This window comes from Cucumis sativus, chromosome 3 (assembly GCF_000004075.3).
Source record: "Cucumis sativus cultivar 9930 chromosome 3, Cucumber_9930_V3, whole genome shotgun sequence".
NCBI lineage: Eukaryota > Viridiplantae > Streptophyta > Magnoliopsida > Cucurbitales > Cucurbitaceae > Cucumis > Cucumis sativus.
Genome location: NC_026657.2, coordinates 16,217,846 through 16,289,934, shown reverse-complemented (window position 1 = coordinate 16,289,934; position 72,089 = coordinate 16,217,846). Strand labels below are relative to the sequence as shown.

Sequence of the window (72,089 nt, the reverse complement as noted above, 5' to 3'; positions counted from 1 at the left end):
ATTAATATAGAACTATAAGATATTAGAAAGATATTCATTAAATAAGATTTAAATAAAATATTGATTAAATATGATTAAATTAAGGGATATTTTTAAAAATAGCAAAATAACTTAAAATATTGACAAACTATAGCAAAATTTTGAATTTTATCTTCTATCACGATAGCATATCAATTACTATCAGTGATAAAATTTGTTATAGGTTGTAAATATTTTGTAAAATTCGCTAGTTTTGGAAATTTCCCTTTAATTAATTATTAACTAATTGATTAATGGTTAATTAATTAGTAGATTTGAAATTTCTATCAATTTAATATTTTTTAAATTAATAGAATCTCATGATTCTCTCATACTCTCTTTCTTACTTCAAGAAGGAAATAGAGTTATAAATATCTAGAAGAAAATAATTTTGTTTGATCAATTAATCAAGAACAATAAAGCCAATGTTTTTGCTTTGAGCAAAAAGGAAATAGTTTATCTCTAAACATTTTTTCCATCCTAATTGGTTCCCAAAGGATATGAAGGTCTCTAACAGGTGGTGTCTCAATCTGGAGATTTACTTTATAGATTCAAAGACATAAATAAGTAAGTTTTTCTTTCTCTAATCTATAATTAGAAAGTATGCTTAGTCTTTAGTCTTTAAGTCTGAATAAGAAAACTAGTTTCTTAATTATTTTTGCCAATGTACTTGTATTTTGGGATTCCCAAATTAAATTGAGGAATGATTCTGTAAAATATTTCGCTGTCATGGACTTTTTTTCTTCATAGAGAAGGTGTTTTGAAGAATTTTATATTTTGAAGACTCGCATATAGACGTTTAAGTCTTATTTGTAATGAAGGCAACACGAGAAGGACTTTGGTGATTAAAGTAATTACGAGAAGAAGCAAGCAAGGAAACATCAAATCTTATTTGACAAGGGTTACGTGTTAAGCTAAAAATTTAGTAATATTACGTTAAATATCAAACCTACACGTATAATACTTTAAGTAGGAGTTGTTTGTATTTTAGTAATCGTATCTTAAGATGACTAATCCAACTTAGGTTTAGTATAAATAGAGGAAATAATTAAAAGAAGAAAATGATTCTGAAAAGAAAAACTAAGTGTTGAAGTTGCGGTTGAAGGACTACATGAGAAGAAGAAGTGCAAAAGCAATCTGGGTTTAAGGCAACTAAGTTTTATGAGTAATGATATTTTTAAATGTTTGTAAACTTAAAGCTTTCTTTTAAATTCATGTTTGTAATGAATGTTTATAAAGAGATTTAAACGAAAGTTTATGTTTTAAAAGTAATGCTTTGTGTTCTAATGAATGTGAAAGAATGTTTTCAAAGCATTAGTCTTAATTTTATCAAAGAATTAACTATTATGTGCACATAAGGAGTAAAAGTAGTAAGGTAGAAAAGGACTACATGGTGGAGCGAAGCCAACGAATGTATAAAAGATGTGCATTGTGTTAGGCGGCTTGAGCAATAAGGAATGAATCAAAGTATTCCCAAATTCTTTTGATAAAAAGGATATCATAGTAGTCGAAACGCAAGATGATGGGTCTTAACTTAGGGAATGGTTCATATTCTCGGTGAAAGAGATACAAGATTAATGTGTATTATTTATTACACGATTGAAATGACTAAGATTTATGTAACATGTTTCCAAAAGGTTTTCTTAAAACTTCACTCACTAAGTCTTTTGACTTATGTTTTAAGTTTTTCCATTTTCTAGGTGATCATGCGTTAAGGCTAGAGTAAGAATGGTTAAAGGGCTTACTAAGCGAGAAGGTTGTCCAAGGCATTTAAATTAAGTTTTATACACATGTTTCAAGGATGTATGTAAATTGTAATATAAACTGCATGGTTGGAAGTTAATGAAAAGGAGTTGGCTTTTCTTATCTAGTGTGTATTGTTATTTTCTTATCACCATGAAAATAAGTACAAGTGTTCCATGATCAGACGATTGAGCTAAGCTTAAAAACCTAAGTTGAGCTTTTTGATGTTTAAACGTATCAAGAATGCTCAAGTCATACCCTGTAACGTAACACAATACGTTATGATGCTTGCGGGACAAAATGTGACACTGTATCAAAGAGTATTATGGTGCATCAAGTGTATCAAAGTCCAAAGGTTATCAAGGATTATCAAACGTATATCAATTGTGTCAAGCAGTATCAAATGTGTATCAAATTTATATCAATAACGAGAGCATTTGTGACATTTTACATTTTGCATATATGGATTGGACTTTGTTTTTATTATTTTGCAAACAATAAATTTGTGTGATGTGGACTTATTCTAAAGGTAATCATAATTTGTGACAATTTTAAGAATAATAATTAAGTATACAACAACATTAAAAAAAATTGCAAATATAGCAAAATCTATGTATCGTAAGCTCTTATCATCTATTAATGATATATCAATATTTGCAACATAACATAATATATTAGTAATAGACAAATTTGAATATATTTGTAAATTTTTAAAATATTATTATATACTTAATTATTTTGAATCTAATAACTATGTTTCTAACTCTTCATCTTATAACTTCGTTGTTTTTCTTTTTTCACAAGAGGCGAACAAAAGAGATGGGGAATGAAAACAAAAGGAAGAAATGCATTTTGGAATCTTGGATTAGAGCTATAATATTAGGATGTTTTGGTTAAATTTCATTTTCTCATCCTTCCTCCCGCGGTCAGTACTAATATTCGTTCCCTAGTGTGCACTGCCTCCGTGACGCCGCCCGCCGGACATTTTTTTTCCCTCGAACCGCTGCCTTGCCTCCGCCCCCGCCGTCCATACATTCAAGTAACTTCTTCATTTATCAAAAGTTTTCTCTTCCCCCTTCTAAAGTGGGGGATTCTCACCGACAATATTTGTTGGAGTAATCAGCAGAAGGTTCAAGTAGGTGATTGGAAACTATCAGGGAGGGATCGGAAGTAATGGCAAGCGCACCTGCTCAAATTCCTACCAGCTTCGGGCATGAGCTCAGAGCTTGTCTTCGTTGTCGTCTTGTCAAAACTTACGATCAGGTGAGCTGCAGTCTCCTTTTTTCAAGAATCTTTGGTTGTTCTTATAAATGCTTGCATTCAATATCTAATAGTTTAAGATCTTTGAACTTCTCGAATTGTATGTTATATTGAGTATTGGTCATCCATACAGTTTCGAGAATCGGGCTGTGAGAATTGCCCCTTCTTCAAGATGGACGAAGACCATGAGCGTGTTGTAGAATGCACAACCCCTAATTTTAATGGGTTTGTATAATTTTCTATTCCTTTATTCTCTTTTTGTTTTACTGTTTGTCGTCTTCTTCTGGAATTAACGCTCCTATCCAACGTGGATAATGTTAGCTTAACCTTTTGGTGATTTAATATGATATTAGAGCGTGTGGTTTAGGAGAACTTGCTTTCGAACTCCTGCAATGTTATTTACTCTTCAATTAATATTCGTTTTAACTTGGGAGATGACACAATATTAAATTTACTAAGGTATTGGGTCAATCAATGATTTAATACATAGAAGGTTGGGCATGACATATAATTTCAGTTGTTTCAATGGACATCTACCAAATTTCTATATGAAACCTTAAAAGATTCAATCAATATTAAAAGAAGTAATATTCAGCTTATGATCATGCTGTATTTCACTTACATTTGTTCTGCCCTTTTCCATATCTTGCAGGATAATTTCAGTCATGGATCCTGCCAGAAGTTGGGCTGCTAGATGGCTGCGAATTGGTAAAGCTAATTATTACCATATGAGGCCCTTTCTTCTTTCTTACCCCCCTCCCATTAGTTTTTGCAACTAAAGATGTTTTTGTCTTAGAATTGACTAACCTGAGTACTTGTTATTCTAGTAGCAGATAACGTCTTCCTGTCTGACTTTTTAACTTCTGTTGGCCAAGTTTCAACTTTCAAGAACGTCCGTACATAGAACAAAAGAAAGGATGTCACTTTCATTCTTTAATATATAAATTTGTCCATATCCCGAGCCTAATATTAGACCATGAACAGTTGTTCGTTTGAAGCTTGGACCTGTGCACTTTCTGATATCCTTTGAATTATAATTGTAAGAAACTGCTTCGTGGCTGCTGAACGCCTAAAACTGACCAATATCCCAAATTTTTCAGTGAATAATGTATTGCATGGGTTAGTGTTTAGTTCACTTATTTGTATGCTTGATGAAATGGTTGGCAACTTGGAGCAATGACCTTTATTTTTATTATAGGATCATTGTTGATAGAATTGTTGAGTAACCTGGAATTTATGAAACCAGCATTTCTGCTTCTTTTTTTCCTCTTCTTTGAATTTTGTTGTCTTATCTACCTTTCTTTTCACCTAATTTTAATAATTCATTAAATTTCTTGCTTGTAACCTTTTAGCTTTGTGTATAATTTGTTAGCTCTATAGTAGCATTTGGCATTTGATTTTCAGAATTTATATTTCCTTCCAATCTTGTAGGAAGATTCGTTCCAGGTTGTTACACTCTTGCAGTCTCAGAGGCTCTCCCCGAGGATTTGCAGGTTTGCAACCAATCATTTCCTAGCATAAATTTCATCATGACACGATTCATTCTTCTGTGTTCATCTTGTACCAAAGCCATCAGGAATATCAATGCCCATTGGTCAATTGTTTCTGGTCAAGGATTTTTCATTGATTTACTAATCTTATTTAATTCTCTCTCTCTCTCTCTCTCTCTCTCTCTCTCTTTGTTTTCTGTTTTTGTTTTTTATTCTTTGTGTTGTTTTAAACTATCAATAAATTCAGCGGCTTCTCTTGCCTAACTTCAAAAACTAAACATCAGGTTTGGGAAATTGGTACATGTGGAATTGGAGGACATCTGGTCCCTTGGGTTGGGAACAACCCTTAGTCTTTCCATTTAAAACAGTACAGTTGGCTTGGCTTGGCTTATTTTTAAAAATTGGAGAGGATTCACTTACCCTTGTATATACTTCTATCTCTCTTGGCGGTAGACAGTTTCTCACAAAGAAAAACATAAACAAAGATTTTTCACTTCAACTGGTCCATGGGAAAGTTGGACTACTGTAGAAGGACCCAACCTCCTAGATTTCAATTTTCATGGTCATATAATTTGAGGCACGAATTGTTGAGCAACATCCCATTGACCCAAACACAGTTTTTCTTCAAATGTACTTGTTTTTCCATGCCTTGGTTCTCATCTCCTTATAAATTCAAGCCTTCTCATATGCCTCGTTTCATAAGTTATTGATCTTTTTCAACTGTTACAATCCCTTCTCGTCGACTAGTTACAAACTCATTGCATTCTCATATGCCTTACCTTCCAACTCTACTAGAAGGTGGCATGTTTTGCCAAAAACTACGTGTAAAGAGAGATCCCATGTGGACTTTTCAATGCAGTCCTACATGCCTACAATGCACCATTTAATTTCTTTGTGCAATCTTTGAGTGAATAGTCCATTGTCTTCTGAAGTATACCTTTACCTCTCTGTTGCAAAATTCTATTTGTCAATTTGGTTGAGAGTGAAAGGCTAGGGTTATCCTATGTCTTACCCTACATTTAGCCAAGAGTGTGCAAAGATTACCTTGCTTTCATTTGTAGGAGTATTGCCTTTACCCATGACCCATGTTGACACGTGATCAATAGCAAAATGTATTTGTTGTTGCTTGAGGATGGAAAGGCCCTATGAATTCATTCCAAACCCATTGAATAATTTCGCTTCAGAATGTCCTGCAAGAACATTTCATCTTCTCTAGAGATATTTCTTGTTGTTGACATTTTTCATGTCCTGTTAAAAGAATAAATTTCAAATACCGAGAATTTATTCTTAGATAACTCCGCATTTTTTTACCATCTCGTAAAAGATCATCATTGTGCACCTTTGTGAATGTGATGGATGCGTAGTGTATGGCATTCTTCTAAATGCAAAAGTACCATATTGGATGTGGACGGTCTCCTCTGGAGCTAATTCTAATTGATGATATTGATAGGACTGCGATTAGATTATTATAAAGGCATATTGGTAATTAGTTTGGGAAGTTTGTTATGGAGTTTTGTTGTAATTAATGGCTAGGGAATGAGAAAGTTAGGCAATATTGTGGTGAGTGAAATAGGGCTTGAGAGTAATTTCAAGAGGGAATGGTTGGCATACCTTGATTACAAATGTGACTTACATGGAGATTTATCTTATAAAGACTTCTCTAATTTGATTGATTTAAAGAGGATAAAATGGTTAATGGAAGATGAAGCTTTTATTGTGTCAAATGATGGTAAGTTGAATGAAGTAAAGGATTGTCCAAAAGTTCCCTTAGAGCATCAGTTACTCCATACTTTGAATGACTCAGATGACTATGGTCATGATATAGGTACTCCTTGTCTTCCCATGGATGATTTTTCTCCACAAGAGGAGCCTCCAGATGACATTAAGCATTCATCATCTCTTCAACCTGCCCTGAATTCAAACAGGGTGAAGCCAAGGTTCATGAAAGCTTTCCCTCTGCATTATTCTCAAAAGAAAGAAATTCTCAGTGTTCTTGACTGCAAAGAAAGAAATTCCCACGCTTTAGAAAAATCTTGTATTTATCTTTTGGTTTCTTCATTTGTTGGCTTCACAACAACACCAGTCTTTGGATCCTGACAAGTTCTTTAAGCAATCTTTTATCTCTCCCCGGATAAGATGTTTATTAAAGGGGTATCCAATCCCCTTTCTCCTAAAGAAATTTTATCTTCTTCTGATGATGGTGAGGAATCAATTGTAAGCATGAGGAGTGAGGAAGTGAATTTCCTATGGAGAAATACTGCAACAGGATTTACTATTGAAGGATATACTTGCAGAAAGCTGTTATCATATTTTTTGCAAATGAAGACATTGGATCGCTTAGTTCAAAGTCTTTTTGCTGGAGCATCACCAATGTTTTCTCTGTATGTTCCTTGCAAGTTAATGTTTTTAGTAAGGTTTGTGGTCTTCAACTGCAAATATTCCTTCTAGATCTCCAGGAGTTATAGTTTAACAGTGTTTACCTTGAGTTTCTTATGGCCCTTTTTGCCTTGAGGTCTCATTTCCATTTCTGAAGGACTTCTTTTAGAATTTTTGGTCTTTTGCTGTGCAATCTTGTCAGTTTTTTGGTTTGACGTTTCTCTTTGTTTGGGCTGGTATGTTTTGGTTCAATTTGTCTCTTAAGAGTCATATGGGGCTCTCTAAGTCTTTTTTGTGCTTCTTAGTTGAAGGTTTTTCTGTCTTATTTGATTTGTATTCTTCATCAGTTTGTTTGCTTCTTATTTTTGTCCTTTGGTTGGGTGTCGTGTATTTTGGAGCATTAGTGTCTTTCCATTTTATTAATAAAGTTTTGTTTCCTTTTCAAAATTAAATAAGAAAGAAAGAAAAGAAAAGTGATATCTTGAGTAACCATCCAGAAGACATTAGTGTTTATGTTGTGCCAATCAGTCTAACATTTGGTCAATAGAGGGCAAGGGTTTCCTTCTCTAACTAATAATTTATGCAGCTTCCCCAATCAATGATTGTTCTTGCCAAGATCAACTCATTATCTCGTTCTCTACCACCGTTGCCCGTCCTTTCTTTATTACCACATGTACTAGACTCATCCATTTCAAAACTTCACCCCTATTCCCTGAACCTCTTTCGCTTTCTGGTTGATGAGTCTCCTTTGCACTTCAATTGATGGTGTAATCCCTTCTTCTCATAAATTTTTGTGATACACAATGAAGAGCTCGTACCGTTTGTACTTTCAAAAGACCATCAGACTGCCTGTTTATGTTTCCTATTTGCATGCAACAACCGTTTTTTCTCTGATTAGACAACTCTAATGAGGTGATTGTGTTAGGGCCCCAATTCTATTGAAATATTCCAGAAGGGGAAAAAAGGGTAACATGAGTGAGAGTTGGTTATGGTGGGGACCACTAGGGCTGTATGGGAGTGAGGAGTGGTCAGTCTATATATAGAATAGGATGTTATTTTCTAGTGTAAGCTTTTGGTAAGTAAACCAGTAGTCTTGAGCAAAGGGAGGTTAAGTTTCTCTGCACTCCAAGGAATTGTAGCCTCCGGGCAACTCTTTGATGTTAATACAAATATTAGTAAGGGATACCTTACAGATTGCTGAAAGAGTGGACTCTTCACTCAAGATATATATCTCAAATGAGATGGTTGCATGTTTTTGGGTTTCATCGGTTTTATTAATATCCAAAACTATTGATGATGTAACTGGGTATAACGAAGTGGTAGTGCAGAGTAGCTTTACAAGTCCTATGTCCTGGAGGGCTGGGAGGAATTTTTTCAAGTTAATTAATAGTCTTCGAAATCTAACTATTAGTGCCTGAAGATGAAATTTGTGGTGTCGTATCGAGCACCTGAAATGTTTCATTTTGCCTTCATTTTACCTTCATTTTACCATTGCTGTCTGAGTACTACAACATGACTTTGTAAAGTTGTAATTCTTATATATTCTAATGCTATTGTTTTTTGCAGAATTTATGTGAAGAGGAGCGCGTGCAGTATGCACCACCAAAACGTGTTTAACCTTATGTTAATCTCTAGTTTATTCTGATTACAAAGAATTCCACCTTGTTCACGTACTAGTATTCTTAATTGAACTAGCATTTAGTGTGTGTTGTTCTTTGATTGAAATGAACAGAAGGTATAGTTGCTAACACCTTACATTCTACATTTTTATTTGCTTCCCCTTGCATATCTTTTTTGCCTATCATTAAATACATACTAACGGTTTGAAGAATTTGAACTTGAGTTGCTTAGAACACAGGGTTAACCAAAAACTGTTAGTTTATTGCTCTTGGTTGGTTAAGGAGAAAAAATGTTGGCATACGAAAAAGGGTTCGATTGAATTATGGATGGCTATCGTGAAGAAAAGTTGATACATTTGCTCGGATTAAGTTGAGTTACTAATAAAAGGAAAAAGAACATCTTATTACTGGAGCACAACGTTATCCCATACTTTGCTATTCCTATACATGATATGGGAAAGATATTGTGGTAGGCTTATTGTACATTGTGGGGAGTGTAGAATGATAGAATCAGTAGAACTTTTCGAGGGAGAGGGAGCAGTCTTTGAATGAGGTTTAGGATGGGTGGGGTTTAGTACCTCATGGTGTTTGTTTTTGTTGGATTTGCTTAGAACAGATTGTTCTTATAGGTGGTTGAAGGATTCTTTTTGGACTTTTTGCTCGTATATATTCTTTCATTTTTTTCTCGCTAAAGTTTCGGTTACCAGGTGCTTTTCCTTTCATTTTTTCTCTCTCGTTGGTTGGGTTCAGGGAAAACTCTTGAGAATATGTACTACAATGTGTCTTCTTTGTGTAATTTCATTGCTATTTATAAGGAGGCTATAGTAGGATAGTCAAGCTTCGATGAGCAACAATCATTTGTTGGTAAATGGTTAATGAATTTTTGGTAGTGAAAAATGTTTGGTGCTCCAATCCTACAAACTAGACATTGGTTCTTATCGCTCTTCTAGTGCGCTACATAATTTTTTTAGTACCAACTTATTCATATGCATTGCCACTCTCTGCCTTCAAGGAGATGTTTGTTTAATGAAAATTGAAAAGGCTTGATATGTGAGGTTAAATGACGATGCATATGGACGTTTCTAGAAATATATATAAACAAAAACACATACTATGCCCTATGCGATTTTTGAAAGTGTCTAAATTTTTTTAAAAACTTTTCTAGGTTTTTTAATTTTATTTTACCCATTTTATTACCATTTTGCCTATAATAGTGTTAATTTTATTATTATTATTATTATTTGAAGTGGATCAGACCGTAGTTGAATCAGTAAAAGGTAGGTAATAGATTTTTCTAAGGCACAAGGATGACACAAACGATCATTCTTATTATTCAAAGTACATGAATTGAATACATTTTGAGTAGTAGAAAGAGCAAGGTGGTCTAATCTATTATGCTACAAATTAATAGAAGTACCAAGACTTGGAAGAAATTTTAAAGCATGTAGGAAGTATGAATGGTTATAAAAGCAATACTACGATAAACCTTAAGAAAAACATACATTAAAGATCTATGCCGAACAAATTCACATTGTCTTTTTAAGCCAAATTTACTCACCTTAGTATCTAAGTTTTGAGAGTAATTGTTTCTATAATAGAATAGACCAAATTTCTTCTAGAAGTAGCACCACATCCAAAAGATCAACGAATGAAACTTTATGGATATAGAACTTCAACATTTTTTTAAATGGGGAGAGTTTTCTTAAGAAGGAAAAATATCACGAAAAAAGTATGTAGAGAACAATCGAAGAAATGACTTATTTAAAGACTAATTTGTAGCCATTTGAATAGTGTGTCTTTTCTTCAGTTTAGTTATTCATGAAATGATGCAATCATTTATGAGAGAACACAATGTACCAAAACTTTTAACTTTTTTCAGTGAGCATCAATCAAGTTTATTTGGTTAATTAGTGGACTTGATGCCTTGAAATGTCAACTCTTCTAGAGTGAACTAAGACACTAACACAATTTCTCATTATAACAAACTTTGTTCTCATAAGTGTTCGTTTTGACTTTGAATACCATATGGTTATGGTCTCATGAGTGTTTTAAAGAATTCACCTCTTCTCATAGAAGAGACTCATTCACACTCATATAGGTGATATCTATAAAGAACTAACTACATATGCTCTTTTTATTGATTATTATCCAACCACTTATAGAAATCATTAAAAGCATATTGCTTGACCTAAAACCACATTAGCAATGTCCATCATCCTTAGAATGGATAAATTTCAACGCAACGCTCATTATGTTATCCATAGATTGATTTTTCCAATAAACCTAGATCTTAGGATCTCTAGTCAACTAGGATGTGTTGTCTCTATAATTAACGTTATATTATAAGTTTTAATCCTATTTTTTATGAACTTTAACCAAATATCTAGTTAGACCTTTAGTAAGTTGATGTGTAGTATTATCTTTTGACCTCACAAAGTCAATTGTTATAATTCCACTAGAGAGAGTTGTCTAATTGTATTATGTTCTTGTCGTATATGTCGAGACTTACCATTATATATAATATTTTGTGTCCTTCCAATAGTTAATTGGCACTGACTTATACTAGTTGAAAATATCTTCCAAAAAAGTTCGAAGTCATTCTACTTCTTCTCCAAACTTATCGAAAGCTATAAATTCAGACTCCATTATGGATTGTGTTATACGTGTTTGTTTGGAAAATTTCCAATACATAGCCCCACCCCAAAAATGAAAATGTAACCACTTGTGGATGTGGAGTCTTTAGTATTCGATATCCAATTAGCTTCATTATAACCTTCAAGTACAACAAGATATCGAGTACAATGTAAGCCCTAAATTTTAGTGTGCTTTAAGTATCCCATAATTCTCAAAATAGCTTTCCAATTATCTTGACCTGAATTGCTTGTAAAACGACTTAGCTATGCTAACATCATATGTTATATCTAGACGTGTACAACTCATGTATATTGAACTATCAATTATGCTAAAGCATTATAATTGTACTATACTATGCGACCATGATCATAAGCCACACAATAAGATGGTAGGCGATAAAGAGTTGTCGACTAGAGGTGTTTCTCGCGATTTGACACATTGATGCGTTTCAATCAAGCGTTGAGGCGGCTAGAGATTTCTTAACAAAGAAGTACTTGATGTCATCCTTACATTTGAAAGGTAGTGCTCTGTAAATTCTAATCCAAATATCCATTGATGATCATAATTTGGACAATGAAAGCTATGTGACAAAACACGATTTGTTGAAACTCGCTTTCGGACAAAGGTAATCATTTCGACATGAAAATTCTCACCAGAAGAGTATACAAATAAGGGAGTTTCAGGCAAGTTTTAGAGCTTAATAGAAAACTTTGAGCTAAGTAAGGTGGGAGATTTTACGAGGCGTTGAGAAGGCTTTTCAAAGCTACCATGTGTTTAAGGTTGACAAGGAGTTTGGCCAAGTGCTTAAGCCAAAAGAAAATCTTATCTTGACTGTGAGTGGTTTTAAAATGTTTAAAATATCCAAATGATTTTCGACTCATATTTGAACTATTGAGTATTGATGTTTATTTAATATTGTCATTGGATTTATAAAGGGGTTTCTTAAAAAGTATGACAATCCGACAAAATATTTACACTATATAGAACAATTTTGAAAATAAGCTCACATGTCCACAATGAAAAATACCAAAAATGCCCTAGTTAACGTTCGATTAATCGACCACACACGCACGTGTAATTCTTCTTCTAAATGATTGTGATACGCGTTCATGTAGTAAATGATACACGATCATGTAGGAAATGATACACGATTGTGTAGGTAGTATCAAAACTGGTCACACACACGCTTGTAATTCTTCTAAACAATCATGATACGCGATCGTGTAAAAAATAATACACAATCGTATAAAAATAATACATTATTGTGTAATTCTTTTTAACCATGACAAAAATGCTTCGTGTAATTTTTTTCTAAACGATCATGATATGCGATCATGTAGACAATGATACATGATCGTGTAGTTCTTTTTAACAATGAAAAAAATGCTTCAAATCTAAACGATCATGTTGATTAGGTAAGCGATTGGATAATATCAAAGTGATATTTAAACAACCTTGATATTCTGAAATAGAAGTTATAAGACAGAAATAGAAGAAGATGAAAAAAGAAAAAGAAATAAAGTGAATAAAAATAGAAGAAAGAACTCTGTAAGAGAAACTGAAGAAATCAAGAAGAGAAGATAATAAATTGCAAAGAAGTAGAAGAAAGAGAAGTGACGAATCGTCGATAATATCATAAGTAAATTTGAAATTTATGAAAAATTTCTACCGATTAATTTCTTTGATTTTGTTAAATATTTTGGTTGTTTTGTTATATTTATGAAAATTAATTTTCAACCGATTAGTAAAAAGTAAATTAGAAAAGAAGAAATTTAGAAAATAAAAAAATTAAATAGTTACGAAGATTTGTAATTTTAAAATAATTGTTTGTATTTTCTTAAGTTCCCGTTTGACTGTATAGTTTGCTTTTTTTTTTTTTTGTTTCTCTAAACCCTAAACCTCTCTCTCTCTCACTTTCAGTGTCTACTCCCTCCTCTTCCCCAGAGTCACATTTCCCTTCCATAAGATCGCACCATTTATATTTCTGAATTTCTTCTTTTGTTTCTTCACAACCTTCTTTCAATTTCTCTAGTTCCAAATTGAGGGTCCAAGTTGTTTCGTAATTCACGACTTCAAGCTCTCAAATCCTTCCCAATAATGGCGGAATCTATTTGCAGAGCACTTAGAGACGGTGCATTACAGGGAGAGCTCGCCCCTGCTCTCACCATAAAGGACAACATCAATTCCCCATTTGGGTTTCATGCATTTTCCCATGTTCTGACGCAGCTCTCGAGCAATATTTTGGCTGGTAAATCGCAGTCTCGGTTAGTTCATTTCCCTTTTAGAGATACTGTTTCGGAAATTGAAATTGAAATCGTTACCTTTTCCTGTCGTTTTGATTGTTTTGCTTTGCTGGTGTGATTTTGATCTTAGAGGCCTCGTTCTACTTTCGTTCTCTCGAAGTCCGGCGTATTATGTCCAGCTCTTGAAGAAGAGGGGGCTGGATGTTGGGTCGTCTGCTAAATGGTAAAATTATCCTTGCAAAATTTTACATTTTCGCCTGTTTCAGGTTCGAATTATGAGAAATAGGGTTTGATGAAATTGGAAATTTTGGAGATGTTTTCTCTGGCTTCTCTCTATTGATTGATATGGTAAAATTGTTACACAGAAAATCCCTTTAATTTGGAATAAAATAATAAAGAATAAGTGCATAAGAATTTCATAATAATAAAGAATAATTGTTACTCATCTCTTTAGGATTTTTAACACAGCCCATGACCCAAGAGATCCATCTGAGATCAATTTCTTCTTGATCAAAACTTTTTCCAAGAAGCCCCAATCGACTCGATCAAATGCCTTTTCAAGGTCCTATTTGATAATCCAACCTTGCCTTTTCTTATGCCTTTAGTCCTCCACAGCTTCGTTTGCTAGAATAGGATCCAGGATTTGGCTGCCTTCCAAACAGGCACTTTGTGAGGGCGTTATTATACTGGGTATGATTATTTTCATTCTCTCAGAGCACTTTGGTAGTCAATTTGTACAACAAAGCAGTGAGACTTATGGGTCGAAAGTCTCTTACCTTTATTGCATCTTCCTTTTTCTTGATTAGACAAATAAAGTTCTCCTCTACGCACACATTTAGTTTCCATTCTCCTGGAGCTTTGTTTCTTCCCAGTGAATTTATAGCTGCCACAATTTCCAGCAGACTGAATTTTGCAGTGAGCTTTTTATTCTGATCCCCTGAAACTACAGACCAGTCAGAAGGGAAGGTACCTGCACGATCAGATTTCTCATAAAGGTTGCTGTAGAAGTCAAGGATTAAATGCTTAATTTCCGAGAAAGAGGTGGTGAGGATTCCTTGATCACTAACTAGCTTGGGAATCAGACTTCGTTTCTTTTTTGTTGCAAGAAAAGGTTGGAAAAGGCTTGTATTTTCGTCCCCCAATTTCAGCAAATTCAATTTACTTTTCTGGATTGAATCTCTTTCCTCCCTTCTATGTAGAGCTAGTAGGTCTCTCTTTCTTGGACAGTAACAATAGTTGATCCACGGTGTCCGTCTCTTATTGATCATATTTACTTTCTTCTTGTGCAATGGCCTTTAAAAGGGTTTCTTCTTGATAATTCTGTTCCTTTTTGTGATCTAAGTGCCAAGTTTTTTGCTGATCCTTGATGCTCCGAAGTTTATTTGATGGTGCAAAGTCCATCTATTCTTGTGGATTGCTCAAGGATAAAGAGTTTTCAATGATTTGGCAGCATTGCTTGTCAAACAACCAGCTGTTACAAAATCTAAAGGGGGAAGGCCCCAATTCGAAAGCCCCTGCTTCTAGTAAAATAGGGAAGTGGTCTGAGGATATCCTTCCTTGTTGGTTTACTCTTGTGTTCGCAAATGCCTCGTCCCAGTTAAAAGAAACTGAGAATCTGTCCAGCAAGGATGTCAAAGCTGTTCTTCCTTCTCTTGACCATGTAAACTTCCCATTCAATAAAGGAACTTCAATGAGTTTTGAGTCATCAATGAATGAGTTTCCTCCGCCACGTGTTGATCATCCTTTTGGAGAGCGCTCTCCCCCTGATCTGGTCATACTAAATTTCCCTCTCAAACACCAAGCTTTTGTGCAATACCCACCAAGGGAAAGTAACTCTGGACATATGAAATTCCTCTCTCTGTAGTCTGTTGGTCCATATATGTTGGTTACCCAGCACAACTTATTACACCATGTTCAGGATTTAATTAATAACAAGAAGCCCCCTTTTGAAACATCAATGACATAATACATAAAGTTTGCTTTTGTCCCACGTAGTCAATAAACTCCCGACTTCCATGAGCTTCAAGAAATGTCCATCCAATACCCTTCGAACTCCATAGTGCTTTGATCAGGTTGATGTCAATCTCCTCTTGTTTGGTTTCCTGAATCAAGACCAGGTCTGGATTGGTGTTTTTAGGCAATCTTTTAATGGCCAATTGTTTAGGCTGAACTAGGATTCCTCTGGTGTTCCGGGATAGTATTTTGATGGGGCACATCCTCTATCTGTGTTATATCTCTGACAATTTGACGCAGGCTAATCAGAACCAAGGAAATCTATTCCTCTGCCTCTTCACGTTGCGCCTCTGTTTCCCCTGTACATAAATCATCTCCTGGTAATAAATCTTCACTGCTGATACTGAACACTGAATCTTCATTATCAGACCCTTCATTTACTGCTCTTGAAATTGTTGAGGTAGGAATACATTGCACAAAGTCACAATTTGTGCCTGGGATTTTAAATGGGGAAAATTGAACTTTTGAAGGAGGGGAGGAGCTAACTGATCTATAACAAGTAAAATTGGGAGTAAGGAGCTTCACACAACTTTCTTCCATTAAGTCTGAGTTTGCCAAAGCTGTCCTTTAGGGTTGGACAAAATTGGAAATTTGGGAGAAGTTTTCTCTGTCTTTTCTCTATTGATTGATATGGTAAAACTGTTACCATTTATACACAGAAAATCCCTTTAATTTGGGATAAAATAATAAAGAATAAATGCATAATAATTTCGTGATAATACAGATGGAGGACAACCATTGGCTGAGGTAAAAATTCTTTTGAACAACCTTTTAACAGACGGAAGCTTCTGGAATATAGTGATGTGGTTTGCCAGATTTGTGACTCATTGGCAGAATGGCATAATGTGATGACTTCTTTGCAAGTCAGCTTTACAATTCTCCCTTACAATGAGTCGCAAGTTTTTAATTTATATTTATTGGGAAATTTTCTTTAAATTTACTTTTGTTTCCTCCAATTTTCATTTCTATTGATTTTGATGTTTGAGTTCTTTGTTGAATTACAAAAAACAAATCTAAAATTACTTCATTTTTTCAGTTCTAAAATTTGGCGTGGTTTTTGTAATAATTTTTAAAAATATAGTTGTGATGTTTTCTCTAACTTTCACGTTTGGAAATTAGCACGAGACTCAACAAGTAGATTATATCAATATTAATCAATTAAGGTGAAACTGACACCACAAAGTAGCAACAACTTTTGTTCCTCATCAAGAGAGATGTTATGAATCTTGATATTCTGAGAACTAACTTGCATTTATCATTGGAAAAAATAATATACCTTCACATTTCATATCAATTATTTCTCTTTACTGATATTTTTTATTTGCAAGTTCATTTGACCTTATTTGTATTATAGGATTCAAATTTTGGACTGTTATACAGATCCTCTTGGTTGGAAACAACGGTTTATGGAGGGTGAAAACGTTTCAAATGTTGACCAAGAAGTTTCAAATTTATCTCATCTTTGTACAAATGTGGGGGATATGGATAAACTTTTCTCTTCAATTATTGCACTCGGAAAAGGTGCCACTATAATCGTAATTATGAGTATAGTTTATGATTTTCTGGCCTAGGAAAAGGTTACAAGTTAAAATTCGATTTTCTAGCAGGATTTGTTGGAGAAGGAACTGTACGCTTTTGTGTCGCCGTAGACTCTGTATGGACTCTCTCTTTCATGACATATGATATTTTAGATGTGCCAATTACATCCCACAATTTCTTATACCATCCTTTGAATTTTTTTTTCTTGTGCTTATTACCCATTAAAAATAATTAAGGATATCAAGCTGTCAAGGAGTATTACAATTATGAATATTTCTTTTCTCCTACATATTATTTGTTGAATATAGTTAAGTAAGATGTTTAAATTTTGGGGGAAATATCAATTTATACTCCTCAACTTTGGGTTTTTTATCAATAAAAACTTTAGACTATTTAAGGGTGTTTGGTAGTGGAATAGTCAGGATTAGTGGAAATTTAAGAGGTGTTGGAATTCGTGAGAAATAAACGGTGGAACAGAAATGAAATTGTGAAGCATAAAAACGGTGAAAAAGAGGTTTGGATTAAAATCAGTCGGAATGAAATGAGTTTGGTCTTGCAAATCGATCCGAAAATGCTCAATCAAAACATCAGGCCCAAAACACATTCTAGTTAAATTTTAAGACTATCAAGGAGTACTCTCCTTTCTAGATTGTGTGTTGAATGATATTTCTTTCTTGGTTGGAAGTAAGAAATATAAATCTTCAAATTAGTGGGCTTGGCTCAAGGTGGGATTTAACCTAATTTCCTTTCCTTTTTTATCATAAACATGTTGTTTATTTATTACCCCCTTGTATCTTTTGTTAACAAGAGAAATTAATAAGAAAGTCAGATCGTGGTTTTATTTCTGGTACTTGGGTTTTCACGTAACTTGGTGTCTATTTTATTTACTACTTTTAACCCAAATAGAGAAAGACGAGATAGCCGCTGCCGTCGGGATCATCACCGCTGTGGATGTTGCTATTGCTGCCGCCATGGAAAAGTTGCTCCACCAGCTTCAGAAGCTGCTGGTGATCACAATGGGCCCATCCTCGGAGTCAACTGCATCGCCTAATGGAGGGAAAGAGCCACACGTGCCACATTTGTCCACCCACGCACTGCTGCCCCCAGTCTCCACAATTCAGCTGTCATACTCCCAACCGTGGCCTTCTGTCCAGTTGCAGCACCCTCTTTGTCAGTTGCACTTCCATGCAGCACCGCTGCCCTCATTTCACGTGTTACCCTCTTTCATGCATCGCTGCATTTTGATCCTTTATTGCAGTCGCACTTCAATGGTACTGGGATTGATCAACTCCATGATAAATCAAGGTTTGAAGTTGGTGAATCTTCGACACAATCAAAACCAACCGACTTGTCGATGTATTCCAAGAATCTAGTAACCTCGTTCTCTACTTTGTTCTCAAATTATATAACTAGTTCTCTGACACCATGTATAGGTGTCTTTTCAGTAGAGAAGCTGAAGGGCTAGAACTATTTTTCCTGGTCTCAAATATTCAAAATGTTTTTTGAGGGAGGCACCAATTTGATTTTTTGACAAGGGAGACTCCTTGTGATGCCCAGGAACGTTTTTGGAGAGAAGAGGACTTTCTTATTCGGTCCATATTGATTAATAGTATGAAATCACGAATTGACAAGCCTTTGCTTTATGCAGCAACTGCGAAGGATCTATGGGACACTACTCAAGAACTCTATTCGAAGCGTTGAAACGCCTCTCGTTTGTATACATTGAGGAAAGAAGTCCATGATTGCTAGCAAGGAACTCTGAGTGTTACCTTCTGCTTCAATGAACTTTTCCAACTTTGGCAAGAGATGGACTTGTACAGAGAGACACTATGAGATACTTCAAATGATAGAATACAATTTGCTAGACTCGAATAAGCTTATTGGATTTATTATTTCCTTGCAGGTCTCAACCCAAAGTTTGACATTGTTTGTGGTCGTATACTGGGCTAGAAACCCCTTTCCTCCTTAATGGAAGTGTTATGAAGTCCGTCTTGAAGAAGACCGTACAAGTGTCATGAATGTTCTGACTACTCTTGCTACTGACTTCGTTGCCTTCAGTGCTAGATCCTCTATGCATGATAGTGAGGAGGACAAGAGGAAACCAGTCCCTATCTGTAAGCATTGCAAGAAACAATGGTATACTAAGGATCGGTGTTGGAAACTTTATGGTTGTCTTCTAGTAGGTAAGAAATGTTCTCAAATGATATATAGAATTTAGGACATGCTTATACGGGTGAATTTGCTGGAACATCTCAACCATCCAACCCTACGGTAAACTAGACTGGTCCCAGTCCACCCTCTACTCTATGAGCCAAAGTGACATTGCTCAGTCATGTATGCCTTAAACCCTTAGTCTTATTAGTGTCGATGAGAAGAATCCCTGGATCTTAGAGTCTGGTGCTACAGATCACTTGACAGGTTTCTCTGAGAATTTTGTTTCTTATATTTCATGTGCTAGTAATGAAAAGATCAGAATAGTCGATCGTTCCTTAGCTCCAATTGTTGGGAAGGGGCAAATTTTCCCCTTTGAGGGGCTATCCCTAAAAAATCTGTTGCATGTGCCTAAGATTTCCTATAATTTGCTATCTATAAGCAAGATCACTCGTGAGCTGAACTGGAAAGCTACTTTCTTACCTGATTCTGTTTCTTTTTAGGACTTAAGCTCGAGGAGGACGATTGACACTAGACTCTACCTCCTTGATGATGATACTTTCGCTAGCAGTATTCCTAGGAATAGTTTACTGTCTTCATATTTTACTATTTTTGAACAAGATTGTATGTTATGGCATTTTCGGTTGGGCCATCCAAATTTTCAATATATGAAGTATTTATTTCCCTATCTCTTCTCTAATGTTGATATCTCCTCTTTATCTTGTGATGTGCGTATTAAGGCCAAATAGCATCGGGTTTCCTTTCTGCCATAGCCATATAAGCCAACTCAACCTTTCACCCTTATTCATAGCGATGTTTGGGGTCCCTCAAAGGTCACTCCTCTTCTGAAAAATGATGGTTTGTAACCTTTATTGATGATCATACCCGTCTTTCATGGGTCTTCCTTATCATTGATAAATCCAAGGTCTCCTTTGTCTTCTAGAACTTCTATCACACAGTAGCAATGCAGTTCAATACAAAAATTGCAATTCTTCGGAGTAATAATGGTCGTGAGTTTCAAAACCATATCCCTAGTGAGTTTATGTTCTCCAAAGGGATTGTCCACTAGAGCTTGTGTGCCTACACCCCCAAGAAAATGGGGTTGTTGAGCGAAAAAACTGTCATCTTCTGGAAGTAGCCCATTCTCCTATGTTGTCTACTTCTCTTCCTAATTATTTGTGGGGTGATGTCGTTCTTACTGCAGCCTATCTCATCAATAGAATGTCTTCTCGTGTCCCGCCTAGTGTTTTAAAAGACTCACTAAGGGGCACGCCTAGGTTCAAGTCGCACAGATGGGGCTTATTTGTGAAGAAGCAAGGCGTTTTCACTAAAGCCCGGCTTAGGCGCGCGCCTTGCTTGAGGGAAAGCTGATTTACTTGTCACATACTTGACCAAATATCTCCTATGCTGTGAATGCCATTAACCAGTTTATGCAGGCTCTGTATGAGGAACACATGGAGACAGTTAACAGAATCTTGAGGTACTTAAAAACAACCCTTGGTAAAGGGTTGATGTTCTAGAAGATCGATAGGAGAGCTATTGAAGCCAATATTGGTTTTGACTAGGACAATCTCGTAACCTGGAGAAATTGGAAACAAAAGCAGTGTTGTAGCTGAGTACACGACTATGAGTTTGGAGATATGTGAGAAAGTTTGACTTCAGAAAGTTTTATTTGACTTTTAGGACTGTGAGGTGCCAATGAAATTATTCTGTGATAATAAGGCAACTATTAGCATCGCCAACAATTTAGTTCGACATGTTAGTACTAAACAATTGGAGATTGATCGACACTACATTAAAGAAAGATTGGACAGTGGTGGCATATGCATTCCTTACATCCCCTCAAGCCAACAAGTTGTTGACGTTGTCGCCAAGAGAGAGGCTTCTCAGACAGAGCTTTGACTCATGGGTTAGCAAGTTGGGTCTCATTGATATCTACATCTTAACTCGAGGGGAAGTGTTAGAATTATTGAGCTTGCCCCAAAGGACTTAACCTAATTTTCTTTCCTTTTTTTTTTATCATAAATATGATGTCTATTTATTTCCCCTTGTATCTTTTCTTAATAAGAGAAATTAATGAAAAGATTAGATCATGGTTTTTCTCCTAGTACTCGGGTTTCTTTGTAACTCGGTGTCTATTTTCTTTACCACTTTTAATAATAAACAATGTGAATTATCTGTTGAGTTGTTTTCATTTTTAGTTAAGTGCTCGTCAGATTCTCTAGTTAGTTTCACAAGTTGTATATCTGTTCCGTAGATTTTTGCTCACTTTTTTATTTTTTATTATTCGTTAGTAATCTGAATATTTCTTTTATTTTCTCGTTATTTAATTTTATGAAATTTTACCAGGTAACCAACATGTTGAGACATTCATCTATATCAGCACTTGCAGGTCTGTTAAGCAGCCTTCGGAGCAATGGTATGGATATAATAATTACCTCCCAAAATTTCTGATGCTGAAATAAATCACATCTCATGAGTTGTGCTTCATATTCTTTCACTTGGTAGCTCTTATTTTGATTGGTCCTGTAACTGTTGTCATGTAATTGTAGATTCGGTTTCAAGTACATTGTGGTTGGTACATGAAGACCTTCATGAGGAAAAGGTTATAGCTGCTTTTGAATATATGTCCTCCATAGTGGCAACACTTGAGGCATTAACTCCGTCGCCATATGTGAGCAGAAGCAATATGGACAATTCCTATCTTGAACACAGATCTACAAAAGGGAGGTTTCATGTGCGGATGAAACGAAGAAATGGACGTGTTCGAGTCATTGTAAATTCTCTTCTCTTTGCAAAACTTTTGGTATTTACATGTAAAACTTTTGGTTGTCCTTGTGTTCACAATGTTCTATTATAGTCCGAAGATTTTAATGTCGAGCAATCAGGCATCAAATTTACATCCATTTCATCTGAAGATGCAGTCATCAATCAAAGCCTTATACCGAAGGTTGGTTTATCTTGATTTTTACTTTCTTTCAATTATTTTCATAATTCTTTTTTCTTTAATCCAAAGTTCAGATTTATCAGAATTGAGTTTCATAGCATTAGGAGTCTTCTTAAATTATGCTGCTTCTAAGTTTAGATGGACAAACATAAAGAACATTTGTTCTTGATATTGGCTGATCTTTCCATAGCTTCTGTAGTCATTGAAACTTCTCTTTCTCATAATTTACATGAATAAAGAACTGATGAATGGACGACTTTCTTCTCTCAGGTGCAGTTCAATCTTCAGTTGTCAGAGAAAGAGCGAAATGACAGGGCCAGAGTTGTTCTTCCTTTTGAGCATCAAGGTTCAACATTTTGACTCTATCTTTACTTTTCACAAAATAATCCATGGTTAAATTACAAATTCGGTCTATATGATTTTCCTAAAAGTTAGAATGTAGTCCCTATAATAGTTTTGATAAAATCCTCGTGTAGCCCTTGAGAATTTTTACCAAATTATAAAATGACTATGAGAGGCTTTATCTATAACTGCAAGGACTAAATTTTAACTTTCTCTGATCCACCAGGATGAAATCTATAATTTAACCTAATTCTGACCAGAGTTGATCTATTATCTAGATGGATAAATTCTTTTGACACTTTCTTTTTCTTGTTCACTGTCACAACGTTTGGTTTTTATTGTAGGAACTGGTAAACCGATACAAATATACGATGGTCGACGATCTTTTTCTGAAAGCAAAGATGACAATACACCTCTCATGACCAATGAGAAAGGCAATGACGATGGATCAGGAAAGGGTGAGATCGTATATTTCCGCGATTCAGATGATGAGATGCCAGATTCTGATGAGGACCCGGACGATGATTTAGACATATAATCTCGACAGTTCGTCATGATGTAGGATGTTTTGTATCTTATCCACCTGTTTATTATCATTTCGAATTGTTCAATTTCATGTGGAAAGATGTGTCAACAAGCAGCATCTCAAGCACTGATAAAAATCAATGAAGTTCCCCTGTATTTTGGTAATTTTTCACTTTAAGAATCTTAGATAGATTGTTAATTGTTTATCTGAAATCTTTTACAGTGTCATAATCAATCAAGAAACATGGAAGAACCAGAGATTTTTAGGACGGATTACAGAACTCTAGCCAATGTTAATTTGGAGTTAAGGATTTTGACCAACTATCGTGCTTGCGTTCAACCATCAATTGATTACTCATCAATTGCTTGACAAAGTCTAATGCTCGTGCTTCTAATAGTTGGAACAAGGAAGAATGAGGATTTGTATTGCACAAGAGTCTGAAAAGGGAACGTGATCAAGAGTGACCGTTGAAATAAAATAGCAAACAGTCTAATATGAACGATGATGTTAGAACCTAATATTCCTTTTCTCTAATTATTTTTTTAAAAGAAACTTCATACATGAATTCTATCAAGTTAGATCAACAAAATTTAAGAGTGGGTGGTGAAAGAGTTGGAGGTAGCTTTAATTGCACAAGAATTAACATTTCTCAAGGATAGAATTCAAATAAAAAAGTTCAAATAAACCTATCTATCAACTTCAACTTTTTTAATTCAAGGATGCTTTAGCTCTTCTAAAAGTTAAAACTAGCCAAAAGATTCCTTTGCACATTAGAATACTTTAAAACAATTGCTTTTAACGTGGATGTGCACAATAATATAACTTTTTAACGTGGATATGCATAATCATAATGATAATTATTATTACTTAACAATTACCATTCTCACTCACATAAAAATTATTAATAACCCACTCCTCAAGAACAAATGAAAGTCAATCTTTTGTTTACATCGAACACACTTTTATATCATATCATGCTAGAGATGATCATGTCTATTGTAACCTTAATGAAATGATTGTGTTTGTTGCGATTTTCATTTTCCTCAAACTTCGGTATGCTTTTGCTATGAAACATTGTGCTCGAGTAGAGAAAAATGAAGATTGACATAGATGTGCCCATCAAATTAGGTCTTTAATAGACACGACCATCCCTAATGCAATACTACATAAATAGTGGTGGTGTGTTTTAACGTAAATAGAAAGGTAGATTTCATTGATTTGTACGGGGTGGACCATTAATCATTTAAACCGAAATTTATCAAACATCATTTAACTTCTTTTCATAAACAATTATCTTAGAAGCACAATTGTCAACAATTATTTTAAAAGCTACAATTCTGAACGAGATCTGAATGTGGTATTAATTCAAATTTTGTCTGATATGACTTGTGTCTTTTGTAAAACTATTGAAAAATATATACAAATATAACAAAATATGTGTCTATTAATTGATAGACAAAGATAATAGTATCAACATCTATCAATAATAGACGATAGTAGTCTATCAGTCTTATCAATATGATCTGTTAGTAATATTTTCTATACTTATAAATATTTTAGTCTATTTTACTATGTTTAAAAACAACTCTAAAAAATATATGGAAAATCTACCCGAAAAAGTTGCTTCTTCAACTCAACTTTCCAAGTTAGCCACACCTACGATATCATAGAAACCAAATAGAGAAAATGTTAGGTCTTCCAAAAAGTGCTCGAGTGTTGCTACACCTATTTTCGCCTAGTCTATTTAGTTATCTAATTAAAATTTACCACAAGCCAAACAAATTATTTTTTTAACATGTGATAAATGATTGAGCTACGTGGAGATAGATGTAGCCAATGGTACACCTAATATCATTACAATTTTTAAAATTATTTTTGTCTTGATGCAAGTTTTGAAAATAATATTCTTATGATTTAGTTTGCACAAATATATCTAAGAGGTTGTTATATTTTGTAAATATTTTGGTTCATTTTGTTATATATATATACTGTCCCTAAAATTAGTAACTTGTCTTTATATAACAATAATTTAAACATTATTACTAAATATATACTTCACAAATAATTATAAGCATTTATTGTTGATAGAATCTTAATTTTTTCTACATTTTGTAAATATTTTCAACTGTTTTGTCATTTACAATAACTTCTCTTAATCTATCACGACTTATCATAGACAGACTGATATTTTGTAAATATTTTAGTTTATTTTGCTATATTTGAAAATAACCCAAAAACAACAATTTATTGTTAACCTAATATCGAGTGAATAACTACAACATTTATAAATATAGTATAATACCAAACATATTTGAAAGAATCTACTACCAAATACATGATTGAATACATAAAATATAACTAGGGTTTTGTTGAATCATATGTGACACAAATTTTTTGTTTTGAGATTGTGTGATGAAACCTTTAAAGTTCAGATAAAAACAGGCAATAGAATACAACACTGCCCTCTAAAAAAAAAAAGATGAAGATGAAGTATTAAAAAGAAAATGAAGTAAAGAAATGAGAATAAAGTGTTACGGGGAGAATCACATTAGATAGGATTGACCTTTGGAGTGTAGAAAGAACAATTTGTCAAAACATTTTAATTAAATTCCCTCCTTTCATACTAAAGCATATATATATATATTATGTAAAGTTACATTATTATTTATTGAATCTAAAAAATATATAGCATATTATATTTATCTTAAGGTAGGGGTTAGAAGCTACACCACTTTAATTAATTTTAATTCTCAACGAATACAATTAAACTAAATTCAAGTCTGTCATTTCTGTTTGTTTTTTGTTCTCTTCTGCTTAATTTGTATATGAATGTTAAAACTACATGATTATTTCACCTTCAATTCATACATTTATCAAAGTTTAAATGGTTCAAAATGTATAAACAAACCTACACATTTCTTTGTAAATTCTAATAAAATAATAAATGCCCTCCAAAATTATAGGTTACTGAACAGTAAACTAAAATGTTTGAAACGTTACAAGGAATATGATAGGGTTCTCTTCCAGTAGCAAGATATCTACACCGTGTAGAACAATTTTAAAAGAAAAAAGTCCACAAGTCTACAATGGAAAATTCAAAAATACCCCGTGATTAATTGTCATTCAGCGCGTGTAATATATTTGAAATTTGACTATTCTTTCCTATACGATCGTTTAGATTTTGCTATTTTTGTACACGATCGTTTACATTTGGCAATCCAATGTTCCAACGATTTTTTTCACGATATTTTATATTTGGCATACGATCTTGAGTCAAATAACAATTTGAAAAAGAATATTAAAAAGTTATTGAAAATTGAAAAATACGATCAAAAGGAAAAACAAAAAATTATAAAAGAAAAGAAAAAGACGATGAAAATGAAAAAAAAAATTGCAGAAGAAACAATGGAAAGAAAAAATAGCATAGAAAAGGAAAAGAAAAAATATAGTAGAAGAGAAGAAATTATAATAATCAAACTTGAATTTTTTTCTTTTAAAATGGGAAAGTCCATCAACTTTTTCAGTTTGTGACCATGACGTAAATATTTTGTTCGTTTGTTCTATTTATGAAAGCTAACCAAGTAATTATGTTTATTGTGATCTTTATATAATTCATTTGGTTTTAATTTTTCTCCTAACTTTCTAAAATAACTTGGTCTGCCCAACCCATATTATAAAGATTGGGAGACATTATCAATCATTCCAACTCGATTTCACTCCTAGTTATAACGGGAATGACTTAGGTTTTTCTTTTTCACAAATTTGAAAGATCTTTAGGAATTTTTAAAATTGAAAAACATTAAACACAAAGTTATAACGGTGAGAAACGTTATTTTTTAGGGTAACTATTTTAAACGAAAAAATTGTTAAAATTACTTCCAAGTATAACAAAGTTTTACTATCTATATGTGATGGACAATGACAAATGTTTGTCCATAATAATAAATGATTGTAGTCTATCAATATCTATTGTTGTTTATCATTAATTAATAACCGTAACAATTTGATATATTTATAAATATTAGTTTAGTTTGTTATTTTTTAAAACAACTTTAAATTATACAAACGTTTAACCTACTTTTAATTTTTCTTGTTTATGTTTTTTTCTTTCCTTATAATGAATAATTTTCTTTTCCTATCATTTTCATTTTAACACTATCATTTGAATTCTAAGCAAATACTAAAAAACAGTTATTCAAATTTAAGTAAAATTTCAAAACATACAAATGTAGGAAGAAAAAGAGTAGCGTTGGTCTCAACTGTCTTTGAAAAATAACAACTTAATACCTAGAGTTTTTAGGATAACAATTTAACTTTTATACTTTCAAATTTGTAGAATTTGTAACGATGATTGAATATAATTTTTTTTTTTAATTTATAAACCATAAAGATTAATATATAGTTAACAAATAATTAAGGGTAGAGGTAGTTAAATTAGTGATGCATGCAAATATGTGTTGTTTAAGGCATAGGCATTATAATGTTACGTTTGTCCTTTTGCATGAGAATGTGAGAGAGTAGTTTAGTTATAAGTTATAGCACCTTTGATAAATCCAACAAATGGTAAAATCATAAAATATAAAGAGACATTAAAAGACAGAAGAGAAGAAAAGAAAGGGTAATAGAAAAGAAATTAGGTAAAGGGAGTAATAATAAAAGAAAGAAGGAAAGAAAGAAAGAAAAGAAATGTATATATATATAATCCACTACCAGTAGCACTACGAGTGTACCACAAAGAGAGTTATATATGTGAAGGTATTTATATAAAGGCATGCTGTGAAGGGTATGGATGGATATGTGTGAGGTAGCAGAAGTTGTAAACAATAATGAAGATGGTTTACAACCTCCCTCAAAGGCTTCCAATATTCTTTACATTATTATTGGAAATTATATATATACACATATATGATGTAGTGATTGTTGGGAGCCCAACAGGGAGGCTGAAAAGCTTCCTCAATATCCACACACACACACACCTGCATGCTGTGGTTTTCTTTATGTACTTTTCTTATCTTCTATTCTATATATCTTTGTGTTGTTATATTCTATTCTATATATGTGTGTGTGTGTGTATATATATATATATGTATGTATATATCTAGCTAGCTTTGTGTTACTTCTCTAAGGCCTGCTTTATTTTTCTATTTTAAGGCCTTCAAAGTGTTCAAGTTCGTTGCTGATTGTATTGTATGCTATGTGGGCATGCAATTCCAATTATGCTTTTCTCTTGTATGCATCTGAATTATTTAGTATTCTTTTTATCAAATTAAATTTTTCATTATATATATATATCTTTTGATTACACATTTACCAATTTCGTTTCCTATATATATTGAATTAACAATTTTAATTACGTATCCTACCTCAATATCAATCAATATCATTGTGATTAACCGTAAGTTGACTAATATAGGAGTGGGATGTTATCAATTTCCTTATTAGATTGTTTATCAAAGATATGACAACATGGTGGGAATGAGATAGAGGACTGATCAGACATTGACAAGGTGATCGGATTTGCGAAACACAATATATTTTGTTAAGATTTTAACTAATTCATAATATCTATTTTATTAAGATTTCGAAAATATATAGTTTTAATAAGATTTACAAAAGATGTATTTCTAATCAGTTTTTCAAATAGGTTTGTTTAATTTATTTCTTTTTTATTATTTAAAATTTGTATTAAACTAATTATAATTATTTCTAATAAATTTTTATTCACGGGCTCTCCCAAATATGAAAAAATTAGTTTGATAAATTAGGATCATACCATACTACTTTTAGATTTGCAAAAATGATAAAATTAAAGCCTAGCCCACGTTTGAAAATTGCAAAATTACAAACCCACCCTTTAAACATTTTACGTGTCTTCTTTCTTCCCTTCACATTTCCACGTTTCTTCTTCCCCCAAAATTTTAGAGTCGTTTCACATTCGTCTTCCCCAATAGTTCACCATTGAACTACCAAAATATCGAACTTCAGACGAAGACCAAACTTCAACCTCACATCATTAAGGAACTTCAATTTTCGAACATTGTTGATAACACTATTTGTCATTCATTATTCATCTTCAGAATATTTTCTATTTCATGCCATGGATGATACATACTTCAATTGAAAAGGCAACGTATTTCATAAACTTCTATACTATTAAACCATTGTTTGATTTCTTTGTCTAATATTTTATATTGTTGTAATTGAATACAAAGAACTTGTTAAAATTAATATTTTATACATTGTTATTAAATACAAACAAAACAAAGGAAAGATTGAAAAAGTTAAAACAACAAAGAGAAAAATAAATTTTGAAAGGGAGAAGGTTGAAAAAGTAGAAAAAGACAAATAAAGAAGAAATGATCATCGTCCAAGAAAGAAGTAATTATTGTACTTGGCACTTTTGTATCTTTGATAATTATTGTACCTTGCACATAAAATATGTTTGAGACACCACTATGCAGTGTTGATACACTTGTTTTGTTTCACTAATGTACTAAGCATACACTTGTTTTTTTTACTCTCTAATACTTCACCGATAACATCATTAGTTTGATACACTTTCTAAACTTTGTTGATACACTCAATCAATTATATACACTTGATACACTAAGCATGATACACTAAGCATGATACACTTGTTATGGTTTGCTAATACACTTGATAGATTTAATACACTTGATAAGTTTGATACACTTGAAGTATTATTGGTACACTCGACAGATTTAATACACTTAATGTATTGTTAAGTGTTGCTGGTACACTTTCTATGTTTACTAATATACTTGATTGATTAAATACACTTGAAGTCTTGTTGATACACTTAATATACTTCATTTATGAGACTCGTGCCTAATAGAAGAGTTATTTTGGTAATGAGCTAAGTGTTTTTTAGAGGATCTTGAAGAAAGAAGGTTGATCTCGAAGCAGTAGCAGACCATGATGAAAAACAAAAGGGTTTTAAGGAAGGATCGCAGGCAGTCACGTGGAATCCCAGGCAAGATTGAAAACAAAAGCGTGATCTTGGGGCCATCTTAGCGCTTGTTCGATCAAAATGAAGAACAAAATGCTTAAGAAGTGTAATCTCGAGCAATCTTGATGCTTGTTTGGTTGAGATTAGATGAAGAGAAAGGAAATTAAAAGGATCTCGGGCAATCTTGGACACAACTTCGGTCGAGATTGAAGGTAAAAAGAAAATTCTGAAGGATCTCAGGACTATTTGGATGCTTTACTGATATAAGAAAAAATTGAAGGTAAAAAGGGTTTAATTAGTGAAATTGGGGTGATGTAGGACCCATTACAACTGAAATCACTAAAAAGTTAAGTGTTCAATGAGTTAGATTTCAGGTGTAAAGGCATGCAAAGACTTAAATTTTGACAAGTAAGAGGTGTAAACATAGAATTAAGAGGTGAAAGAAGAATAAGTAATATGAGTTTAGGTGTCACAAAATGGTAATGTAGAGAGTTCTATCAAAGGGGAAGATTAGGAGTGTAAAGTTCATAAAATTGTTCATATCTTTTAGAGATTCTCAAAGAATTTAGTTAAAGTATTAAGTTGTTGAAGGAAAGAAGGGTTTACGCTAAGAGTGGGAACTTCGAGGACTGTGAGTGATTTTAATAAAAGAAATATTTTGAAAATTTTCTTTCTAAATCTGGTGTTGTACTTATTATTGTTGATGTTGATGTTATTTATTTGAAAAGAAAGTTTGTTGATTAATGATTGTGATGTTTGTATGTGAGCAAACTATTAAGCTTATTTTTATTGGAGAGTTAACTATTATGTGGTGTATACGTAATGAATAAAGACATTTGAGTTTGAATCTTCAATTCTTCATAGCTTCAGTACTTCAGAGCTTCTATTCTTTCTTCAACCCAATATTGAGCATGTCTCTATAGAGAATTTTCATGGGCTTTAGGTGGACTTGGACCCACTTGCTTGATGGGCTTGGGCTTGGACCCATTTGTCTATTGGGTTTGAGTCCATCTGTTTGTTGGACTTAACTTAGGCACATCCGCTTGTTGAGCTTAGACTTGGACTTGGACCCATTTCCCTTATTGGGCTTGGACATGGACCCATTTTCTTGTTGGGCTTGACCCATATGCTTGTTGGGCTTGGACTAATCTGTTTGTTAAAATTGAATTGGGTTGGGTTGAGTAAACTTAATTATACAAACTCAATCAAAAATATAATTATCATAATATTTGTTGTGATGATGTGGCATAATTTAATTGGTCAAAATTTATTGACCCCGAGGTTATTACCAAAGAAAAAATGTGAGTAGTAAAAAAAATGCAACATTTTGAAACTTAAGATTAAATTAAGTCTTAGATAACAAATTAAATTTAAAGAGGTAAGTTTTGAAACTTAGTGATCAAATTAAACCTAAACTAGATTGAGACTAAAATGTAACCTTTCAAAACTTATAACCAACTAAAAATTAGACTCAACAGAAAATATATCTTTTCTTTTTCATCTCACTTATACCTATTCCTAATTGGACCATTTTTTATTTTCAATTTTAAAAAATTCAAGTTGGTTGGTTTCAATTGAAATAGGATCATTTCAACCATTAAACTCGTAATTTAACATTTTAATAATATAACTAACATAAATATTAATTTACATAGACATCATTTCAATTTGTTAGAGGAAAATTGGAAAAGAGAAAAGAAAAGAAAAAAAACCTTACACAACAGAAATTATAAAAAAAAAATAGAAAATTTAACAAAATACCTCAAGTATGAATTTTGTTTGTTTAGTGATCTTTTTCTTAAATGTAAATAGTTTGTTTAAATAATTCTAAAAATGAAATTGAAGAAAAGGGTCAAAAGAAGACCATTCGTGCAAATAAAATCATGGCTAAATTATAAAAGTCTCTACTTTTTTTAAAAACTTTTGAAAATTGTTATAAAAAAATATCTTTACTAATAATTTTGGATAGAAACCGTCAAAGTTTAGTTTCAAAAATACCTCTAAACTATTAAAAAGTTTCGTAAGTACTCTTAAATTTTTTTAAAAAGAATTAATTAATACTTTAATTAATCCAGTTTTACACCAAATTTCTTAACCCAAAAATAAAAACTAAGGGTGCATTTGAGGTAGGGAAAGAGTTTGGAGAAAAAATGATTATGATAATCTTATGATTATAATAACCTTAGTGTTATTTATGATTATTATTGGTAGTATTATGGTAATATGTGTTTGGTGGAAGAATTATTGTTGTAGTATTATGATAATATGCATTTGTGTGAAGAGTTATGATTGTAGTGCTATTATAACATGTGTTTAGGGGAAAAGTCATTAGTGTAGTATTATAATAAGATGAAGTAGGAAAAAATTTGTAGGGTTATGAAAAGATGAAGTAGAGAAATTTGTAGGATTATTTAACTCTAATTCCCAATTTTGCGAACTCTTATTTTCATGTTTTTAATGAGTTTGATATTAATTGGAGAGGTGAATCAATACTTTCATTACATGGTAGAAAAAGCCACTAATATAAATAATAAGCATGTTTACTCATTTAAAAGTAATAAAATATTTATTTACTAATTAAATTTATATTTTGAATTTTCATTTTTATAACTTTTCATAAACATCTATTCAAATCAAAATTTCTATAAAACTAAGACTAATATTGATATTATAAACCTTCCTTAAAACATAAAATTCATCAAAACCTCACGAAATTGCAAAATAACAATCTAAAACCATAATTAATCTTGATGTTAATTACAAAATAACTGATTTTAAGTTAAAATTTTAGTCAGTGAAAACATGGATGTAAATTGGATGATTGAGAATATCTTTTAATTTCTTTTTAAGCCTCAATGGTATTTATGAAGCTTTTTAATAGTTCAAGTGTTTTTCTTTTTTTTTTTTTCTTTTTTAATTTACCCTAAAATCATTGAAGAAGATGACAGGCTGGGAACAGTAAAGAACGGTGCGCTTAATTGGAACACTACCGGCGTAATAAGAAGATGACCGGCTCGCCGTCCAACGGTAACATTATTGACGGCAGAATGATATAGGGAACAAGAAGATGACCGGTTCGGCGTTAAACGGTAAGAATATTAACAGCAGAATTTTAAAGATCACAGGAAGATGACCGGCTCGCCGTTAAATGGTAAGAGTGTTTCGGCAGCATTTTAAAGCTCATAAGGAGTTGACTGGGAATTTTGAAAAATAAAAGGAAGATCGGGGCATGAACAACGGTAAAGTTCCAAAACCATAAAGAAGTCAGATCACTCCTGTTTTCTCTGTTCTTCTCATTCCCTCTACAATTGCTCAAAACTTGCTAAGCCATTGGAGTTTCCTTCGTTTTGCATTGTTGAGAAGAGCGATGGGGAGAGGAATATTAAGTCTTAAGCTCATTCCCAATCCCAAAAGTCGAAGAACAACCTTTCTTAAGAGGAAGAAAAGTCTGATTAAGAAGGCCTACGAGCTTTCCACCCTTTGCGATGTTCAAACTTGCCTTTTCATTGCTTCTGACTGTGACCCCTCCACTCACTTCGAAACTTGGCCTCCCAATCATCACCAAATCCACCAGATGATCCGTTCTTATAAATCCCACTCTTTCACCAAACCCAACTCCTCTTATGATCTTAACCGCTTCTTCTCTGATCGCAAGAACAAAATCCTAACTAACACATCTAAACTTCTCCACAATGTTGTGGATCACCAATCCGAACATCAATTGATGGAGTTGTTGGATGCTTTGGATTCCAAGATTAGAGTTGCAAACGACATGATTGAGTTCATGGAGGCCGATTATGATCACTTGATTGACCAAGCAATTGGCATGGATACACCTCCTTCCCAAACAGAGGATGAGGAAACCACTCAATTTAACGTTTCAGACCTTTTTAATGAGCCAGATGAGTTTGAAGAATACAACGTCGAGGGTTTCCAATCTCTGCTTGAGGACAAGTTTCTGGAAACTCTGGTTCAGAACAATCCCATTCCAGACTTTGATTTTGATTTTGATTACTAATTAATTCATTACGTAGTTTCTTCATGAGAGTTTTCTCGCTCTCTCTCTTCTTCTATCAGTAAATGTATTGACTTTGCATAATGAAAAGCAAGTTTTAGTTTTCTATCTAACAGAGTCTCTATTATACAGATTTTGATACCTCGTTAGTTACTTATTTACCTTTTAACAACATTCCTATCAAATAGATCAGCATAGAATATTTTAAACCACTTCAAATATCCTAAATTCCTTCAGTTTTCCTTTGTTTTCAATTATTAGTTGTTCAGTAAACTGTAAGAAGATATGCATTGGTCAACCAATTCATCTATCTAAAGATGTATTCATGTTCATAAGAGATATCAAGTATTGCACAATTAGAACACTTGAAACTATGTTCCAAAAAAAAAATTCACACTAAAAAAATAAAAATAAAATAAAATAAAAATCATTCTTGATGCTAGGTAATGTTTAAGGTTTTTTAGTAGTACATATAGGTACATATAGTGAGATCACGTTGAACACAAATCGGTTCTTACACATTTCCTTTGTGCATCCAAAACTTTCAAGGTCCAATTAATTGTTATTATTTGAACCCGAACTCCAATGTCAAAAAATAGAATAAACTTTAGCACAAGAAAATACTAAAAATGAACTTGACAAAGAAAGCATACGTAGATCTTTCAAGCTCAAAAGTGTGTTTGTGAAATCTTGAAAGAAAAGACATGTCATCTTTTATTCTAAACCCCAAGAAAAGAGAATTAAGATAAATTATTTAATTTTATTAAGAATCTGATCTCAAAAAAACTATAACAATGGATAGTGCATGCTACACTAAATTTAAATCAAAAGGTCTAAATTAAATTATAATGGAAGGAAACTGTGTCATGCATCTTGTTAAAGCAATAGAAACATGTAGAGTGTTTGGATAACCTAATAACAAAATTTTTGTAACAGAACTAATTAATGTTCGCTCTAGATTAAGATGTTGTTTTCCTGATCGATACTTCTCGTTGTTTCAGTTTCTACAGTCTCTCGTGTTCACTATAAGTGAGGCAAAGGCTTTCCTGAAGGTGGCTACTGGCATCTGCTGATCCTGAATTCATATTCCTCATTATGCCAGACACAATGACTCAAATCAATAGGCTGTGATTTGGAAAATCCAGCAGCTTTCATCTGCAAAACCATCCACGGAGTTTGAGGCAATTCGTTATTGGCTTTAGTGTCCAGTCATGGGCTAGGTATGTAGCAAACTCTTGATTCTCTCTAAAGTGCTCTACTGCCATAATAAACACTAAGAACTAAGTTATTCAGTTGTCATGTTAGCTAAGTGACGACAATGACAACAATGTTGATCACTCAACACAATTTGATGGCAAACAGCACAAGAGATAAATTTTGCTTTGTGTGTCAGTCATTGCATGTTCATAGGGTGTTTTCATTGTTCTGAATTCTGATTGTTGGTTGTGGACTAAAAATAATAACCCCAAATGCAATAATAACTAGCTTTTCAATATGTCTAAACAAAGAGCTTTCCCCTCCTATTCATGGTTAGGTTGAAGCTCAATCAGCTTCTTCCCAGCGTTCTTTCAATTTCACTATCATAATTTTCTAATTGCCACAAGTACCCACATACGCTGCAACACACCTAGAAGATCAATCATGCATTCGTATTAATAGGTAATATGATTTTATCTCTTGATCATAAATCACATAGACAAGCCAACTACTCCACAAATGTTATATTATTAGGTATGTTTGATGACATCGTTTAGTATGAGAAAATGTAGCTTTTTACCAACCCCTATATGGTCAATCCAAGAATTACAGAATTCCATGTAACCCCTCTCCCCTCTAAACTATGTCATGATAACATATTGGCAACTTTCAACCCATCCACGCTTTATCTAACATGCCTATATGAGGATTGTACATACCTAGAATGACTGAGTTAGAAAATTCTTCTTATATAAGAATCAATAAATTTCCCCTACTCAAGAGTAGCCAACCAAGCACAAAAAGATACTACACTTACTAATAGGTAATATGGTCTCATCCGGCCGGCTTTAGGCCATTTTATACGTATCTCTTGGAAAAAGTGTTAAGTCTCGAAAGAATGAGTAGGTTCAAGCATAACCTCGTCCAGAAAACAATAAATTTTCAAGGCATGGAACTAAACAAGGCTTTGGTATTTTCAACCGAGTCACGTCTTAATTACCTAAAGATCATAGAGCTCCAAGATATTTGGTATAGAAAGTGAGCTTCATCAAATACTCACCCCTCCTCCATATAATTATATCTCCTTATTCTTTAAGACAGATGAAGAAAGAAATAAAGGTTAAGACAAGAATCAATTACGACTTTTGAAGCCAAATTATGAATCAGTTTCCCCACATTAACAATTAGTAGAGTTGTACAAGCATTTCATATCAAGCACTACCTACTACGACCTCATCCACCACAACTCCACTTTTATGTATTCCAACCAAATCTTTGTTTGGCATTTCATCAAACAGTTATTATGGCCATTGATGCCAAACAAAACAACCATTGAATTCTAAGAAATAAACTTCTTTCTGCCTAGCATATTTGAATATATAATCACTGCCTGTCATCAAATCCAACACAGAACATTAATCAAACATCAAGTGAATCAAAATTCAACTTCTAAACATGATTGTGCACTTGTTTTCCTTCCCATTATGACAATCGATTAAAATAAAGCCCGTGCGTGTGATTGATTAGGAGCCGTATGCTGGAGTAGCATAAAATTTGCAAAGATTCAAAGCAAAAGAAAGTAGGTTGAATTGAAAGAAATTAATGTAAATGTTACCTTAAAACAAATGCAGTTCTACTCTGTTTGCGAAAATGATATCCATCCTAACCAAGTAGCAGTGGTGTGTTCACTTCCCTTCCTTTTAAAATTTAAATTTTGAAAATGTTAAGCATCTTACCTATTTTTGTTCTTTTTCTTAAGCATCTTACAAAAAATTAAAACTCATTTTCCCTCTAAATTTCTTTTCTTGTTTTCTACTTTTTAAAAATAAAAATTAACTAAAAAAATAGATTTTAAAATTTTATTTTTACTTTATAAATTTAGGGTGAATTTCAATTATTATCTTTTTATCGTAAAAGGAAATAAGCTTTATTTTCAAAAAGTAAAAAACAAAAAACAAAATGGTTACAAAACGATGTCTTAATAATTCAATATATTGGACAATTTTTTTAACAAAATGTCATTCTTCATCTATCTGTGTTCATCATTGCTTATCATTTATAGACATCCACACTTTGATATATTCATAAATATTTTAGTTTATTTTATTGCATTTAAAACGAATAATTACATATATTCTAATTCATGAGTACATGCATACTCCCTATTTCAAAATTTAATTTATACATTTATATATTCTCCGACCTAAAAATGGTAAAAATTGCCTACATAATAATGATCAATCACTTTGAAAAATTAATTTATAAGGAAGTTTTTCGTAGGTAGTGTCTATTTCTCTCTTTCCATTGTTGAGTTGGGTGTTGATATTGTTGGGTTTTATATGTCTTAAAACTCATAGATAGTAAATGTAATTCATTGACTATTATTAATAAAGTGTTATTATTATAATTTCATTAAGTGTTATTGATTATATTATTAGTTGTCTAAATAACCTAAATCCAATAAACTAGCATTCTAAGTAGTTTTATGAGTCTTGAACAATATGTAGAGACATACAAGGATCAATGTTTGAGATAGAGCTGAAAGGGTTTATAGTATAGGGATAAGGTTAAGTACCTTATCTTGGTAACACTGACTCAATTTGTATTTGATTCAAGCGCAATGATCCAACGCGTTCGTGTAGGTGACATGCGAGTGAGAGTATCATATCCACTGAGTTTGCATAAGACTAGACCATGAAATAGTAACAACTAGATGTAACTCCATTAGCTAATTAGGATGACCTAGGTAACTTAGTCTTAATCCTAAGTGTATTATGAACTTTTGTTCATGAGGAATTGTCCTTTGATTTGTACGAGTGAGAATAGACAGATTGCCTACTCAATCTGCTTATCATTTTGGGGACAAGATCGAGTAGGAAGTTGAGAACATAATAACACAAGATGAAATTCACTCCTTCCAAACTTTAGGGTAAATAGATGTGTGTTTCCTTAAATGGTGTCTCTGGGACTTGAACAAATTGTTCTACCCTCTCTATGGCACGATAGGGGTTTCTGTTTAGTGGTTGGGCCATAAACAAGTTGTGCATTAGAGAAGCACTAGTGTTTAAGGATTAAAAGTAACACATTGGTAAAATGATAATTTGAACAATTTGATGTTACAAACACTTGTGAATGACTAACTTACTGTTATTAATCTATATCCATGAACACATAAATATATCTACAATGAGAAGAGTTCAGCTATAAGGTTTTAGTGAAGTGTACACACAACTAACAAATATTAATTAATTATATGGTTAATGAAATCAATTACCTATAATGGATTAGATTTGGATTACCCTTTGATCGAAGACCAAAATATGAAAAAAAAAAAAAAAAAATAGGTCCTCACTCCAAGTTTGAACATTCCACAAGCAAGGTAATCAAACTTACCTTAATGTTTTTGTCATGCAACCCTGAATCAAGAATTGCAAAAGGTAGTGATGAGGCTTTGTCATCTGTCAAAGAATTTCTATCAATAGAAAATACCCCAAACATTAAATTATAAAAAACTCCTTAAACAACCTAAAGACAAGGCTTAAATAGCCTCTCAATACAATCCTAATGCGTTGTAAAAAATCTAAATTAATCCTACAATCCCTCACCCGTATAAATCAAAGGACAATCCATCGAGATCAGAAGTTCATAATACACTAAGGATTAGGACTAAGTTACCCAAGTCATCATAATGAAATAAAAACCTAACTAGTTAACAGAGTTAAACCTAATGGTCACTGTTTTATGGTCCAATCTTATGCAAACTCATTACATAGGACACCTTCATTTGTATATAACCTACACGAATGTGTTGCATCATTGTGTTTGTATCAACCCAAATGTACATCTTCCCAATACTTTACATATAAAAGGGTAAAGTTTTAATATTTTTAAGAAAATAAAATACTATATAAAACCAATAATTTAACCTAAATTTTGTATTAAAATAGAAAATAAATTTATAAATATATATAGTATATATTCAATAGATAGGTCCAAGGTGAATGCCAATTTGGGCCAAACTTTGATCTAATAATGAGTAAGCCCAAAGATCGAATCATAGGTTTTCAATTGAAGGGTTAGTCAATTGATCCATGCCCAAGCAGAGTCTTAGATACTTGGGCTTGAGCCTCGGTAGAGATGTGGGTCTTTGCTTCCTACCATCTAATATTAATGAGAAAAAAGGGCAAATTGGAAAAGATACTTTTTTTTCTTTTTTGTTTTTTGGGAATAAGAATACTTTGTAAAGATGAAATTATCAAAAGAATCAAATTTTTGTATGGAATTTGTAAAAGTTGACATTAAAAAAGCGCACACACATTATCCAAAGGTTAGAATGAGAAGTACAAAACTTTGCAAATTTTAGAAGTTATGATTAAAGAAAAATACAAAATCCAATCAAAGCTTAAACAAACAAGTAGCTTTCTTTAAAATCAATTTATGTAATTAATATTTCTGTACAACTTTTATAGAGATGTTTTTTTAGATAAATAATAATAATAATAATATTGAAGAAAGAGCATCCGACCCCATACGTTTAGAGATTGACCAGTAGGGTTGGGGCACGCATGGAGATCGGAGATGGAGATGGAGATGCCTTTTCCATTCGTATCCTTAGCTTTCAACTTTTACCAAATGAACCAAAATATTTATAAATATAACAAAATATCACACATAGATATATGTTTATAAATCGTGCTACGTTACTGTATTCGTAAATATTTTTAACAATATTGTCATTTAATCACTTTGTGTAAATTAGCATTCAAATGGAATACCTAGCTTATTAGAAAGTTTAAACACGCAACCTCCATATCTATAGTTGTTAATAGAAGAATTTGAGTCGTATAGTTAATAGGAGCACCTTTGTGAGGCTTGAGAGATATATATGATATGATATTATTAAAGACGAAAACGAACAAATACACTAAACTATTTGGGACCACTAACACCATTAAGAAATGTAATTAAACACATTATTATTCACTTATATGGTTCCAAATAATATAATTATAAGTGAGAAATGCTACTGAAGCTCTAATAAATATCCATTGAATTGTATCTAAAACAATATAATTAAACTAACATATGCACACTTAACTAAATGATCGATACATTTCAACTACTTTATAATAAGGTCCCTTTTTGTCTTCATCTCCACAATAGAATCTAATGACTTTATATATATATATATATATAAACAAGAAAGTTAATTTAGCCTAATGTTTTAGGGTAATGAAATAATGAATGTAATGTTGAGCGTTTTTGGTACCATATATTTATTGTTTTTTTAGATGCATGGAAAAGGAAATTAGAAAGAGACTCCAAAGGGTGAAATGGGTGTGTTTGGACCATTTTTTTTTTCTTATGTTCATTTATGATTTAATGATTCATATATATATAATGTGTTTGGAAAGGGACTGTTGAGGTGATTATTGCTATATATTTGATGTATGTAATGTGTGTATTTGAGAAAATGGTTCAAAATAAAAATTGGAGTGGGTATTGTGTGTGGACCATTTTCCTTTTATTTTGATACAACTCAACCACTTCTTCTTGTCATTGAAATGTTTAGAATATTTGAATGAAAGAGTGGAAGGTAATTGAAAATTTTGGAAAATTATTTAATGATCACACACTATACCTTTTGGAAGATATCCTTGGAATGACCCACACTCTTTTTTTTCCAATAATATTCTTACTATTTTAGTTTCTATTCTTTTCTTTCATATCATTAACCTTTCAACTTGTTTCAATCAAACGGGTTTATTAATAATATCACGTCTCTCAATTTTTCTTTTTATAAATATATACAAAGAACTATATTAAAAAAATACTAAGGGACATTTGACTCTCGAACTATAATAGAGTGGAGTCATTCCACGTGTTTGAAGAAAGGATTATGGCAAACCTAACTATAACGAACAGTAATTGACCTTTTTTTTTCTATGTGATATATAATTCAAATGGTTTAAAACGATATTTTTGTTTGTTATAATAATAACCCTTAGTTATTGTTTTTAAGAGTGATTTTAACCTATTTGATTCAATTCTGTTTTTACCTAATAAAAACGGTTAAAAAAGTTTTATAATCGCTTTCTGTTCTCTAGAAAGCAGTTCCAAATTATCAAAATCCAAAATGAATAGATCATTTTGTTATTTTTGTTTTATGTTTTTTTAAATTTAGACCAAAAATACCATTACTCATTTAAAAATATTTTATAACAATACACCAAAATTCATCCTATAATTCATTTGAAAATTTTAATTTTTATATAGTTTCATTTTCTGTGCTATTAGTAACAATTACTCATTTAAAAATATTTTAAAATTAATTATTTATATTTCATAAAATAATTTTTTAATATTTTTAAATTAAGACTATAAATATAACCTCCACTTATATGTTTTTATATTGTTTTACTATCAATTTTGTGCCACTATTTTAAAAAATTAAGACAAATTTAGAAAAATAAAAACTATTTAAAAAAACTATTGTAAATGATAAAAGTACGAAAATATTTACAAAATATAACAAAATTTCATATTCTATCAATAATGGTTAGATAAACTTCTATTAATCCATTAATGGGCATTGAGAAGTCTTTCAACTTATATCATTGAAAAAATCTCAAATTTTACTATAATTTGTAAATATTCTGATTCATTTTGCTATATTTAAAAATGTTTCAATTATATATTCAGTTTCAATTAACTCAATTTTTGTTTTTAGAATTTGACTAGGAATACACGTGAAAATCCTAATTGAGAAATATGGGAAAATGACTTTCATAAATGTTTGAAACTAAAAAAAAATGAAATCCTTACCAAATTAGATCTAATAATCTATTTGTGTCGATAATTTTATACTAGAAATTTAAATAAATATTTGCAAGAATGACAAAAAAAAATACGCTCTTAATTTTCTAAAATAATGGTTATCAAACCACGCTAAAAGGAATAAAAATTTTAAGTTTATCGTAAAAGAGTACAAAATTAACATCTAAAAATTATTTAAAAAAAAAAAAAAAACTTTGCTCATTAATCTAGAAGCAATGATTAAGGTATGCTTCCACTTTTTTATCACAAAAATACAAATTAAGAAAAATAGAAAAAAATCAAAGTGTCACGTGACAATATATTTACTTAACAACAATTAACAGTTAATTGTATAAATAATTATCTAGTAACTATAATGATCTCAACTGTAGTCATTTTTTTAAAATTAACAATGAGCCGCTGAAATCTCCACTTTGTTCGTACGTTGTTATGTTATAAATAATGCTTTAGGTTAAGTAATTATAGTAATAATATGAAATATACTCTTCCTATTTGTTGTGGGCTCATATTCAAATCATGAATAGCTTAGAAGAAGATCATACTTCAACACTAAAACTAAAATAGGTTGGGTGCATGGGAGGCCTAAGAAACACACCAAAGAAAGAGGAAACCATCAAATTAAAGGGAGGAAATTTTGACCAGCAACCCAAAGGCGCCTCCTCCACCTCAAAGTCAGAGGCCACTCTTTACTCTTTTCTCTTCATAGGTGCCCACTTTCTATGGGCCACGGCTTTGGCCTTGGCCTTAGCCTTAGCCTACCTCCATGGCCGACCTAATTCAACATTCTATAACTTTGTTTGGATTAGGAACTCTAAGTTCACTTTTGTGTTTAGGAAGTCATAGTCATCAATCAAAGGTGCGTTCTTCACTTAAGCGTCGAAGGTTCTATGGTAGGTACCATAACGCAATAAAAATAGAACACTAAAAGTAGGTTTAAATTGAATTAAGAAAAAAATGTTTTTCAACGAACTCATATTTATTTAAACTTTTTTCCTAAAAATTGTTTCAAATACACTTGAATATCTATTTTGAACGGCTTTTAAACACTTTAGTTTTTTTTTCAAAATAACTTATAAAATATAATTCAAACAGACCATTAATCTTATTTTCTTTTATTTGTACCCAAAAATTTTCTCATATCTTTCTTTCCTCAACTAATTAAATTTTAGGAAAGTTTAAATAGTCGTGAAATTACTCTTTCCTTTTCTTTCTCTCTCAATAAGATTACTTCTTCATTCTTCTTTTATTGTAGTGTAGTTATTATCTTGAAACTTAAGTCCACCTCTTTCATTTGTGTTTAATTGATATTATATCAAATTAGAAGGGCCTAATATTTTTTTAGATTAAACTATATATTATTTAATTAGTTTTGATAGCAATGGTTATCATTAGTGACCAGATATAACAATCAACATAAAAAAATAATTAGAAATTAGTATATAAGTGAGTACGAGGTAGGAATCGATATCAAATAGTAATCAAACAACCCACAAATCAAATACTAATTGATATTACTAACTATCAATATCGAATAATATTTAGATAACTAACAATCCCATTACATTAATTGGTATCATTCACAATCGAATAACAATTATTATCACCTAACAATTAGACATCATTTAGTATCATTAGCAATCAACATAAGATAACAATAAGCTAGTAATGAGTTGACGATCATTATCAAATAGTAATCAAACTTCAGCGAGTATTGTTGATGATCAAATAACAATCAATATCAAGTAGCAATGATTATACAACAATCAGTACCATTAATAATCATCATCATCAAATGATAGTCAGACAACCATCAATATATATTATGAACAATCATATAACTAGATAGTAAATAAATAACAACAAGTATGATTGGCAACTCATTTTAGATAATAATCAAACAACAATTATATAACACGGTTGATATCGTTGGCAATCGGTAATCATATTACAATTAAATGGCAATCGATAGCATTAACAATCAGTATCATATAGTAGTATAGACATAATGAGATAACAATTGACATTATTGGCAATCATATTACAATCAATATCAAATAACATTCAAACAAACAATAAGTATCATTAAATAGCAATCAAACAATAATCAGATAGAAACAGATATAATTGACAATTAAATAGTAATATGATCGCAATCAAATATTAATTGCTAACTAATCGAAATATGGTCGATTTTGATGCTTTGGAAGTTCTAAATTTGGTCCACAAAAAAAAGAGAGCTCTTTTGCTAATAAGAAGATTTCTACGGAAGACGTTATTTTTGTTGTTGCTAACTTTATTAATATATCATTCTTTTGTCTCACATCCATATATAGGAAAACAAAACTATTCATGTTATTGCAACATTAGCATACATTTTGGAATAAAGATATCTTTCATGATTGTATTATTTCTCTCATCTTTGATAAGAAAGTGATGAGAGAGTCACCAGGTTTTGATGGTCTGTTGGTTTGTTTTACACTAAAAAAAGATTCAACATATAATATGGCTCCATAAAAAGAAAAGAAAAGAAAAGAAAAGAATGATTAAACTCGTTTCTTTCATTTCTTTTTAATTATGGTCTGTATCAATTTTAGGTAGAAGAGCAAAGTTCTTGGCCAAAATTGTAAAGAACTAGAGAGAAGTTTTTTAAAATATTTTTTAAGTTATATATATTATCAAAATTTGATATATTTTGTAAATATTTTAATTTATTTAAAATTTTAAATAATAGCAGTATAACAATTGTAATTAATCTAATAATAGTCAATTTATTAGTTGGTACCAAGTTAATGAGTAATTATATTTTTTATTATTTAATGAGATATTAGTACGCATTACTATAATAAATTCATTAACCTCACAATTCATGTGTTACATATGGATTAATCCTTAAATCATTGTGAGAATCATTTAGTATTATTCAATTTAAGGGTGTACTTGAATTAACTTTTTAAGTATTTATAAATTAAAAAATTGTTTATAAATAATTAGAAAGTCATTCTAAATAGATCATAACGTAGAGTTTGATTAAATTAAATTTGTGTATGGCACGTGCTTGTAGTAGAGAAAATCTAAAACTTGATCATTTTATCTCATCACTAGTTTGATCTTCAAACTTATGTTGTATTTGGTTGGTGACTATTGATGCAAGAAATTGACTATGCGATAAAAATAACAAATAGACGTTTGTGTTTCAAATACCTAAAACAAAAACATCTTGAATTTATTGGTCATTTGGTGTGATCACATAAACCAGTCACTTAGATGAAAGTCATCTAAACAGAACGTCTGGACTGATTATCTGGTTAGAGGTCGGTTGGAAAAACATTTGGAAGATGGTCGCCTAATTAATTTGTGCAATTAAAATCTGCAAAACAAAAGCTTGTTTGACAAAGGCTGAGGGATGTAACACGCTCTCTTTAAGACAATTCTTGATATTGCCACATTACCCCAGGATAAAACAACTTAATACTCGATTAGTGTTGCACCCAAATCGATCGAAATATCAAACAGTCGTGAATGATTTTTCTTGAAAACGAAAATGAGAGGAGTTTTGAAAGATTTTTGTAAGAAAATGTGTTTCCTAAATGATTCTCAAATGAATGAAGAAGATAACTATATATTGTGTGATTTCATAACAGCTCAACAATCATAAGATCCATAACGCCTGAAACCTGTAACGCCTTAACGATCATGTCAAACGTAACGCTTCAACGATCGACATGTTTAGTGGTCAGAATACCTCACCCCTCAATGTGTTCAAGGACTTCTCTTCTTGATATTGCCACATGGCCCAGGATAAAACGACTTAATACTCAATGGGAACTACACCAAAACCGATCAAAATACCAACCACTTGTGAATAATTTTGTTCGAAAACAAAAATGAGACAGAAAGTTTGAGAGAATTTTGTATGAAAAATTGTTTTCTAACGATTCTCAAATGAACTAAGAGGATAACTCTATATAGTGTGTGATTTCATAACACCTCAACGGTCATAAGAACCTTAACGTCTAAGATCTAGAGCACCTCAACAGTCATGTCAAAATGTAACGCTTCAATGGTCATATCAAAGCATAACACTTCAACGATTGACGCATTTAACAGTTAGAACGCCTTGCCCCTCAACATGTTCAATGGTCTCAACGTTTCGCCTCTCAATGCATTCAAAGGTCTCAACGCCTCGAGAAAACTTTTAAAAAGATTAATTAAAATAAAATTAATATTATTATTTTATTCCTCACCTCACCCTTCTGAACGAATAAGGACATGGGTACTCCTTGGGTTTTCATTTGCTTCAGGTTATCTCATGCTATTACTCTAGATCATGGTAATGGAATTCCTGATTTTTCTAACATGATTCTCTCCATATCACTTATGATCAGTTATTATCTTTTGAACTTGTTTCTTGGGATATGCAGTCTACAAGTTGGGTTTTTCTCACGAGTGATTCATTTTTCTTTATGCATGAGTTTCATTCTTACTGAGGTTTTAAAAACCTTTTCTCTAGCTAGTCCTTTCATCAAAGGATCTGTCAAGTTTTGATCAGTTAATACATGATCCACTATAACTACATAAGTAGTGAGAAACGCTCTAATGGTACTGTATTTACAACATATTTGTCGTCTTTTTTGTTATAATAACGGTTCTAAGTTTGCAATTGTTGCAATACTATTGACACGACGAAGGATAGGGCTTTTGTTAGATCTTTAGGGTCTTCTTCTATATTGTAGGTTTCGATAAGTCATCTTCAAAGTCTATAATGGTTCGAATTATCTTGCTAGCTCCTTCTAGGCTGAGGATCTACTTTATCATTTGAAGTTAGTTCTAACTAAAGATAGACTACTAGAACTCTAGCCCTCACTATTTCTTGATTTAAAAAGAAATCTATCTTAAAAAAAGTCAGGTTCATTTGATTATACAATCATTTGATTTACTAGGTCATAATACCTAAGACTTTAATATTTATTGCATATCCTATAAAGACACACTCATAGGTACGACATTCACCTCCTCCTTTTGGTTATATTTTTGAGCTTCCTCTTCATTCCTCAGGCTCGTTATGAGACTTTCCAAGGAGAATTACTTGGTCTTATGCCTTAAAATATTTTTAAAGTTCTTCCATGTAGAAGGTAATTTTTCAATAATAACAACTTGGATTTTTTCATCTAGAACCAGACATTCGCTAGTTATTTCATGAACAATTTTTTGCCGTTCATGAGATTGTGTTTCTACATATCTTTCATATGTCATCTAGTATCTTAAGTATTGATTGACCGATTACTTCTTTGAACCAGCCTTTTTAGTGTCATACTTCTTCCATAAAGCATCTCATAATTCTTCTTTGAACCAGCCTTTGTGGATATTGTACGATAATAGTCTTACAAGTCATCAATCAAACCATTTAATATTAGACTTTTACATATAAAATTATTTTCCTTTCATGTGTCCAAATTCTTGAGTTGTTCCTCGATTGGATCGGTTTTTGGAACTTATGGTTTTTCAGTGGTACATGTGGTGATGACTTTCTTCATAGTTAAGAAAAATAACGTCTTTTGTTTTCATTGCTTGAAGTGTGCTTCTTCGAACCAAAATGCACAATTGAGAACGGTGAATAAAAAAACGGCTTGAGTTGAACCTACCATTGCGTAACAAAAAGAAACGTCTTAAACTTATTGATACAAGAACTTGACAATGCGGTAAAACAACAAATAGACGTTTGAATTTTGGATGTCTAAAACAGAAATGTCTGCAACTTGGTCGCCTAGATGAAAATTTTCAAAACATAACACCTAGTTGATCGTTTGGTTAGTGGTCATCTAGTTGGAACGTCTAGAAAACTTGACATTAGAGAAAAAAAAAACCATGAATTTAAAAAAAAAGAAGTATTATTTGAAAAGTTATTACATTCCTACAAAAAAATCTCTCTTGATTACGAAAAACATATTCTCTTAAAGCATAAATCACATAACAAAAGAGTTCGTATAGTATGCATGAGTGCTTCAAATTGGGATTAATGTTCTTTTATAGTTTACGAAGCTCTCATTTTCTTGAACATTTCCAACACGGGATAACTACTCTTTTAATATTTGATCAAATTAAAAAAAATATCGTTACTTGATAGTGTATACAAATGAGACATAAAACCTACCATCAAAATGACATTTGAGCCATATTATGAAAACAAGAATCAACATTTTGGTTGTGCGTGACTTATTTGCACAATTATCTACATTCAATCAACTCAATACAACAATGCTTCTATTAGAGCTCTTTGTCCATACTTCACTGCTCCCAAACTGTTTCTCATTTTCACATAGATGCTCACGCTTGCGCTCCTGGACTAACAAAAACTAAAGTTTTCATAGTTGTGAAAATGCAGGTGAAATGACAGTTGAGGCATAATAATGTAACAAGAATGAAATATTAGTTTGTAATCATAAACAATCATGGGAAATAAAATTTTGTAGAGGACGAAAGATAAAGAAAGAAAGAAAGAAAGAAAGAAAAAGAAAAAACAAAGTGTAGATTGAATTATGTCCCCTTGTTGTCGGATTACTAGAAGGAAAAAGAAGAAAAGGGAAATGGAGAAATAAAAGTGGATTTCGTTTATCATATAAAAGAAAAAGTAAATCCAATTGGAAGCACCGACAAAGGGTAGCGTTGTGAGGGGGAATTAATTGTTTAGAAGTTAGAAAAAAAAAAAAAAGGCTTTACAAGGGCGAGTTGGAGAGATGCCTGGTAGTCGCAGCGCGTAGTTTAGAGAAAAGAAAGTAATGATTTTATAAAAAAGGGTTTGAAAATGGCGCTCCCAGTGGCAGCCCCGACGTAGACTTGACGGCATTAGCATAAGACAATTAAACCATGCACTCTCTCTCTCTCTCTCCTTTATTTTACTTTTTCGTAATATAAGCTTTCTTCTTCTTTCCCTTTTTACTTCTCAATTTTCTAACATCTTCATCATCCCAAGATCAAAACTGTTTCACTTTTTTTTTTTTTTTCATTTTTATTTACTTCAACCATAAATTTACTTTTCAATTATAGATTCATCTGATGGATCCAAATCAACCCACCTAAGCTTGCTCACCCAAACATAGGTTCCAGCCAACAGCCAATCAGTTGTTGATTTTTATACTGAAAAACCCACGACTGATTTAATAAGTTTTTCTTCTTCTTTTTGTAGAGAATTAAGTATAAGAGGAAGTCCACTATCATCAACCCAACCCTAAATCTATTGTCTAATTAAGTTTGTAATTTTCAATTAGCTACATCATTTCAAAATCTCAATTTATTTTAATAATTCAAGTATAATTGGGTAGATAATGATAGTTCTTTTCTTAATTACCCCATATGTGATTGATTTAAGTAGGTTAAGTTTCATGTGATTTAAAATTTTTCATTAATCTTGACTTTAGTTGAAAAAAATAAATAAAAGTAAAAATGTATTGACGTTGGAATTTCACACCATTTTCTTTCAATATTTGATGCCACTTTTCTCCAGAAACCAACACTGATGTACACCCTTAGATAAGACTATACTCCATGCCATATAGACTATCCATCAAAGTTCTATCAAACCAAAGACACCATTTATTACATATTATCAAATCACAATAATTAAATTCTTTTTAAAAAAATTATTACATCACTATTTTAGCCAAATTTTCATACATATAACAAAACATCAAAATATTTAGTGAAAAGCTCATGACACCGTTAAAATATTTTTATAAATTTTATATTTGTCATTGATATTTCGAATGTGTCACTTCTCTTTTTTTTTTTTTTTTTACAATTTATTGATCTTCTCTTCTAGATTTCTTCGATTCCTCTTTTAGATTTTCTTTCTCCTATTTTTATTTATCTTCTTTTTCTTTCTTCCCGCTTCTCTTCCAGAATATCAAGATTGTTTAAATATCACTTTGATATGATCTAAACAATTGCTTACATAACCATGCTAAACATATAATATTAGGATGTGTAACTTGGGGAGAATGAGATAAAATTTATACTTTTGTTTGGTTCTTTTCTCAATCCTAATAAATATAAGTTAAAAGATTAGATATGATTGAAAAAAAACCTTTTGCGTTATTTCATATAAGTTCCAATTTCATCAACAATATTTAACAATAGAAATAGAGATTTTGAGTAGTTGGATTTTGAAATTAATGATAATTGCCACGTTATTTATTGAACTATATTCTAAATTGTAATTTTGAATTATTTTCAATATTGATTTTTTTAGTTCATAGGATTCAAACTTAATTATCTTCACGTTAACATTGAGTTTATATATAATGTATTGGCAGTTGACATAACTTAAAATATTAATGTTATTAATAATGACATATGTTTGTTTTGATTGGTTTTAATATTGGATTGGTTATGGGTGCAAGAAATAAACACGATTTAATATTCATAGTAACTATATGAAATACATCAATACCATCAATTTCAAAGTTAGAATAATCTACATGTTACATGAATTCATCACCATATTATCAAACTTTATTTAAAAGATATTACAATCTATTTACATATCAACCATAAACACGTAATTAATTTTACTTATCTATAAATACTTAATTTTTCTCTACATATTCATACATCTGATACACTTTAATACACCATTGAGAGATACCAACTCTGATACACTTGTGATATATATTTGATATTCATCTAATAGACACTTGATATACACTATGTACACACCTTCATACACACTCGAAATACCAAATATTTGAATTTATTATAATTTCACCAAAATAACCCATAACTATAATAACTCACTTTTTATCTCAACGCCCTTTGAAAAAGTGTTTCACGCTTTTTTACCTTAAAGTTGATAAAGACCCACTCTTTTACAAAAAAAAAAAAATGCCACATTTCTTAATTTAGTATTTACTCCATTGCCGTTAAATTAAAAACTTTTGAAAAGATTAAAAAAAATTAGTTAAGATTTGACGTATATTTCAAAGATTTGGAACATTATAGAATCTAATCTAATGTCTATGAGATGAACTGAAAATCCCAAAATAATCGAAACAAACTGAAAATCCCAAAATAATCGAAACAAATTGAAATTTTTTAATATTTTAGAAAAATACAAGATCAGAAAGAATGTTTAAGTGATTTTTAAAAAAGGGTGCTAGTTTTATGAGACAAAACTGTTAAATGTTATTTCCAACCATTTTTCAGTTTATTAGAGTTGGATTATAATAGTTTGTGTTAGTAGTAGATTATTTTAGTTTGTGTTATAATAATATGTTTTTGGTGTTTATATTTTTGTTGTAAATATATTTTCAAATAATTGGTACATGAATTGTTCATCAAGTGCCTATTATAAGGGTATCAAGTGTATATTAAACGAGTGTTAAATTTATGAAAGTAGATACCAGTAGTGTATAGAGTGCGTCAAGTATATATGTATTAGTGATGTATTACATGTAAATTAAGTGTATTCCGTGAGTTGCTTTTGCAAAAGTAAATAAGTATGTGTTATTTGACGAGTTTTTTAAACTTGTTTCACCGTATATGAAAGAAAGAAAAAAACTCTAAAACATGTTCATAAATAAAATAATAATAGTTTATTTTAGACTATGGTAACTCCAAATAGTTTCTGTTTCAATTAGAATTTAAAATTTGAATTTTGATGATTAAAAATATGAAATAATTTTTTTAAAAATTTAATCTTTTATATTTTAAAATTGTCTACCAATTCTTAGACTTTCAAATTCATGTTAAATAAGTATAAAACAAACTCAAAACTTTTAAACAATTGATTGATGTATTGAATAAAATTTAAATAGATTGAAACTAAATGTGGAATTAAAAAGTTGAAGAACCAAATAAAATAAAAGGACGCAAAGTTTGTAAATGAAAAAAAAGGAATTGGAAGTGGAAGTCTCTAAGTTATTTAAAAAAAATATACAAATTAAAGAAATACAAAATTACAAACTAAAAACAAAATAAAAATATAATAATATTATCCGATTTGTCGTATCGTCATCTCATTTCTCACCATATTTCCATTCCACTCCCCTGCGCGTGGTTTCTTCACCATCCTTCACGCTCTCCCTGCAACTGCATATCCCCTTTCATTTTCTCTCTTGGGTTTTGCAGAAAAAAAGCTTTCAGGGGCGTCGCCTCGAGCTTCATTCTCTTGGTTATCGTGATCACAAGACCTCGTCCACCCCGGTTCAATCCCCCTCTTTCACTTCCCTTTCCCCGCTTTTGAGGACTGTTCTCTATCTGCTCCCTCTGTTCTGTTTCCATTTTTCTTCTTTGGTCACCCGCTGTTTCTGTTTCTCAATCTCTCCTTCTTTGTGGGTTTTGCGTGTTGGAACATGATGGGCTTTACTGATTCTGAACTCTGTCTGAACGAGTCAGGGGAATGACCGAGTGGTGGCTGTTTTGGCACTGTTACTTCGTCGTTTCCTAGCGCCCTGTTGAACTTTTACCTTTCGTTTTTATCAGAAACCCTTTCTGGGTTTTTTTGTTTTTTTGTTTGCAGGTCCCTTTTCTCCATTATTGTACTGGTTTCTATTTTTCTTTAGACTTTTTTTTTTTGGCTTTCGTGATATTCTTGCATTTGTTGGTTGTTTGGTATTCTTTCTGGGAACCTGTTTTATTGAGCATTGCAGCCTATTTTTAGACGGTCTTTCTGTTTTTTTCCACCACCTTTTTGGTTCTTTTGATGGGGGATGATTCTAATCTCTTGGTGGGTTATCGAGAAAATGGGGGAGAGTTTGAAGATTCAGAGTGTGTTTTTGGGATTTGTATGAACAATGGAGAAGAACCTTTTGGGAATAACTGGGGTAGGGGGTTTTTGGGGTTGAAGAGGGGTTTTTGGTAGACTGAAGAGCATCGAGTTGCAAGTTAAGGGTCTAACTCTGTTGGAGTGTTTTGGGGGGGTTTTTGTTAGAGATTGATGGAAAATACAAGTAGAACATCGTCTTGTTTAGCTATTTCAGAGAAGAAGACCCATAAGTCTGGTGGTTGTGTGGGCATTTTCTTCCAGCTCTTTGATTGGAACCGGAGATTGGCTAAGAAGAAGCTTTTCTCCAGGAAGTTGCTTCCTCCAGGTTGGGCAATGTTTTATTCTACTGTTTTTCCTTTCATTCATTCCTTAAAGTAAATGCTTGGCTAAAATTTTGCTCATCTGCAATATAATTCGAAGTTTAAATCTGGTTCTGTTATGTTTCATTAGGTCGTACACAACAAGTAACTAAGAAGTTCAAAGGAGGTGAAAAGATGCCGGCTTCAAAAAATCATTTGGTATTCACTTGTTTTCCTAGTTGTCTCTTTTTTCCGCTTAGTTTGATTTCTTCTTGGGCTTATATTCTTGTTCTTTTACTGACGTTGTGCCATTCTTTGAGAAATAGATTGCTGATGAAAATAGAGGCGGTTTCCCAAACGTGAAGAAGAATGGAAATCAATGTACAGACGTAGGGCACAGAAATGAAATGCGAGTTCCAGGACTGGTTGCAAGACTCATGGGACTTGAGGCCATGCCTGTTATAACTCGAGATAAGTCGAAGAAAACTGGTTTTTCTAATCCTTGTGATAACATGGAAAAAAAAATAGTAGAGGATATGAATTTTGAAAAAGCAAGTGTAAAAATTGAAGCAAGACCTCTAAAGCTTCAAAAAACGGGAACGGAGGAAGGAAAGATGATGAGACGAATAGGGGCTGAGGTACTACAGTATAAGAGTGTTATGTCACGATCAAGGAAGCCTCCTTCTCCTCCAAAACTTCCTTCAACAAAAAGTCCAAGGCTTCCCTCGGGGAGGAATGTGTCTAGAACATCCCGATTGATTGATGTTGCTAGCAAAATATTGGAGCCTAGTCTGCAGATTTCAAATAGAGCTAAATCTGCAATCACACTTCCAAAGTCTATGAATTATTCTCCCAATGATGTTCTATCGAGGGAAATCAGAGTTATACCAGGGGAAGGTTATGATTTGTCAAAGTCCATGGGACAGGCATCTTGTAAAAATTGCAACAATTTACTGAAAGTTGAGGTCCCCAATCACGATGTTGAAGAATATGTATCTGCAATTTCACCCGTCAATTCAACTTATGGCAATTCATCTTTAAAGGGTTCAGGATGGAGTAAAACAATAACCCCTGAATCATCCATCCAGCAAGAAAGAGAAGAAATCCTCCAAACAAACTGTGATCTTCCTAAAACTGTTGCTTCCAGAAAGAATGAATCTAAGGGCTCTATAATATCCCCTGTCAATTCCATTGCAGAAAGAATGCCTCTGAACAAACAGAATGAATCTAGGGGTTGTTTAATATCTCATGTTGATTCTATTGCAGAAAGAATGCATCTGAACAATGAATCTGTATGTCCAACTTCCAGACCGTCCAGCCAACAATTCAATCTTAGGACAAGTCAATCATCCATTGTCAAGCATTGCAGTCAATCTGAAGATCATATGACATCAGTCAGAGATAGGATGCCATCGAAATCAAAGGCAAGTATTACATCAAGCAGAAGAACCACATCGCCGGAAAATGCTGTGGGTCGGACCAAGAACTTTGTTGCCTTGAATCGAAGTCTCAATGGCTGCAGCAGAGGGAAGCTGCCTGCTAAAGTTGAAAATTCTAAGTTTGGCCTAGAAAGAAAGTCTTTTAATGGATTTGAAGATTTTTCATCACAATCAGGTACCTCACCAAGGAAAAGGAGGACTGCTCATGAGAGTGGAAAAAATGATAGAAAAACTTCTTTTGATTCACCTGCTTTAAAACAACGATCCCATCCGCGCGATAAATTGTCTAGAACAAGTTCAAGGGTTGAATGCAAACCTCTCCCCACAAAGCAGCCTTGGGCTGGTAATAGATTAGCTGGTTGTAGAGATGCTACTGATAGAGTTTGCAAAAGGGATAAAGACATTGTTTCTTTCATCTTTAATTCTCCCGTTAGACAAGAAACCACAGTTGCAGTAAAGATGAACGAGGAGAGCTTGTCAAATGAGAGAAATGTGTCTTCCCAAAACCCATCCTTGTTTGGAGGAGATGCTTTAGATATCCTGGAGCAAAAATTAAAGGAATTAACTTCTCAGGGAGATGATCGGTCATCATCGGGTTCTCCATTGAAGAAACCTGCTTCGGTAATCATTCAAGAACTGATAGCTGCCGTAGCAGCTGCTCGGAAAGTTGCTTCGGAGGGTTCCACAGTCAACATGGATGTAACTCACTATGTAAGAATCATTTCTGTTGATAGTTCTATTTACTTTTCCTCCTCTTTTTCCATTTTGCAACTCCATCATTTTTATACTGTGATTGTTTCCTATATATAATGCATTGCCTAATCGCATCAGTTGTGGAAAATTATTGTATGAAAAATTTATGATAAAAATCTCCCGACTTTTTTTTCTCAAAAAGAAAGAAAAGCAAATAGCTATTAGGACTGAATGCCCTTTATCAAATAATTTAGTGGCAGTCTACCTCAGTTGTTTAAAAGCTGTTTGGACTTTTCCAGTTTTTTAGTTTCCTCTAACAAATAGTTGAGTTCTGTTATGCTTTTGTATTCTTTGTTCTTAATAAAAGTTGTTTCTTAAAAAGGAAAAAAAAGAGGAACTAAGTGGCAATCTACTTCAGCCGTGCATAGTTCCTCTATGTTGTGCGTTACGGGTATCAAGGTTCTCTTAAATTTGCCAACCTGCACGTAACTTCACTTGTGTTGGGAAAAATCTCCCACTTTTGCTGTAGGAAATAAGCAGATAAATAATAGAGAAATTAAGAGAAAACAATAAAAAAACTGGAAACACAAGAATTTACGTGGAGAACTCCCCCAACTTAGAGAAAAACCACAGACAAGAAAGAAATTTACTATATGAAAAATTTGCTACAATCACAAAGAATAATTTTCTCTCCTGATCCCAATTACAAGAACACTTTCCAAGCTTTTGACCACTCACATCTTTTACCCACTCTTCAACTAGAGAATACAAAAGAAATTTAATTAGAGTTAGCATACTAAAACTTAAAGTGTTTTTAACTGAGACAATTAAAAAACAGAGACATAGACTCCTTTAATAGTCTATGACTCTATGACTTTTCTAAACCTTTTTAGTGTAGGACAAGCCCATGACTTTCCTAAACCTTTTCAATGTAGGACAATTTCAAGAATTTCTTAATAATTTTACCAAAAAATCCAACAGTTGGAGCTGGAGGTTTGAATCCTCGTAACCCCACTTGTGGACTGAGAAAATGGGTCCTCTTAGATTTGAAAAAGTTGGAATATCTAGTACTTGATGAAAGTTGGTTGTCAAATATTATATGTTTAATTCTCAGTTAACCTGGTGAATAATTAATAATTAATTGAATTGGGTTTTCTTATACCTGAAAATGACCTAAAGCAGATCCCTAATTAAATACCCGTTGCCAGTTATTTTCTCTAAAGCTGCATTTTCATTTCTGTCCGCACCAAATATGTTCTTGTAAATTTGATTCCATGGTTTGTTTGCTTGCCTAATTGACTATGCGAGCTTCCTTAGATAATATATCATCGATTTTTTTAAAGCATGAAGTGACCTTCCTGAAGGATACATGAATTATGCAATATTCTTCTGAATTACATGTTTTCAAGTTTATTTCAAGAATAGTTCTCTTGTCCTAGGAGTATTTGAAAGTCCAATTTAGTCTTTTCCTTCATGGACTGTAAACCATACATTTCTTCTGGTTTTTCATTAAATTCGATAAACGTAAACATGTATGTCAAGTTTTGGCTTAGTTCATATTTTTTGTTATTATTTTGTTAGTTTCTCTTATTTTCTAATCGAAACTTAAAGGTAGTTTACTTTTAATCGATATTGATTCCACTCCTGTCTTTCCAGGATGATTTGAAGGAAGAAAGGATCACAAACATATTAAAAGGACAAGATCAACTTAGCCCCGGTTCTGTTCTTGAAGCTTCGTTCTCGTCCAGCAGCATGGATGAGAGCTCAGGTTAGATGTTTAGTATACCTAACAATACGAAATACAAAAGAGTGAACTTATAATTTATCCAAAAGGCTCAATCTCCTCTATTCTTTCAAAATTCCTCCATGTGAGAATAATTAGGCTAAATGTCTTTTCTTATCGTCACAGGATGCAGAATGCCAGCTGAGTCTGTTGATTGCTCATTTGATCAACCACAGCTGTCTGAACCTGATACCGATCTTTTAGATTCCGCAACCTCCTTGAGCGAAGGGAATGTTGGGAATGAAAGATTGACCGAAGTCTTTACTGCTATTTCTAGCATACTGCAAAGCAACAACCTTACTGGCACAAAACTGACTGGGAGTAAGCTTGCTCGTGCAAAAGACGTTATGCTCAATACCGAAATTTTATTTGGCAGGGATGAAAATAACCTTCTCATTTTCCCACTTTTCATTGATGAACTGGAAACATTCACGTGTGAAATGTGGACAAACTCTAGCAGCATCCGCAGTTTGGAGGATGTCAAGGAGGTAAACCATCTAAGAGGATTTCTTTTCGACTGTCTGATAGAATGCTTAGACTTGAAACATAGCCAACTATACTATGGTGGATCAAATGCTTGGATAAGAACATCGCCAACACAAAATGCAAGAGCGTTTATTCGAGACGTCGAGAAGGAGATCAAGAAATGGGTATATTTTGTTGGGATGATGACGGATGAGATAGTAGAATGGGAAATGAGCCACTCCTTGGGGAAATGGAGTGATTTTAGCATTGAAGAATTGGAGAGTGGGGCTGAAATTGATGGGTACATACTTCAAATGTTAGTTGAGGAAATTGTAACAGAGCTGTGGGACTTCAGGAAGGGATGATTTTGACTGTCATGGTATTGTGGATTATATCTTTTGCGTGCAATTTTTTTTTGTACAAATGAAGGTTAAATGTAATTTGTAGATGTGAATTTGTGGCTCTCATTGCTAGTTGAAGCATAATTATGGAAGCTGGCTTTACTGCTCAAAACTCTCTGATCTGTGATCTAATTTTCAAGAGTATTTTACTTGCATTTGTAAGTTTAACATTTACCTCATTTTCCTAAACTTGGAGTTCATTCACCTTTATAATCTGCTTCTTTTATTCATTTACTTTTGTTATGGGTTAAACAATCCAACTGAGCATAATTCTGAGGATCAAATCCTTGTATTTAGCTCACTAGCAGATTTTAAGAGTTTCCATTTAGATGATTTATTATTGATTAAAGACTAATCTCTTATGAGGTATTGGATTAAGATAAAACATGGACTAATAGGAATTAAAATTAAATGCTCAAGGTTTTAGGATCAAAATAAAGAATCGCTAAAAGAAATCCTCCCAAACCCTACAATTTACTGTCAGCAACACTGCATGCAATGATTTTGATGATTAGATTTCAAATATACTAAAAAACTTATGAAATCAATACACATTAATACTTTAGAAACAAAAGAACAGTAATAATAATGAATAAGATTCTTTAAATATGGGTAACTAAATTCGTATTAAAAGGAAAAAGATAATGATTAGATTTGAAACTCTACTTAGAAGAAGCTTGTATAATCAATGAACACAAAGATGAACAAATAACAACATTTTTCTTTTACTTCTCACTTCATTATTCCACAAACTCAAATTATCCATTATATAATAAAAGAATCAAAAGTATCCTAGAAAAACAACACCAAAACCAACAAAAATTAAAAAACATTGTAACACATAAACAGAGCAATCTTCTTCCATCGAGAAAATACAATAATTTGTTTCTTATTTTCATTCAGATTTGTCTAACCCCCAATACAGTCTTCCCTCTCCTCCCTCCTTTCCTATTTTCACCATTAATGGCGTTCGCCGCCGCCGTAGAAAACCCCTTCAGCTCCTCAAATCCGGCGTAGCTTTTCCTCACCGCCGTCAATCCGCCGCCCCTTTTCTCCCCTGCACTCGCGGACTTACTCCCCCTCGAAGTCGTCGACAATCCCCCAATATTCTTCCCCCACGTCTTCCCCGGGGGCGTCATCTCCATCACTGGCGACAACATCCCCGGCGGCGGCTTTCTATTCTCCTTTCTTAGCACTGCAGAGAAATCCGGCACCGATTGCGCCACCGTAGCGGACCTTTTCCTTACAGTCTCCGAACCCAGAAATTTAACTTGCTTCTTGGGCGGCGGGGTGGACTTCTCCGGGTGTTCATCGTGGCGATACATGGCGTTTCTCAAGCGGAGCTTGGATTCTCTGAGCTCTGCGTAGGCTCTGTACCTTGGGCCTCTTTCCATGGAAAAAGGCTCAGGTGTGAGGTGGAGAGAGATGGGGTGGTCGGCGGCGGAGTTCTGGTGGAGGAGGAGGGATCTGGAGTCGATGGAGTGGAAGGGGAGATGGGGGAATTTGTGGGCCATTGTTGAAGGGTGAGGAAGGTTTGTGGTTTTGATTGAATGAGGTGAAGAAGAAGAAGAAGAGATAATGAGTGTGCTTTGTGTTTTTGTGAGGTTTGAAAAGAAAAAGGGAATTTGGTTTCGCAACGGTCTGAAATTTGGGTAAGGTGTAAAAGAGAGAGAAGGGAAAAGATTGTGTGCTTTCCATTTCACTTTTCTAACGTTCTTCTTACTTCACCACAACTGGGTCCCACTTTTGACATTAATTGGTAAATCTTCTTAATTCATTTCTTTCTTTCTTTTTTATGCTCTCATTCTTTTTCATTCCCCACATTTTACCTAACAAGTTTTTTCGAAAATAGTAAAACAAATAAAATGCATCTTTTAAAAAACGGTCAACATATTTACAATGTATACAATAATTTTGAAAAAAAGGTTCACGCTCTACACGCCTACAATGCGAAATACAAAAAAATGATAATAGAAAGCTAGCAGAACTAATATATTGGTAAATGATTGTTCAAAAACATTTTTTCAAGATTATTTGTTCCACGATCTTTAGATTTGGTATTCGGTTGCTTAAATTTGGATAGCCAAATCTTGGCTATTTTTTTAGACTATAGTTTAAATTTGACTATTCAATATTCCAACGATTTTTTCACCTCTTTTATATTTGTCACACGACCAAATACATTTTTTTTTTAAAAAAAAAAAGTAGATCTTTTATATTTTGTACAAGATCTTGAATCAAATAACCATTTGAAAAAAATAAAAGAAAAATGGGAAAAAAACGATGAAAAGAAAAAAATAGCATAAGAAAGACTAAGAAAAAGGAAGGACAAACGAGCTTAATGAACCTTTTCAATTTGTTAGACGGACTGTAAATATTTTGTTAGTTTGTTATATTTGTGAAAACTAACCAACAAAAAAACTATTTATAATTTTCTTTAAAAATTTAGTGAACGACAAAATTTCACTTGATTTTTCTATAAATTATAAGTATTTTGTTTATTTTGTATTCTTAACAACTTTTCCTTACATAAATACCAATTAATATCTTCTAAAAAATATTTTGTTTTTGTTTTTGCAAAAGTACAACAAAGTGCGAAAATATTTACATCCTATAGAACAATTTCGAAAAAGAAAAAAGCTACGATCTTGTATCTTTGTACCTAGCCTAAACGATTTTGTACTTTTGTATCCAATCTAAACGATCTTGTACACTTGTACCCAACCTAAACGGTATTGTATCCTTGTACCTAGTCTAAACGATCTTGTATCAAAATTAAACAATCTATTAGTGATAAAGATCTATATATGTTTATCTGGGACAAACAACTGATCGTTTAGATATTGGTACACGATGGTTTAAACTCTGTACCAATATCGTTTAAATCTTGTACCAAAAAGAAAAAAAGAAGATGAGAGATGAAGAAGAAAGAAGAAGTTCTAGAAGAGGAAATGAAGAAATTGCAAACAAGAAGTGGAAATATGAATAAGGAGACTAATAATATGAAGAAATTAATAATATGGGTAAGTTATAAATCATAAAGAAGTGGAAGAAAAAGAATCAAAACTAAAAAAACTACCTCAAGATAAAAAAAAAACATAAAAATTGGAAGAAAAAAATATATTAAACTTATCTCTCGATGCATTGAAGGCATCAGAAATGATGCCCTTTCCTTGACATCGTAAGCAACGCGTCGGAGCAACCATCCCCAATGCTGCATTGGGAGTATATTTCTCCCAACGTAGAGATGGGACGTCGAAAGTTACCTATTGTCGACGTGCTCCATCCGTTGGCATTTCCAGCGTCAGAGTAAGACATTCCCAATGCCTTCTTGTTTGCACGTCGGGAATTCCTCCCCCAACGCACTACATTCGAATTACTTTCTAACGATGTTATGTACGTCGAAAGATCCTTTCTCGACGTATTTGGGTATATATGCTAATGTTTGACGACGTTGGCAGACCCCCAATTTCTTGTAGTGTGGGTAGGGGTTCATAAAAGATAATTGTAAAATTTGGAATAGGCCACATATTTTAAAGCTCAGTTGGAATATCAGGTTGATATTGTGCAACTATTTATGACATATTGTCAAATAATGGAGTTACTGTTAGTTACTTATTATATTAAACTATTTATCCTTTTATTTGTTGTGTTGCTAGAGTGAATTAGTTAATATGTGTTTCTTGAATGTTGGATTTTGTTCATATATGACTTATTATCACTACAAGGATTTGGAATATTTCTGTAGCTATAAAGAGTCAACATTTGTACAAAAACGCGTTGGAACAACCTCTTCCGATGTGAGACGCTCCATCGGGAAAAACATCGAGCACATTACGTTGGAGGAGAAATTTTTTGACGCTCGAACGAGACAACATCGAGATTGTCATATCCCGACACCGTCAACGCTGATGGGTGGCTGACGTCGGCAGTGGCATCCGTCCGACGTCTCCTTCATGCGTCAGACATACCTGTCTCCCAGTGCCACGTCGGGAGAAGTTTTCCCTGACGAAAATTCAATGATGTTGAGGACCCATTACTTCTGATGTATAAGTAACGTTGGGAGAATTTTTATATAATTTTTTAATTATTTTATTTAAATTGTTTTCTTTTTTTCCTTTTGTTATTGTGATGTATTGTTTTAGTTTACGATTTAAAAGACAACAAACAAAATTTTAAACAAATTATTTAAAAAAAATTTGCAATTTATAAAATTAAATACTAAATTTGAATGTATAACAAAAATTACAAGTTGTTTAAAATGTTCAAAACAATTCATGAAAAGGAAAAAAACTACATCATCTCTTAATTCTTGCTAGAGATGCCAAATTCAAAGAATTCCAAACCTACAAATTACATAAAAGTAAAGTTAGATATATATCACCGATAAGAAATTAAACAAATTAAAAGTTGAAAAATATGTACCCTAAGTGTTCACGGTTCTCTATGTGTCCGACTCATTTTCTAAATCATTTTCATCATCTCTTCCATTTGTCGTGCATTTTCTTTCATTTGTTTATCTTGTAACTACGACCTTATCCGTTGTTCTCCAATTAAGCGGTTAGCGTTTTCAAGGCCATCTCTTAGTTTGCTAACCTCTCTAGAGTGCATCTTTTGCTCATATGAAGACAAAGAACTGGTAGCAATACTCTTTCGAGACTTCGGCTTGGGGCCCCAACCAAGACCTTTTGAGTAGCCTGATCGTCTACCCAAAATGATCTCACATAACTCATCTCCAGAGAGTTGTTGAGAACCTTTTGGTGTGGGTTGGGACTGGAGTTTCAACATTTTAACTTGTGAGCTGAGAACTAAAAGTAGAAAATACAAGAAATATTTTTCATAAACTTACATGCGCATCCACTGCCTCCTATGAAACCAACTCGCTATTCCTACTGGCGTGTGTTTCTTTAAACAACTCCACATGGTCCACTAGGCGACCACGTTGTTCAACGAGCTTGTGTTATCATTGTAGGAACGAGTTGGGTCTGCTTTTATTGTTGTAAGGTTGCTTCGCTCTAGCAGCCTTGTTGATCCTTGATTGCTCCTACATGCACACAATCACAATGTTTCATCCAAACAACAAAAATGAAGTGTTGTGAAGTAAAAGAAGAAGATATAAATCACCTGAAATTGTCGAGTCATGTAATGATCATAGAGAAATTATCAATTTTCCACACGATTCACTAATCTCAGCGATGGGTCGGCACGCGCTTCTTCAAGGTCGCTAAACTGCTTGAATGCTTATGATTGTCTTCCTTGAACTTTTTTCACGTGTTGAGCATTTGATGCTCAAGAAATCAAATAAGTGCTTGATCAACGAAATGAAGCATGAATCATCGCTACAAAAGAAAGATACATAAAAATTAGTTTTCTACATATGTAGGTTAACATATATATAAAGGTAATTTACAAACTTACATGTAGGCCCCCCTTGGCGACCTCGATGTACTCTAGAGGTACATCAACCCATTTGAGGGCTTGGATTGAAAATATGTCTCTCGTTAACACATTGATGGTGTTGTTGATCCGAACGGAATGTGATGAGACAAATTTGTCCCCTCCTAGATCGATTGATATTGGGATCTTCACATTCTGCTGTACATATCTATCCAACTCCAAGTTTTGAGAGTTATGACATCTCCTGGAGTAGGAGTGGGTTGAGGGCCATCTACAAAAACATAGCAATATCAGAAACCAAAACGTAATTACCGATTCAAGTGTTTATGTAACGGGACTAACCTGAAGTGTCGTCTAAAGATGATCCTCTTGCATTATTGAACACGTCGTCCAACTCCAGCTACATATCTGCCTCCTGGAAATCGCTAGGAAATGACAAAGTACATGTGCACATAAAAACCAACAAACGTTAAACAAATGTGAGTATCTCAAACTAAATATATAGAAGAAGGACTAATGTGGATATGTGAAGAAGACATTATTATTCATCGTCGCTTGATCCACTTTGAGGTGATAATTGTTCACCATTATCATCTATGAAGTTGTTAGGGACATGACGCACATCCGGTCTTTCCACCACTGTAGGATCATCTTCAGGCCTGCATAAAGTGTCATCCTCAATATATTTATCCACATGATATCTGATAACGATTTCCAATACATTAAGTTGTACATCCTCAATATCTTTCACTTCAGGCACGTTCCAATACGTTTATTTTGGACCAATTGAACAACTTTTCAATTGGTACCATTTTTTGGATCCTCGAGGTAAATTACTTGATGTGCTTGCATCACAAGAATCACAAGTTCCTCAACGAACAAAAAAAGGGACATGTTGATTGATTTGTTAGCCTAATTCCACTTGTGTTCTATGGTTTTTGTTTTTGTCTGTGTCAAACCATCTACATTTGAATAGTCAAGCACATCGTCTCATTGGATATTGAACGTGCAACACTTCATCTAAAACACCATAGAAACTTTTGTTGGCACTTCCACCGTTACTTTTTTCACCGACTACCATGACTCCACTGTTCTGTGTAGTGCATCAGAAATCACACTTCACCATATGAAATCGTACCCTACCGACAATGCATTCTATGTAAGAGCAAACCTCAAGTGAATGTCACATTGCGAGTGAGAAGAAATCATGAGAAAGGTTTTCTCTCTCACACATTTCTAGAACCTGAGATTGATGTAAATGAATATATATAAATAATGAAATAAGCATATACCAATTCTTGAATTCATACTCTATAAATCTGAGCTCTGAACCAACCATGAAATACTTGTTGATATCTTTTAAATAAGTCAGAAACGCTTTGACCCTGACGACGTATCAGCCTTAAGTATTTCTTAAGTACATAATTGTGAGTTTGTGTGACAATAACAAAGACGTAAGATAGCGAATGGAGTATAAAGTTTGAAATGCATACTTCCAGTAGTCCACTACATCTACATTAATGAGGTTGTTTCAATGAAAAAGATGTTTCTCTTCCTGTTATATGGTTCGTAAACTTGACGCTTCTAATGGTCATACTCTCTGAACGAACACTTCGAACTCACCAATTGCCTTGTCCTCTGGAATGCTATCATCATTTTGTTCATCTCTAGTGAATTGAGTCTCAATCCCATTTAGATACCTCGAACAAAAAGTCTATGATTCATTCATCATATATGCTTCTACAATAGACCCCTCATGATGTGCTTTGTTCCAAACAAACTGTTTTAATGAGTGCAGACTTCTTTCGAAAAGGGGGCATTTGTTGAATACAAAATTTTGAGACCAATCACAAATTGTCACATAATTTATTAAATTAATGGTGAAAAGTGCAGATAATTGAATTTGGAACTAATGATATGTGTCCCAAATTCAAATTGAAAACATAAATTGGTCAATTCTGATAATGCCACATGTTTTCATCATAACCGTTGGATCACATTAATTATTTTAGTTCAATTGAGTCCAAAAATAAACTTAATTGAGTCCAAATGGTAAATATGACCCAAATTCATATGGTTGAGCTCATGGATCTGGTTCATGGACCAACCAGACTTAAGCCCACAAAGCCCACCAGATAACTCTATAAATAGAGGAGTTCTCCTTATTTGTAAAGGTTAGAAGTTTTTTACTCCATAAAGTCTAGAAAGAATTCTCACAAGAGCTAGAAGACTCCTAACTTCTATCCAACTCCAAGAACATTACGTGCTCTGCTTTCTCAAATAAGGAGTAAGCATTCAATTGAGAGAGAATCAGAGAATCAAATTCTAGAGATCGAACCACATTGCATCAAATCAACAAAAAATACATCAACTCAAGTTCAACACCACGAATCAAATTTTTCCAGAAATTTCGTGTGAGCACTAACATTTCCAACCAACAAAATGTCATGACAAATAAAAAACTAAGTTTGAACTAAAAGCTACCATAACAGCAAGATATGGCCCGAATAAATCTTAACATCTTTTTTAATAAAGCCCTCCCCCCCTCAATATAACCCCACAAATTTTCAAATTCAAATTGAAATTAAATCTCAATCTCAAATTCAATATAACCCCTTCCCCAAATTCAATCCCTACGAACTTTAAAACATTCAAATTGGAATTCATATTCAAATTAAATCTTAATCTCAACGTCAATCTTAAATCCTAAAACCACTTCAAATTCAAATTCAAATTCAATACTAAAACCCAAAACTAATTAATTAACTAAAATTAAATCAAATTCAATTATAAATGCTAAGACTAATTAACAAAACCAAAATAAAAACAAAAACAAAAACAATAACAAACTAAATAACTTACCGGAATGAAATGTAGTGGTAGTGAAAGGACGATGAATGATCGGACATGGACGACAGTGAGCGACGATGTGGGTTCTCTCCTTTTGGGTCTCTCTCTCAACTCTCTCGGCTTCTCTTCTCTCTTTCGTTTCTCTGAATTACAAAAATGAAAACCCCTTTTTATTGGAAAACTCTCGACGCACAATGAAAACGTCGGAAGACCTCCATTTCCTGACGTTACAAACGTTGGTGTCAGAGGAGGTGATACATATTCTCGACATCATAAGTGAAACGTTGAAAATAGGTATCACCTCCCCAGAAGTTGCCTACATGGCGTCGGGGAAAAGGAAATAATTATTTGATTGTTTGCTTTTCTCCGATGTGGTTAACATTGGAGTTGAAAATGAGAAACACATTTTTTACATTTGTGTGCTTCGCGACGGGGAAAATGTAAAGAAATAAATATTAATTTCTCTTTTTTCCGACGTGGACAAGGTGACGTCGAAAATGGGGACCCCATTTTCGATGTTAGTGTGTATGACGTTGTAAAAAATGTAAGATTTAAATATTAATTTCTCTTTTTCCAATGCATGAAATCATGATGTCAGGACGAAGTCGTCTCGATCGACGTGTAATTTGCGGCAGGGGGACGTTTTTTTTCCAACTTGATTTTTGTCGACACGTTTTTTCACGTCGAGATAGCTTCAAAATTCTTACAGTGTACGTATTGAAATGAATCTATCTTATTGAAATGAATGTAATGCAGGAAATGAGAAATGGAAATTCAATATATTTAAAATGTTAACTAAAAGGTATTTATATATAATATGATGCTAAAAGCATGCTAAGATTTAAATAACATGATCATTCTTTCATGTCAAATAATCATATATTTGACGTAAATAAAATGTAAAGAGTAAGCAAATATAACTAAAACCAACGTCAAGAATCCACCAATCTGACATGTAAAAAGAGTAAAGTATGCCATGTTACGCGTAACATGTAAAACAAGTCAAAAGTATATTATATGACACTTGACATGTAAAAAGAGGCAAGTATACTATCTTACTTGACGTGTCAAAAAAAGTAAAGTATAAATTCTTACTTGACATTGAAAATATGTCAGAAAAATATATAATTTGATGTTTTTTTGGTGTCAAATGATTAAAGTATACTTGACAGTCGAATACTTAACGTTTTTTTTATTACTTGACATTGAAGGAATGTCAAATAACCTAATATCTATAGTATTTAAATGAACATGTTAGAAATATAGCTCATCTTGAATGTTAAAAAAAACAAAAGTGTTACACAGCAAATGAAGCCTTCTGTATGAAATTAAACCAAAAACAAAATCCAATGGATGAATTGAAAATGATGATAATATTAGACCTTAGTACCTCAAAAAAACAATAAACATATAACTATACTTTTACAAAAAGCACATCCAAACGGTGGTTCATGAATGTAAGAGATATCACGTGACCAACTACAATACTTCATTGGTATGTGCTAACAAATTGTGATGCAGTGGATCCATATAGAAGGTGTCAAATTATTTCCATTAATGAAAGTTTTCTCATGAAAATTGGTCATTAACATGAAATTCATGATTGAACCACGAAATAGAAATGAAGCAAATATGTACATTCACGAAAAACATGAAGCAAAATTTCAGAATGGTTAAAAATTAAAGTAAGTTCGTATGAAAATGGAGTATACTTTCTATGTTAGATCCATTATCATAATTGTTTATTGATTATTGTGAGTTGCTAATGTACTTTAGAAGCAATAAAAAATTTAGCCAGCAACCAATGAAAATGTGCATGAGTTGTGTGCACTTTCATGTGGCCTTAATATTTGATTTAGTTCACATGGTGGTTGTATCTACAGTGGTATTCAATTCAATAATTCAAAGGATCGATATGACTATTGTACAACTCAAACTCAAAATAGTGGAGTTTGTGTTTTTGGAGGACATGATCATGAAGGGTCAATTTTTATGGTATTTTAAGGGAAGTGAATTAATTGAAGTATGTTGATAGAAAACAAGTTAGTTCTATTTGGATGTGATTGGTATGAAACAAATTCAAGAAGAAATCAAATTTGCGAAGACAATCATTTTACAAGCATAGATACTTGATACGACTTTTGGTATCAAAATAAACCCTTCATTCTTGCCTCGCAAGCACAATGTGTTTTATGTTGATGATATTTTGTTAGGTAATGGTTGGAAAATAGTTCAAAGAATTCAACATAGAAATTTATGGGATATGGTTGAAATGGAAGAAGTTGATGTACATGAAGATAATATAGATGAATGGTTTTGTTGAAGATGTGAAATAAGTAGAGATGATGTAAATCCAACTATATACATATATAGGTGTGAACGTAATGTTATGACCGAAAAAATGTTAACTTTTGAGGATGGCATGAAGATGGTTATTATAGTCATACATGATTCTTTTATTAGAATTTCTACCAAAATATATAAACTATATATTACAAAAAAAAAAAAAAAAAACAATAATTCACATCACCAAACAAATGTATTGAAAAAATTAAAATATAAAAGAAAGTTATTACGTTATACACTAATATAATACTTAATAATATTAAAAGTTTGGGCTCAAAATAGTCATAAAAAATATTGACTTGTATCGATATATATATTATCAATCTATGTCGTGACAGTTTTATATATATTGTCTTTCTTTTTTCTTGTCCGACAGTAATTACCTGTTCTAATGAGAAGTAAATTTAAGAAAATTAGTTGTAAATGAAAAACTAAAAATATTTATAAATATAACAACATTTTATTGTGTATGACATCTATTACGAGATGATAGTCTACTAGTGTATAACATCTATTATTGATTTATTTTGCTATATTTGAAAAGAAACCCTAAATTGAAATTTAAGAAAGTGAATAGTTTTAAGTTGAAAATGAATTAGGTTTGCAAAATTTAGTTGAAAATGTTAATATTTAGGGTTTTTGAGGAATAAGAAATGTTTTTGTTTGAAGGTTGAATTGAGATTTGGTCAAACATTATATTAGCGCATTTTGGACTGAACCAACAGAAAAAGTAGAAAGAGAATTATTCAAAAAGATGCATTCAACCATAAGCTAAGTCAAACACAAGGACTTCTTTATTCAACAAAGAAGTGGTTGAAAAAGTAAAGGGGCATAGCAATAGTTTCACCCAAACCTCAATTAATATAAAAGCAGTGGCTATTGAATCAAAGAGATTCATAAGCCATACACACTCCTTTTAGAGGATCAAGAGAATCAAAGTCGTTTCCAGAAAAAAAAAAAAAGAAAGATGGAGTCTTCAAGTTCATGTCTTCAAAAGAACAACAAAGATAATGCCAAAGCTCCTCGCCTACGACGACTGACTGTGAATGCCCGTCGTCATTCACGACCACCTCGAAGAGCCCGCAACAGTAAAATCAACCCTGCTCCTCCGCCTAAGAAGAGCACCGGCGGCGGTGGTCAGACAAACTAAGATCGAAGTTGGGATTTTTCCCTTTTTGGTTTTTTTCTTTTTTTGTATAAAAAATTTCAGTGTCTTTTTATGTAATCGGCGACCCCATCACTCATCTGCAAAGAGATAGCACGTAGTGGTAGTGGGAATAGTGTCTTTAATGCTTGACTCATTTCAGTTTCTTTCCATATGTAATTCATGTTTGTTTTGTAATTTTATTTCAAACCTCATGGCCTAAAGGCCTAAATTTTTTTTTGTGAAGGCAGAATACTATAAATTTCATCCTCTTATCTCTTTATCTCTCATTTATACGCTTTTTGTGTTGATATTATGGATGCAAAGTGGAAATAATTCATAGAAAATTAATCTAGATGTTTGTACTGGTGTTGTCTTGTTTAGTTAGTGCTACATTCAACGTGTGTCATTCGGTTCGAAAGAAGCAATGAAGCATTGGTCGTCATTATTCTAGAGATAAATAACTGAGACCTCGCTAATAACACTGGTCTATAAACTTGACAATAATAATAGAAGATAAATAAATAAAGAGAATACATTATTGGTTCTTACGTTCAAGGAAAAGAAACCCAATATTCATACCTAAAATATGATTCCACCATCGATTTCAAATGCTATTAGGCTGAAATTTGTCTGAGAATTAAATGATTTGGACTGAAAACAAATAGTTAGGGAATTCATAACAAATGGAAAGTGGGAGAATTCTTAGGGCTTGTGTTATGGTATCAATATTGACAACGTGAAAGATTGGAAGAACAGAAAACAAAAAATGGAAGTAGCTGCAAGATTGTGAAGATTATTGATGGTAATGGATCCTCAACTAGAAGAAGATTTTGAGGATGACGCTAGGGATGGACAATAATAGTGGTGAAGATGAAACAATCGGAAGAAACAGATAATTAACAGTGGGTCGCACTTTTTAGTCACTTAGTGTGTTTAATGTGTTGAGGTCAAGTTCGGTCATATTTGCAATTTTTTTAAAGTTTTTGCTATATCCTCAATTAATTCATGCTTAAATTAGAGATGTAAACGAGTTTGGTTGGAAGATATTATGTGAGACTTGGATCCAAAAGGGAGTCTTCATTATGTGAGACCTAGATCCAAAAGGGAGTCCTGTTGAAGAGACATTCTACGAAAGGAAAGAATGATGCTACAGGAGAAAGAGTGATGTATGAAGAGAAAAGTAATTGGGTCTAAGTGTCATCGCGTTAAAGTAAGTGATGTGATGAAATAAGTTGGCGAGGAAGGAGCACTCGATGAATGCTAAGAACTAGGCGTTGGGTGTGGTAACACGAGGAGAACTGCCAGCACCTTAATATGGTCGCGACGACGTAGGCATTCTGTTGAGTAGGTGAACGTTCATATGAGGTGATTGGACAACCCTATGAGGTGAAGTAAGTGTTCTATGTTTAGCTTTCTAGAGAAATAAGGTTGGCGTCTCAAGGTGTCTATTCGTAATTGATGTTTCTATTCGTAATTGATGTTTGGCTTACGTGTTGAGTTTGGGTTGGTTGCATAACACGACGAAATGGAAGGGTGACACGTGTAAAGCGTGGAAATGACCCATGGGTGTAAAAGGTCACTATAAATAGGACCAACAGTCAAAAGAAAAAGGACATGAGATGCTAACATTCTGATAAATTGTTAAGAGGAAGTTTGGAGTGTTGAAAAGGCTGGTTGAAGGAACCACTCGATGAGGAGAGAAACTCAAAAGCAACGGGAGAAAGAGTTGAGACTAAATATTTTTTGAGTGATTTTTCATGAGTTAAACGGTATTTCATTAATGATAATCTTGTAAATAATTGAATGTGTTTTGATGAATGAACGTAATGTTTTACAAATGATTGTAAATCCTTATGATCTTAGATGTGTTTGGTGTATATTGCATAGAACTATTAGTAACGTGCTACGATGTATTGTATGTAAAGCTTCTAAGCTAATATTTCTTTGTTGATGATTGTGATGATTGTATGATGTGGTATGGTATGATCGATTGCATGAGGCTGGTGGAAATCTCACGTCTATCACGAGACGCTTGAATCGCAAGACTAGTGATGAGTAGTGAATGCTTTGATGACTTGAATCGTGTTGATTTACTGTCATTGTTATGATTGTGTTTGATGCGATAAAAGCTTGTGATTATATTTTGATGCAATGAGAATTATATCTATCACTCACTAAGTCTTTGACTTACATTTTAAGTTTCTCATCCCCAAATTGTCAAACGTTGAAGCTAAATAAGGAACGAGTGTCAAGCGTAAAAGCCAAGTAATGGAGGGAAAGGCAGGTTATTATGAAACTTGTGCGGCATGCAAGTCATGTTATCCCATCTCGTGTTTAAGGAGTCGGTAGGTAAGGACTTCACTCCTTAATGCCAAGGGGCAGACGCTCAATTCAGAAGAGGCATCAAGGGCTGCATCCAGGTTGGTAAGGCTAAATTCGGTGATCGGAAGAACTTAGTCGGGCAAATTAATTCCTAAAAGATTGTCCCTTGGGCGACCAAAAAGATGGATGAGAATGAGGTCTTTACACCTCTAATTACCCTCGCCATAAGGAGCAGAATTTGGTGGCCGTGGAGGAAGAAAAGCAGATC

General features: G+C 32.8%; 5 protein-coding genes and 1 long non-coding RNA gene across 12 annotated transcripts; 4 read left to right on the top strand and 2 right to left on the bottom strand.

Annotated features, from left to right (window-relative positions):
• Positions 1 to 2,640: 2,640 nt before the first annotated feature.
• On the top strand, positions 2,641 to 8,718 carry LOC101205210 (transcription elongation factor SPT4 homolog 2). Of its 4 annotated transcripts, none has more exons than XM_011653056.2 (6): positions 2,641 to 2,800; positions 2,901 to 3,024; positions 3,155 to 3,246; positions 3,674 to 3,729; positions 4,453 to 4,514; positions 8,454 to 8,718. In XM_011653056.2, exons 2-6 carry the CDS (start codon positions 2,935 to 2,937, stop codon positions 8,502 to 8,504), a joined length of 351 nt encoding a protein of 116 aa, XP_011651358.1. In that variant the 5' UTR covers positions 2,641 to 2,800; positions 2,901 to 2,934; the 3' UTR covers positions 8,505 to 8,718. The 4 variants fall into 4 exon arrangements, with proteins under 4 accessions (XP_011651358.1, XP_011651357.1, XP_031739203.1 ...); XM_011653055.2 differs by having other exon boundaries at positions 2,642 to 2,800; positions 2,888 to 3,024; XM_031883343.1 differs by having other exon boundaries at positions 2,642 to 2,800; positions 2,885 to 3,024.
• A 4,283-nt stretch (positions 8,719 to 13,001) lies between these two features.
• LOC101210938 (elongator complex protein 5) lies at positions 13,002 to 23,143 on the top strand. 4 transcript variants are annotated; one of them, XM_004145603.3, is made up of 9 exons: positions 13,002 to 13,404; positions 13,514 to 13,606; positions 16,751 to 16,917; positions 17,004 to 17,050; positions 21,436 to 21,505; positions 21,639 to 21,862; positions 21,947 to 22,036; positions 22,304 to 22,379; positions 22,720 to 23,143. In XM_004145603.3, the coding sequence occupies exons 1-9, from the start codon at positions 13,238 to 13,240 to the stop codon at positions 22,911 to 22,913; spliced, it is 1,128 nt and encodes a 375-aa protein (XP_004145651.1). In that variant the 5' UTR covers positions 13,002 to 13,237; the 3' UTR covers positions 22,914 to 23,143. The 4 variants fall into 4 exon arrangements, with proteins under 4 accessions (XP_004145651.1, XP_011651354.1, XP_031738740.1 ...); XM_011653052.2 differs by having other exon boundaries at positions 17,001 to 17,050; XM_031882880.1 differs by having other exon boundaries at positions 13,006 to 13,388; positions 13,516 to 13,606; positions 17,001 to 17,050.
• A 9,536-nt stretch (positions 23,144 to 32,679) lies between these two features.
• LOC101210693 (agamous-like MADS-box protein AGL82) lies at positions 32,680 to 33,999 on the top strand. The gene has a single exon (XM_004145602.3). It carries the CDS (start codon positions 33,239 to 33,241, stop codon positions 33,887 to 33,889), a length of 651 nt encoding a protein of 216 aa, XP_004145650.1. The 5' UTR covers positions 32,680 to 33,238; the 3' UTR covers positions 33,890 to 33,999.
• Positions 34,000 to 34,626: 627 nt separating this feature from the next.
• LOC116402516 lies at positions 34,627 to 36,860 on the bottom strand. The gene is made up of 2 exons (XR_004214923.1): positions 36,699 to 36,860; positions 34,627 to 35,144 (listed from the first exon to the last, which is right to left on the bottom strand). It is a non-coding gene; the product is annotated as an uncharacterized LOC116402516 (long non-coding RNA).
• A 15,084-nt stretch (positions 36,861 to 51,944) lies between these two features.
• LOC101210450 lies at positions 51,945 to 57,967 on the top strand. The gene is made up of 5 exons (XM_011653051.2): positions 51,945 to 53,004; positions 53,130 to 53,197; positions 53,305 to 55,128; positions 56,767 to 56,878; positions 57,020 to 57,967. The coding sequence occupies exons 1-5, from the start codon at positions 52,851 to 52,853 to the stop codon at positions 57,721 to 57,723; spliced, it is 2,862 nt and encodes a 953-aa protein (XP_011651353.1). The 5' UTR covers positions 51,945 to 52,850; the 3' UTR covers positions 57,724 to 57,967.
• Positions 57,968 to 58,460: 493 nt separating this feature from the next.
• Positions 58,461 to 59,420, bottom strand: LOC101205045. The gene has a single exon (XM_011653050.2). It carries the CDS (start codon positions 59,271 to 59,273, stop codon positions 58,659 to 58,661), a length of 615 nt encoding a protein of 204 aa, XP_011651352.1. The 5' UTR covers positions 59,274 to 59,420; the 3' UTR covers positions 58,461 to 58,658.
• Positions 59,421 to 72,089: the final 12,669 nt, after the last annotated feature.

Excerpts from the sequence above, each read along its gene's own strand:
- LOC101205210 (XM_011653056.2), top strand. The coding sequence starts at position 2,935 with ATGGCAAGCGCACCTGCTCAAATTCCTACCAGCTTCGGGCATGAGCTC. Across the intron at positions 3,025-3,154 it reads TTGTCAAAACTTACGATCAG|TTTCGAGAATCGGGCTGTGA; the intron begins GTGAGCTGCAGT and ends TCATCCATACAG. Across the intron at positions 3,730-4,452 it reads TGCTAGATGGCTGCGAATTG|GAAGATTCGTTCCAGGTTGT; the intron begins GTAAAGCTAATT and ends CCAATCTTGTAG.
- LOC101210938 (XM_011653052.2), top strand. The coding sequence starts at position 13,238 with ATGGCGGAATCTATTTGCAGAGCACTTAGAGACGGTGCATTACAGGGA. Across the intron at positions 13,405-13,513 it reads GCTGGTAAATCGCAGTCTCG|AGGCCTCGTTCTACTTTCGT; the intron begins GTTAGTTCATTT and ends TTTTGATCTTAG. Across the intron at positions 21,506-21,638 it reads AAGCAGCCTTCGGAGCAATG|ATTCGGTTTCAAGTACATTG; the intron begins GTATGGATATAA and ends ATGTAATTGTAG.
- LOC101210693 (XM_004145602.3), top strand. The coding sequence starts at position 33,239 with ATGGGGAGAGGAATATTAAGTCTTAAGCTCATTCCCAATCCCAAAAGT.
- LOC101210450 (XM_011653051.2), top strand. The coding sequence starts at position 52,851 with ATGGAAAATACAAGTAGAACATCGTCTTGTTTAGCTATTTCAGAGAAG. Across the intron at positions 53,005-53,129 it reads CAGGAAGTTGCTTCCTCCAG|GTCGTACACAACAAGTAACT; the intron begins GTTGGGCAATGT and ends ATGTTTCATTAG. Across the intron at positions 55,129-56,766 it reads ACATGGATGTAACTCACTAT|GATGATTTGAAGGAAGAAAG; the intron begins GTAAGAATCATT and ends CTGTCTTTCCAG.
- LOC101205045 (XM_011653050.2), bottom strand. The coding sequence starts at position 59,273 with ATGGCCCACAAATTCCCCCATCTCCCCTTCCACTCCATCGACTCCAGA.